The sequence below is a fragment of the Coffea arabica genome, chromosome 10e (genome assembly GCF_036785885.1).
Source record: "Coffea arabica cultivar ET-39 chromosome 10e, Coffea Arabica ET-39 HiFi, whole genome shotgun sequence".
NCBI lineage: Eukaryota > Viridiplantae > Streptophyta > Magnoliopsida > Gentianales > Rubiaceae > Coffea > Coffea arabica.
In genome coordinates, this window is record NC_092328.1 from 7160952 (window position 1) to 7221899 (window position 60948).

The window sequence follows — 60948 nt, forward strand, 5'->3', positions numbered from 1 at the left end:
ATGACTAATATTTACCAATAGAACCTTAATTTGCATATTTTTATTGTATTTTGACCGAAAATAGTTTTATTAGCCAACTTGACAATGAATGTAAGGTTATTTACTAGCTAATACCAGATGAAATCAAATGATCACGTATAATATATGGTATTCGTATTGTTAAGTGAAATCAAATAGACACATACATATATTTATGCTATTCGTATTATTAAGCAAAATCAAATAGACATATACATGTGTTTAAACAAAATGTATTCACACACATATTTTTTTAGGATTTCCCTCACATACATTATTAGTGAGGGATGGAAATATTCATTTTTTGAAATGTAAGGGATGGAGAAATTCATTTTGTGAAATGAGGGATGAAAAAATCATTTTATAAAATGTGAGGGACGAAAAAATTTATTTTATAAAATGTGGAGGACTATAGATCAGATTATGTAAAATATAATTTGATAAATTTACCCTTCAAAAATGATCACGTGCCTTGCACATGATGGATTTCGGCCAAAAAATGATCGGAAACCTAGTTAGGGACTAAATTTGTTCGAAGTGAATATGTAAGGGACATAAAATTACACTTTTAAAAATGAGGGACGAAAAAAGTCATTTTACAAAATATGAGGGACGTTTTGGACGATTTTCCCAAAAGTTCACTTAGTGCTTGAATTATTTATGGGTTTGTTTGGATTCATTGTTTTTGAGTCTGTTTTTGAAAAACTGTTTTTCACATTCCAAATGCTACAGTAATGTGTATTTCAAAAACAACTCCAAAAACACTATATCCAAACAATATATCAAAAACAACTCCAAATACATATTTAATATGTTTATTTCAATTTGTATATTTCAATTATGTATAGGATATATATATTATATTAATTTATATTTTATTTTATATAAAATATATTTTTATATTTCTATAATATATTTATACAAATATTATGTATTATATAAATTATATATAATATAAATATGTAATTATACAAATTTATGAATATTAAATATTAAAAATTATATATTTAATATATACATAATATATATGTTTATGTATATTTATAATATACATCTATATTATGTATTATATATAATATTATGCATTTATACATTTATATTAATATACATAATATTAATTATACATTTATACATGATATTAATACCTTTATACATTTATATTTATTATATTAATACACCTATACATAATATTAATATATATATTTATAATATATTAATTTATACATTTATAATTTATACACATTTATAATAACATACATTTATACATTTATAAATACATTTATATTATGTATTATATATAATATAAATGCATTTATAAATACATAAATGCATTTATTTATAAATATATATAAATGTATTATAAATACATAAATGTATATAAATATATAAATATAAAAATTATAATTTATAATTTATAATTTATACATTTAAATAATATTCACTTATAATTTATATATTTATAATAATATACATTTATATATTTATTTATAAATATATATAAATATTTATTTATAAATATATATAAATATTTATTTATAAATATATATAAATATTTATTTATAAATATATATAAATATTTATTTATAAATATATGTAAATATTTATTTATAAATATATGTAAATATTCATTTATAAATATATATAAATATTGATTTATAAATATATGTAAATATTTATTCATAAATATATGTAAATATTCATTTATAAATATATATAAATATTTATTCATAAATATATGTAAATATTCATTTATAAATATATATAAATATTGATTTATAAATATATGTAAATATTTATTTATACATATATGTAAATATTCATTTATAAATATATATAAATATTTATTTATAAATATATATAAATATTCATTTATAAATGTATATAAATATTTATTTATAAATATATATAAATATTCATTTATAAATATATATATAAATATTTATTTATAAATATATATAAATATTCATTTATAAATATTTATAAAGGTATTTACAAAAATATATAAATATATTTATAAATAAATATAAAATTTATAATTTATAATTTATTCATTTATATAATATTCATTTACACATTTATAAAAATATTTATATTATGTATAATATATAATATAATACATTTATAATACATTTACATATATTTATATAAATATATAAATATATTTATCTATAAATATTTATAAATGTATTATAAATGCATAAATGTATATAAATATAAAAATATATAAATTATAAATTATAATTTATACATTTATATGATATTCATTTATAATTTATATATTTATAAATGTATTTATATTATTTATTATATATAATATAATACATTTATATTTATTTATTTATAAATATTTATAAATGTATTATAAATGCATAAATGTATATAAATATAATAATATAAAAATTGGAAATTATAATTTATACATTTATACATTTATATGATATTCATTTATAATTTATACATTTATAATTTATATATTTTTATATAAATATATAAATATATTTATTTATAAATATTTATAAATGTATTATAAATGCATAAATATTTATTGTTATAAAAATATAAAAATTATAAATTATAAAAACACTTGAAAATATGTTTTAAAAATACATCTAAAAATAATCCATAAAATATCTACAGTAAAAGTTTTTCATATAATTTTTGAAAAACAATCCCAAAAATAACTAATCCAAACGGACTTGTATTTGAAAAACGAAATGCTACAGTGCTGTTTTTGAAAAACAACCCCAAAAACAGCTAATTCAAACGGACCCTATGTTTTATCTAAAATATCTTCCCATGTCAATACAGTTGTTTTAATTTGATTTTTTCATGTTTATCTAAACTTTCACTTTCAATTCAGTTGTTTTATTATTTTTCTTTTGCCTAAAATATGCACACACATTACACATTGTTGACCGTGCGTCAAGGAAATCAATTAAGTGAAAAAAAGAAAATGGGTAAGCAATTAAGTAGATATTCAAACTAGTAGTATCCAACATGCTGCATTAAAATTTCAATCTTCATACTTATCCCGTTATCCATACTTTTTTGAATAATTTTTTTAAAAAGTTTTTTTGTGAATAATTTATACATATCAGTACCTAATTTTATGTCTTAAGTATCTGTAATTATCCATTATCCACCTCAGACTTTGCATCTTCCATTCATCCTGAGCCTCTGATAACGTAAAATCAGGTTTACCTTCTTAGCCATTTCCTACTAAAACTGTCAAATATCGTCAAAATTTATTCCTGAACTTATTTTTACTTTCCTGCTCTGCTGTTTACCTTTGCTCATTCGGGCTCCAATGGCGGATTACTCTCTTCCTCAAGGTTCACTCTTCCTTGGCTTCGATAGCTCCACTCAGTGAGTGATAATTATTTCTCAATTTCAAACTTCAATGCTGATTAAGCAATCATTAGAACCCATATGTGCTAATGGATGATGTTCAATGCCTCCGTCTCACTCATGCAATTGAATTTTAGATGTTGAAAATTGGTCACTTTTTTAGTGTTAATTGTTCTGGGTTTTTGAATGTTTATTTATTTGTGATCATAGAGGGAATAAAGAAATTCCAAGACTGAACTTTTTCTCATTTGTTGTTTTGGGATTAATTCTGATATTTGTAATCATAAAGAAAGAATTGGCAAGATTGAACGCTGAAAATGACGAAATTTGTTATGCTGTAGGTCGTTAAAAGCAACCGTGTTAGATGGCAATTTCAACATTGTTGCCACAGAAATTGTGAATTATGATTCTGAATTGCCCCATTACAAAACCAAGGATGGTGTCCATAGAGACCCAACAGTCAATGGTAGGATTGTTTCTCCCACTTTAATGTGGGTGGAAGCATTGGACCTTGTGCTTCAGAGGTTGAAAAAATCAAATTTGGACTTTGGAAAGATTGCTGCTATTTCTGGTAGCGGACAGCAGCATGGTAGTGTGTTTTGGAAGAATGGAAGCGAGGCAATATTGTCAACATTGGACCCAAAAAAACCATTGTTGGATCAATTTGGTAATGCCTTTTCGATTAACGAATCACCTATATGGATGGATAGTAGCACCACTGAGCAGTGCAAGGACATTGAGAACGCTGTTGGAGGTCCAATGGAGCTGTCGAAATTGACTGGTTCCCGTGCCCATGAGAGATTTACAGGCCCTCAAATTCGAAGGATGTACCAGACAAAGCCTGAAGTTTATGATTCTACTGAAAGGATCTCACTTGTTAGCTCATTCATGGCTTCACTTCTCATTGGTAGCTATGCCTCTATTGATCATACTGATGGGGCTGGGATGAATCTCATGGATATTAAACAGAGAGCTTGGTCTAAGAAAGCCTTGGAGGTCTGTCATTTAAACTCTAAACTAGCAGTCTTTTAGATATTGGAAGAAAAAGTACCTGTATACTGCATCTAATCGCTTAATGCTGATAAGGGCTTGTACTTGGCTGACCTCGGAACTGCAATATTTACCTGGTTTATAGGCCACAGCACCGGGTTTGGAGGCAAAGCTTGGAACTTTAGCACCTGCACATTCCGTTGCAGGTCTTATTTCCCCTTACTTTGTGGAGAGGTTGGTGACTATTCTGTCTTTTATTTTCTGTTAATGTTCTGATAGATTAGTAAAGATAAGTCATAGTTTATCTTAAGAAAATCTGGATTCATCTCGCACTGCAGTCTTGAACATCAAATTAACCGACTATTGCAGCATGGTGTTTCTTTGGGACGTTTTTCCTAATTTTTGTCTTACATTGTCGAATGTTGGGTTGGTCATTATTTAGTGTAAAACAAGTAGTTGCTTCTTCTTCTCCTGTGTGTCTGTAGCAATTGTGTGCTGGCAAAATTATACATACAGATATATCAGCTAAAGGATGAATACTTTTTTAGACAATTAAGCACCAGACACTTGATGAGAATGATTTTCCCCACAAGTCTCAAGCAACTTTGGCTTATTCTTTCAGGAGGATCTCTATTGCAATATATCACTAAATTTTGCATAAACTGTTTCCAGGTACAAGTTTGACAAAGATTGCTTGATTGTTCATTGGTCTGGTGATAATCCTAACAGCCTAGCAGGTAATATTTATTTCATGTGAAAGCAGTTCTCGTATAGCTTCTGATATAGATTCTGCTAACAATAAACACTGAAAACCCATTGGTGTATTATGTTAGATAGCTCAGTTTGAGCTAAGTTGGTAATATACTTTTTTGAAATATTCTATTCTGTGGGGGGCATTAGCATTATAACTTTTTGACAATATTGATGCTTTCAATTTTCTTGATTAAGTTGCAGTCAGTGAAGCTATGAGCCTAAGCCTCTATGATTTCTTTCTCAGTTCCCTGGTGCTGAGCATTATAAATACTAAGCTGTTGCGACAGCCTTTGCACAATAATTCTAGTTAGTTATTTCACTTGGATAGGAAATTTAATGGCCATGTCTTCAGGGGAATCTAGTTGAGGCAATTCGTTGTTGGAGCCAAACAAAACCACTCAAGTTTGCATTTTTGTCTTTTCAAGTGTACCAATGGTCATGCCAGTAGCAATTTCAGCTTTTGTGCGCGATTGATTGATGGAAAAAGTACTTTTGGCTAATATCCAATATGTACTCTGTTCCATGCTTAAATTGCAACTTCATTCAAGTCCATTACATCTTCAGTATCATCAGTTAGAGCAGAGCTTTCTTCCCTTGCTGTTTCCAATTTAAAATTTTGCATCTATGGGTTACATTTTCCTGTAACTTTTCATAACTGTCTGTTTATGTATTTGAATTCTAGGATTGACCCTCAACACTCCGGGGGACCTTGCAATTAGTCTTGGCACCAGTGACACTGTATGTTATCTCCTACTTAATATGAGTATGAATGTGCCTCTAAGTTTGATGATATCCTGGCAATGATTGGTGTTTATGTGTTTTAGTTCATGTTTAAATATCTTGTACTGGACCTACTGAATGTGCTGATGTTGCTTGGACTTGTTTCTCTTTGTTAAGGCAGTCCAGGGAGTTGAATCACTTCATAGAATTTTTTTCTAAACCACAATTCTTGGTAGGGCCTTAAAATCAAAATTCCGCCTTCGTTACAGAATTAAGGGAGAAGATCTTGTTTGCATTAAGGACATCTTTTCAGATAGCCAAAGAGGCATAAAATATTGTGCACAGAAAAGAAAGAATGAAACAAAAACCAAAGCATAGCCTAATAAACAGTAGAGCGCCGAAATGTGAGTCAGGATTATTTCCTTTATGCACTTAGTTTCCTAATCTCTGGTATTCGATATAATTATGTCCCTTGGGTTTTTTTTTCATGTATATGTCGTTAGGTCTTTGGTATCACTGCTGAACATAATCCAAGCTTAGAAGGACACGTTTTTCCTAATCCAGTGGATACAAGTGGCTACATGGTGATGTTGTGCTATAAGAATGGGTCTTTGACACGTGAAGGTACTAAGATGATATTGAACTCAGTGGAGCACATTTCAGATATTTAATATCATGATGATAACTTTTGCAGATATTCGAAATCGTTGTGCTGAGAAATCTTGGGAAGTTTTCAATAAACTTCTGCAGCAAACACCACCTCTAAATGGTTACTGGAAATTTCTCTGAAACCCTTCTGTACTTGCTTCCCCGTTAAAGATAAGAACAAATTTTTTCCCCATGGTTTTTTCTCAATCTACTGCTTCTACAGGTGGAAAGCTCGGTTTTTATTACAAGGAGCACGAAATACTTCCTCCACTTCCTGGTTAGTTTACTGGCATCTATTTTGTAGTGTCTTCCTGTTCCTGGACATTTCTTTGTTTCTTTGGATTCTGGAATAATGTACTTAAGGGTAATCCAGAGATGTAGATGCTATTCAATTCCATCCGATGGTGTGATGAATCCCGCACTAAGATGTTATGAAGCTCAGTATTTATTATGACCATTCTCATGTAAGATTGTCCTATGACTTGACTGAATTATGTGCGTCTTCAGTTGGTTTCCACCGTTACGCCCTTGATGGTTTCAAGGGTGACTCTGTAGAAGGACTAAAAGAACGTGAAGTTTCAGAGTTTGATCCTCCATCTGAGGTGAGTAATCACAAAATTAATTGATTAGAATATTGCAGGTGGATTCTGCAAATACTGTTTGACATACCTGTTTCCAGGTGCGAGCATTAATTGAGGGACAGTTACTCTCCATGAGGGCTCATGCTGAGAGATTTGGAATGCCTTCTCCCCCAAAGCGGATTATTGCAACAGGTGGAGCATCTGCAAATACCACCATCCTGAGTTCGATAGCTTCCATTTTCGGGTCAAATGTTTATACAGTGCAAAGGCCTGGTGAGTACTGAGTGTACAGTTCTTTGCGCCATTCATGCATCAAAAGCTCAAGGAGTTGAGATTCTTTTGACAATAGTGTGTTTTGGTTCTAAAAATGGAGTTGATCATTTATATGTTTTTTTCTTTCTGTACAATCTCTAGCAAGTACTGATTCAACTTCCATTTTTATTGATTTACAACCTGTATTCTGCTTGGTAGACTCGGCTTCGCTGGGAGCTGCATTGAGGGCTGCTCATGGCTGGTTGTGCAACAGGAAGGGCAGTTTTCTACCCATCTGGTTCATGTACAGGGACAAATTGGAGAAGTCCTCCCTAAATTGCAAGCTTGCTGTGACTGCTGGAGACCAAGAACTTGTTGCAAAGTATGCTCTATTGATGAAGAAGAGAGTGGAGATTGAGAAGAGTCTTGTCCAGAAGCTGGGGCGTCTCTAAATTCGATATAGCCAGTCATTAGTTAATAGCACTTCAAGAAAAGAAAAGCACAAATTCTATCTTTTCATTGGGATGGTTGGCTAAATGCCTAGTCTCTCTCTTTTTATTAACTTCTCCAACACAGGCGATCTTCTTCTACATTTAGTCTGCTCGTCTGTAAATAATTATAAGATACTGACGAAGTGGTAATAAAATTTATCATCAATATTCCCGATGTAAGTTGACGTATGTAATTATGTTCTGTAGCAGTTTTCTTACTGTTGTTGATTTGGTGCACATGCTCTCTCTCTCTGGTTTAATTCATGCTGCTGGTATACTTAGAATTTTCATGATTGCAATGTGGTAGCAAATGCATGAGTTTTTACCTGTACAACTTGAGGATCACATCAAACTTTAAAATCAACTTTGCGCAGCTGTTGACAGAGATCTTGGTTATGCTCTCCAAATATCGTATATTATTCATTACATTTATATTCCAATTATCAAATTGGTTACATGCTTCGATGGTAACCAATATTTTGAGCCATCAAGGGTAGGCGGAATCACTGTTGCTTCTCTTTATTCAAAAAAAAAAAATTTTTTTGTTAAAGAGAAAAACTAGCATTCATCATCCAAATATAAACTAAAAATCCTTGTTCAAAAAAAAAAAAGAAGGTGCAAAAGCCAAGAAGTGAACATAATACCAGTGTGTCTGAAGTAGCCCCAGTTCAGGTCACTCGTCAGCTCTCAATCCTAAATGGCTTCGACTGATATCAATATGATAAGTTGGTGACCCACGAGCTTTTCTATATCAGCTGTGAAGTCAGAGTTTTCATTTTCTCATTCATTTCTCAGCTTGGCTGGCTTATTTTTCCATGGAGGATTGCTCCATTCCTCAAAACTCTTTATTTCTTGGATTTGACTGTTCTACTCAGTAAGTTCCTCCCTACTTCAAAGTTCAAACTTCAGTTCTTGAATTATACTAGTTCATTCATGCTTTTGGATAATCCTTTTTGAATATTCAGGAGCCACGAGATAGTATCAGAACTGAATCTCTAATAAGATTTTTGATTGCTCAGGTCATTGAAGGCAACTGTTTTGGATGCCAATCTGACTATCGTTGGTACAGAAATAGTTAATTTTGATTCTGATTTGCCCCACTACAAAACCAAGGATGGTGTCTACCGGGATCCCTTGATCAATGGGAGAATTGTGTCTCCAACTCTGATGTGGGTGGAAGCTCTGGACATCATACTTGAGAGATTTAAAAGGTTAAATTTTGATTTTGCAAAAGTTGCTGCTGTTTCTGGGAGTGCACAGCAGCATGGAAGTGTGTATTGGAAGAAAGGAAGTGCTAAAATGTTGTCATCATTGGACCACAAAAAGTCGTTGGTGGATCAACTTCACGATGCATTTTCAGTAAAGGAATCTCCAATTTGGATGGATTGTAGCTCAACACAACAGTGCAGAGCAATTGAGGAAGCTATCGGAGGTGCATTGGAGTTATCCAGACTTACTGGATCTGTTGCTCATGAGAGATATGCTGGACCACAAATTCGTAAGATATTCGAGATGCAGCCAGAAGTTTACCGTGATACAGAGAGAATTTCCTTAGTTAGCTCCTTCATGGCATCTCTCTGTATTGGGGGCTATGCCTGTACCGATCATACGGATGGAGCAGGGATGAACTTAATGGATATCCAAAGCAGAGATTGGTCTAAATTAGCTTTGGAGGTTCGTCTGTTGCACTTTTACATAAAATCCTGATTTTGTCGTAAATATCTTCAATGTCTAAAGCCATGCTGTATAATCTAGAGGAATCTGTTTCTTGTTTAAATTACCATGTCTCAGTTTACAGGCCACAGCACCAGGCTTAGAGGAAAAACTTGGCAAGTTAGCTCCTGCACATGCTGTTGCTGGTCCTCTTGCATCCTATTATGTGGATAGGTGGGTTACCTGACTTATGAACAGTTTTGTTAAAGCAGTATCCTTTCCTTCTTCCTCTTTTGGCTGCTATCAGGAGAGCCCATTTAAGTTCTTCTGAAACTGTCCTTCAATTCATCATCATTTCAGTGATTCTGAGACTCATTGCTGACGTTTATAAACCATTTTTTGAACATTCTGTAATGAACTGAAAAACATTAACTACTGCATTTCAAATTTATGGCAAGCATACCAAAGACTTCTACACTTTGGCATGAAATCCTGCCCCCAAGCTGATAAGCAGATTATGTAGTTGATTCTTACTTAAAGGAGTTACAGAACCGTTTACATGCCTATTAACTTTTGAAGTGGAACATTGTTAATTATTATTTCCTTAAAACAATCAAATAGTTAATCTCGTGCATAATCAACTGCAAAAGCTGCTTTAGATTAGAATATCAACTTTATACATGGCTATTTACTAGTGGAACATTGTTTAATCAGGTATAACTTCAGCAAGAAGTGTTTAGTAATTCAATGGTCCGGAGACAACCCTAACAGCTTAGCAGGTAAAGCTCTGTTATTAATTCGTACATTTTGACAATCTAGTGGGTTGCTTTGATCCTTTGTTGAAGTTCCTATTTACTGTATGTTTGATGCATGCTGAAGCATATACATATCAAGGTGGTAATTTTCCTTCTCAGCCGTAAATTGCATCTGTGGAATTCACTCCCTTTTCCAACAAGCAAGTTTGGGTTTCAGTTTTCAAGATAGTTTATTCTACAGCCCTGTTGAGTAGTGATTAAAAATGAAGTTTCATAATGTTGTACCTGTCTTTTAACCTCTTTTAACCTGACCTTGACAAATCTACATTAGCCAAGTCAACCCAGATCTCCTAATCCATTTTCAGTAGGAATGCCTCAACACATCATGCTGCACTTTGAGTTGCAGTGCTAACAATTGCTTTCTCTATCTGTCCCTTTGCATTTGAGACTAACCAAACTATTTGAACTTGTAGGTTTGACTCTAAATACTCCAGGGGATCTGGCAATTAGTCTTGGCACCAGTGACACTGTAAGTAACAAAACAGTCCAGATGGATGCAATGATTCTCTATATTTGTTAGTATCCTCTGAGTCTGGTCATGTCCTCATTTGGGGTCTAAGTTTTAGATTAACTACTCTACATGTGTGATTAACTTGTGCCTCTCGGGCCTTTGGGACATTTAAAATGGTGGTAGCCATTAGCTTGCCTCGTTTTGGTTAATACAAGGACCTGTTTTTGAACAGTTTACCGAGATTACACCTGTTGCAATTGGATTGAATGATGATTCTCTTGTTTATGTTCAGGTATTTGGTATTGCAAATTATCACAAACCAAGCCTAGAAGGACATGTTTTTCCTAATCCAGTGGATACAGAGACCTACATGGTAATGCTAGTCTACAAGAATGGGTCTTTAACTCGTGAAGGTATGATTCTGAGTTCAGTATAAAATGCTTTTTATCTTGGATATGATTTGTCAATTTTAGCAGTATATTCTAGGATCAGTATCTTAAGTTTGTTTGACAATGGGGCAACCATCTCTACTTTTAGATGTGCGCAATAGGTGCGCAAATGGATCCTGGGATGTTTTTAGTGATTATTTGCGGCAGACACCACCTCTCAATGGTTAGCATGCTTTTTGTGCATTCACAATTTAACTTGAATGCGGATTGCCTTTCCTCAATTCTAGCTTTTATTATGCTACAGGTGGTAAGATAGGCTTTTATTACAAAGAACATGAAATACTCCCTCCACTTCCTGGTAAGTGGAATTCAATGTTCGTCATTCTATTGCTGCAACTATCTTTATTCCGAAGAAACTCGAATGGCGGTCTTGAGTCAGTAATAATAAGGATTTGATCAATGTTTTCATCTTCATACTTATAACTTCTTGTGGGAGGAGGAAACAGCAGCAGGCAAGGACTGCTAAAGTAAGGTTTTTATCCAGATCTTCTGTATGATCCACTGTACTCATCATTCAGCTGCCGATGCTTTTCTAGCAATCACTGAGATAATGAATGACTGATTGATTGCAGGTTGATTGATCAAGCTTGATCTTTCCGCTTGAGGTTGGGCGGGATTGGTTGAAGGACGATATGTTCTAGTTTTTTAGCTGTACTTTCTGAATGATTAACAAATGCTAATGAGGTGTCTATTATGGTTCCAGTTGGTTTCCACCGCTATATTCTTGATAATTACTCTGACTCTCATGCGGGAGTAAATGAACACGAGGTAGCACAGTTCGATCCTCCTTCAGAGGTTAGCATTTCAGGAATGTCTGAATTGTAGACAAAAACATTCTTTCAAGTGTCTAGGATGTACTATCAAAAGAGAATGAAAGTAGGACAAAGTTTAGTGCAGGTAAGGGCGCTAATTGAGGGTCAGCTACTGTCTATGCGAGGACATGCTGAGAGATTGGGATTGCCTCCTCCAAAGCGGATAATAGCTACTGGTGGAGCATCTGCCAACATTTGTATCCTTAGTTCAATAGCTTCTATTTTTGGATGTGATGTTTATACAGTCCAAAGGCCAGGCAAGTACTCAGTGCTCATAATCTGCAATTGATATATCATCTGAGACCAGCTAATCATACTGTACATCTAAATTAAGGAATTTGCCACGTAGAAAGTCTCAAGGTGTGACAAATTAATCCTCTTTTTCCATACTTTATGTGAAAAGTTTCCGTGTTTGACAGACTCGGCTTCTTTGGGGGCTGCACTGAGGGCTGCTCATGGTTGGTTGTGCAATGAGAAGGGAAATTTTGTACCCATCCCATGGATGTACACTGACAAGTTAGAGAAAACATCTCTCAGCTGCAAGCTCGCAGAAACTGCGGGAGATGAAGAACTTCTCTCCCAGTATACCTTATTGATGAAGAAGAGACTTGAAATTGAGAACCGGCTTGTCCAGAAACTGGGGCGCCGCTGAAATTTATGAGGACGCATGGGTGTGAACAAGGTGCTAGGTTAGAAGGCATAAATTATCATCTTGAACCAGATGCATTTTGCTCTGTTCTCTGTTTCTTTATCTTTTTATTTTCCCCCATTTTCCCCTTGAAATGCAAACATACTAGTTTTAGCCTGTTTCCTTAATTAAATTGTTCCCATCTCAACTCACTTTATCGTTCAGAAGAGAGACATTCTGGCCGCCTGTACGACTATGAGCTAAGTCAAGCAAATAAAAGATGCGAGCAAATATCAAAGTCTGTGCATGTAGGCAAGTAGCACTTACCGAAGAATCTTTTATTCATCATTATATACTTCCAGAAAATTCAGTACTACGAAGCAACAACCACAGAGATATGGAGATATGTTTGATACATATGTAAGGACCAAGTAGAAGTGGTAGCACACAGAAATTGAAGGTTTAAAAGACCAAACAGTAGTAGTACACGCTCCAAGTGGGGGAGTAGAACTTAGAGCAACACTTTAATAGTCCCCTCCATCTCCTTCATCTCCCTCGGGAGACTCTGCACCAACCTCCTCATAATCCTTCTCCAAGGCTGCAAGATCCTCACGAGCTTCACTGAATTCACCTTCTTCCATGCCCTCACCGACAAACCAGTGCACAAATGCACGCTTAATATACATAAGATCAAACTTATGGTCAATCCTGCTGAACACTTCGGCAACGCTGGTTGAGTTAGAGATCATGCACACAGCCCTTTGCACCGGGGCAAGGTCACCACAAGGTACAACAGTTGGTGGCTGATAGTTGATACCACACTTGAATCCGGAGGGGCACCAGTCGACAAACTGGATGGTCCTCTTGGTCTTGATTGTTGCCACAGCAGCATTAACATCTTTTGGCACAACATCACCACGGAACATCAGGCAGCAAGCCATGTACTTCCCATGGCGGGGATCACACTTGGCCATCATGGAAGATGGCTCAAAAGCACTGTTGGTTATCTCCGCAACTGTAAGTTGCTCATGGTAGGCCTTCTCCGCTGAAATAACAGGAGCAAATGAGGAAAGCATAAAATGTATCCTCGGGTAGGGCACAAGGTTGGTCTGGAATTCAGTCACATCAACGTTCAAGGCTCCATCAAACCTCAAGGATGCAGTGAGTGAGGAGATAACCTGCCAAAAACACAGCAGTGGCATAACCATAATAATTGCTACAGAGCTTTTAGCAATCTTAGAACTCGTTAACAGATGGGTTCAGTTACCTGGGAAATTAGGCGGTTGAGATTGGTGTATTTCGGGCGTTCTATGTCAAGCGAGCGCCTGCAAATGTCATAGATGGCCTCATTGTCAAGAAGTACTGCAACATCAGTGTGCTCAAGAAGGGAATGGGTCGACAGCACACTGTTGTAGGGCTCTACAACAGAAGTTGAGACCTGGGGAGAAGGATAGATGGTGAAACCAAGCTTTGACTTCTTGCCATAGTCAACAGACAACCGCTCCAGCAGAAGTGATCCAAGACCAGAACCAGTGCCACCACCAACAGCATTGAAAAACAAAAACCCTTGAAGACCAGTGCAGTTGTCGGCCAGCTTCCTGATGCGATCCAAGCAAAGATCAACAATCTCTTTGCCAATGGTGTAGTGGCCACGGGCAAAGTTGTTGGCAGCATCTTCCTTGCCATTGATGAGTTGCTCAGGGTGGAAGAGCTGGCGATAAGTTCCAGTCCTGACTTCGTCAATAACAGTAGGCTCAAGATCTACGAAAACAGCACGAGGGACATGCTTCCCAGCTCCAGTTTCGCTGAAGAATGTGTTGAATGCATCATCAGCTGTTCCCACTGTTCTGTCACTTGGCATCTGGCCATCAGCCTAGACGAACAGCAAAATTAGCTCTCAAGCAAGACCATAAGCAAACTACCAATTTCCAACGAAAAAACATAGATATTCCAGATGCATATCATGGCAAGAATACGCATCAGATTCTTTTGTTTTGATAAACAAACAAGCTGTTGAAATTGGTTACAAGTTACAGCTTACTGAACAGACGTACATACAACTACTAGAATTTATGAGACCATATACTGTAATTCTTTCAAGTCAAAATTTACTCATCCTAATTAAGCTAACAAGCATAATATTGGTCCTTTTCTAAAAGCTCTAGCGCAAGTTTCCAACAATCCTTTTAGCTCGGGTAAACATTTATCTGAAACGGTATTACAACCAATATTTTTCACAAAAAAAAAAAAAAAAACTCTGCTGAAATAAAGCGCAAATTTCATCAGCATTGGATTAAAGAACAAAAAATTATCAAGTACAATGTCCGAAAGAGAAATTCGTCACAGGCTCTTAACCGATACCTGAATGCCGTGCTCGAGGCAATAAAGTTCCCAGCAAGCATTTCCGACCTGAATTCCGGCCTGACCAATGTGAACTGAAATGCACTCTCTCATTCTTCTTCTTTTTTCTTTGTCGCCTCAAATATTCTTAATTCAAGACAAAAGGGAAAAAACGTAGCAAATTGAATTGGAAAATGGGAAGAAAAATGAAGAAGACAGAGAGAAGAGAACGGCGTTTATCAAGACGCCTCTCCGGCGGGTTGGATTGATGAGAGATTTCTTACACCCCCCGGCCCTCTTCTCTCTGTTTATATACTGCTACAACGACTACTGCTGACTCAGAGGAGTGACTGGAATGAAAATATCTTATGCATGCCAGCTAAGATTTGATTGTGCCGGCAATAATTGGCGGGATTAATTAACTGTTGTTAATTACATGTTCTTGACAGCGGTTAAAAATTATGGCCCGCCCGAATGATATTAGAGGAAATTTAAGAGGAAATTGCAACACTACCTTGCGTCTAGCCTGGAAGTTTGGTTAGACTGGGCAAAAGAACAAAGTTGTTCTCTTGTTTTTGTTCTTGGTTTCACTTGATTTAAAGTTTTTTTTTTTGAAGTATTGTACACCAACCAAAAAATTTTATGATCGTCATGATTAATTACTTGATATACTTAATAGTTAATCTAAGATTAATAAGAGCATTCGATGTGAATATGCAAAAAATTCACTTATTTTTATTTGCATATCAAATGGACCCCAATTAGCCCCATAATCATTGAGATGATAATGTGAATTGGAATCAAGTAAGTCTTTACATATCTACATGTAATTACCAGACATGGCAAGGTAACGGTGCCATTGAGTTGAGTTGAACTCAAACTTGAAAGGTACGGGTATCATTCGAGCTCGAACTCGAATTCGAATGATTCAAAGAACTCAAACTCGAGTTTGACCGGAGAAAGTTGTACAGACACTTGAACTCGACTCAATAAAGTTTAAAAATAATATGAAACTTTATCGATCTTGAAAACTCAACTCGAACTCGAATACTAAATTCGACCTATGTTAGTCATTGCATGTGTGTGTATCAAATTAATTATTTATACACTGACAATATAGCGATTCTTTTACATTTATAACTTTGGATATACGTCACAAATGTATGATTTGAATTTCAAATTTAAATTCATATTATGTGATACGATCAAATTATTAGTATAATAAAAAAGTACACACTGACAGTATATAATTATTTTATGCAGTATTCGATAGAGTTAGTCCGGCTCTCGAACACCTGATTCTTAAATTCGAAATTAACTTGGTAGTATTTTCAAATAGAGCTCGAGATCGATCAAAGCAAGTTGAGCCATTGATTGAATAGCTCGCGAACTCGAATCCAACTATTCAATTCAGCATTACCCAGCCAAGGTATGCGTTTTCCTTGTGGTGGATAGTACGTAATAATCAAGGGGCTACGTAAATTGTCGGCTGATGGGTCGACTCACATGCACTGCAATCTTTTTTGGCGACCGGCGGATGACCCACAACATTTCTCCCATATGTTTTTGGATTGGATTGGCTTGGAACTGGTATGTATCCACTGCATCCATCTTGATCATACAGTTTGTCTTGGGTCACTGCCATTTTAGGCCTCAAAAGTAAATTAAAGTGTCAACTAAGGGCTTTCTTAAGAGTGAAAAGGTTTCCAATAAGTCCCTCGAATGAATAAGGAACGCTCCAATTGACTACTCTCGTTTAGTGCCACTGCCACTAGATTAGTGTTGCAAACGAGTTGAGTCGAGTTGAGTCGAGTCGAGTCGAGTTTTGGGTTAATTGAATCGAGCCGAGTCTCGACTAAATTTTACCAAACTCGAACTCGAGCTCGAGCTCGACGAGCCGGCAATTTAAAACTCGAGCTCGACTCGAATCAATTCGAGCCGAGCTCGAGTTCGAAAAAAATAAATTTTTTTTATTTTTTAAAAAATAAATAAAATAATATTTTTTTTCTTAATAAATAATAAAATATTAAGGATATATATGTAATTTTACTATTAAATAAGAAAATAAAAAATATATATATACTTAAAATAAAAAAATAAAAAATATTATATATATATATATACTCGAGCTTGCGATCCGACTCGCGAGTTAACGAGTTTGATATTTTGAGCTCGAGTTCGAGCTCGAACTTGACTCAAGCCGCTCGCGAGCGGCTCGATTCGTTTGCAACCCTACACTAGAATGATGTATGATGTAGTATTTTTCCTTTTGCAATCAAAGTCCACAAAAAATAATTAAAATCCATCTAAGCCACTCTTTGACTGATAGTTAGGATTAGGGTCTAGTACGGCTGCTAGGGATGGGCAAAAAAGTTCGTTGATCGAAAAATCTGTGGATTCGATCCGATTTGCTCAGAAAAATAGGGTACCTGCTTATATGAGAGGTTGGTTTGGATTAGAGACTAAAAATGCGTAGATACTCGACATTCCTCGCTTATATATTTTTAAGTTTTTATTTTATGTACATGTACAAAAATATTATTTTTAGAGCTAACAAAATAATTTTAGAATTAATTTTCTATGTACTGACAGTGTACACTTTTTCACCATTAGATGCATGATACATAATTTGAATTAGAATCTAAAACTCAAATTTTGCACGTGTCGTATATCCAACTGTGATAGTGTATACACCGTCAATGTATATAAGATTTAATCATAATTTTATTAAGCAAATTATACCCCAAATATGAGCACCTATAATTTGTTTACAAGATTCATTTGTAGAAATCGTGAACTTATTTTTTTTTTAGAAAAAGGTTTAATTGATGTAGAATAGTACATATAAAAAGATTTCATTACTTTTGGATTCTTTTTTCTTATTATTCTCTTTACATGTTTATTTCTCAACATGAAACTTTTTTTTGGATATTTATGTTGAACCTTAGGTAAATATGTAAAATATAAAAGTAAATTAGTATAAATTATTTTTAAAAAAATTAACTGATGAGAAAGGTGGAGCAATGCCCGATGATGAAATACCCATTAATATGCGGGGCGAATAAATTTCACACGATGACTGACCTGACCTGCAGACGCAGATCGGATCAGCCAAATGCCTCACAGCGCAGTTGCTCAACCCATGTCCACCCCTAGAGTGAGGTTGCACTTGCAATCGCACCATACGAGTGACTCTCCTCATCCAGAAAAAATCTAATGCAAATTTCAACTGGATAATCCAGATCAACTCGATCATTTATGACAAATCTGGGCCGCAACCACATACAACCCTGATGCGACTGCCAAAAATAAGATCTGAGCTGAGCTGCGACGGGCTGAGCGAGCTGGCGAGCTGGTCAGGTGAACGAGCCGACCTGCAAATGGACAGACGGTGGAGCTAACAGAGAGTGGCCGAGCTGATAGGCCGAATTGACGGGGAGAGAACAGACGACCTGTCCTGCAGAGAGGGAAATAAACGGAGGGACTAGAGTCCCCGGAATAACTCCGACGGCCAAGTCAGTAGAGCTCAAGAGTAGAGCAACAGTAGAGAGAACTGTGGATGGCATACCTTGTGTCGTCTTGTGGTGCTGTATATATAGGCTTAACGGGTGGTAGTTTCCATATAGGAGTCAAAGTCCCCTTAGGGTTCGGAGTCTTCTTAGGGTTTCGTGCGGCGGCTCCTACAAGTTCGGAGACGGCGGCCCATAGGCCCATCTCAAGGATCGATAAGTAAGGCCGAGCTGGCCTCCATATGCCGAGCTAGCGCCTGCGAGTTGCGAGGTCTCACAGCCGACCTGACGAGCAAGACCTGCCGAGCTGACACGTGGCACGCGCAGGTTCACCCCACTACACTAGCCCCCTTGAGTCTAGAGTCACTGATGAGCCATGTGGGTCTGGACCAAACTTCGAAGCGTCACGTCGGCTTCGTGCGGGACCCACAATCCCACGATCACGTATCTCCTCCGAAAAACTGCCACGTCCGCCGTCGTAACCGTCACTTCAAGGGTCACGTCCTTCATGATGGCGGTTTGTCAGCTCACGCGTCTTCCAAGGTAACTGCCCCCTAGCCATAAATTCGAACTTCTTCCTCGGGACTCTTCGGCTTCCCGCCCAGGGAGCCTATAAATAGGCCCCACCAAACGTCACTCTCAAGCCTTCCTTCTCATTTTCTCTTCTCCTCCAACCTTTTCCAGCTCGCTCCGCATTCAGTGAGGCCGTCCGAGAGTAGGATTACCCTCTAAGCACACCTCAGTTCTTCCCCCTCATTCATCAGTAAGTTCTCCTTTCCTTTTATGTCGTCTTCCTCCACACACTCAGACCTTACCAGCTCAGCACCTAGGCGTAGGATTACCCGACCTGTATTCATAGAAATACCCGACTCCAGTCCTTCTCCTTCCAGCTCGTCTGGGTCTGAATATCTTCCTCCCCCAATCCCAAGCCTTGCTATAGCCATGAACCGACCGGGTCCATCTGCTCAGCCCGAAGCTGGCGCTGCTGACCCAGAGATTCCTCTGGGGGTGGCTCCAGCTCGCGCCAGAGCAGGTCCCGTTAGGGGACCAGACATCGACTTTGGGGAAGTCGAGATTATCCCCCCCCTCCTCGACCAAGGGGATGTGGATGAACTGGTGGGGAGGTACGACATTCTCCCCCAGTTCGAGGCTCGGGCCGCCCAGCCAGGGGAGTACGCTTGCCGACCTCCCCCTGGGTTTGTGGCTATCTACAGAGATCAGCTCGTGGCTGGTCTTCGCCTCCCCATTCCCCAATTTCTTTACGACATCCTAACCTTCTGGGGCATTCGAATTACCCAGGTCGTTCCCAACGCCATTCGGTCCATCCTCGGCTTCTTTATTTTGTGCCGAGCTCTTGAAATCCCCTATTCTCTGGACCTATTCAGGTCTTTCTTTCAGATGAAGGTAAGTGGCCCAGTTCACGGTTGGTTCTACTTTGCTCGCAGGAGCGGAGGGGAACTTCCTACCCGCGAACTGTTCACTCATATGCCTTCTTCCATCAAGGGCTGGAAAGCCTACTTCTTTTTTGTGAAGAATACTGGGTTTCCTCCCCTAACCTGGAGAGAGGATACCCAAGTAACCGATCCAATCCCTTCTCCTCTGCCCGAGGCCGAGCTAGACCGGTTGGTCAGTTCGGAAGCTCAACTGAAGGTAAAGGAATTTAACAATGCCCAGCTCTGGTCGGCGGGGCTAATCCGAGCAGAGGTGAACGACCCTGCCCCCGATCTCCGACCTATCACCCCCGAGGAGCTAACAGCTCGTAATTTTCTCGACCTGCTCCTATCCATGAGTCCCCATCATCCTGACTGACCAAGTGTTTTTGTCTTGCAGTGAAGAGGTTTTCCCAGCTGCTGAACATCGGCGGAATTGGCAGTGCGAGCACGCCAACTCCTGCGCCTTCCACAGCGCCGAGCAGCACTGTGCCTTTACCTCCACCTGTGTCCACTCCCCAAATTGCCGCTCAGTCTTCACTGGGGGAGGGATCAAAGAAGAAAAGAAAGAAGTCCACGGCCAAAAAGGCCAGGACAGAGGCGGCTTCCCCCCAGTCCCAGGAGGAGCCCTCTACGGCTATCGCTTCTCATTATGGGGTGAGCTCCGCCGAGCAGCAGGCTTCGTCACAATCTCCCCCCGCTATGTGGCGCATGAGGAATGTGATTCCCCTGAAGCCCCCTACCGAGCTGGGCTCACACCCGCACCCCCACCATTTCTGCCCGAAGTGGGGGTTGTCGGTGAACGACCGAGCTCAATTCCCCGAAGTGGCGAAGGAGCTCGTCAAAGGCGCGGTACTCCCCCGCGATCACCACTTCATCCAACTTGCCTCCAACGCTGAGCTGTTAGAGCACTTTTACCTCAGCACCACCCAGGTAACTTCTTAACCAGCACTTTCCCTGACATCCTTTCGAGCTTTGCCGACTACTTATCCTGTACCTAATATGCAGCTCAACGTTGCGGGGGCCGAGCTGGCTCAGCGGTATGAGAACATGGGGGTCAACCTGTCCCAGGTTGATGCTGCCAAAGAGAAGTTATCGAGTCAGCTCGAAGCTGCAGAGTCCGAGCTGGAGACCCTGAAGAAGTAACTTGCAGATGCCAACTCCTCCTGCGAACTGGAAAAGAAGAGAACGGCCGAACTGGCTGCGACCCTGGAGGCAGAGCAGAAAAAATCTGCCGAACTGGTGGAGGCGGCAAGGGAAGAAGGGTGCCAGCTAGGCGTCAAAGAGTTCAAGAAGTCTGAAGTCTTTATGAACGACCTGGCCCTCCTCAACGGCCCTGTCCTGCAACTCGGCTACACGAAGGCCTTGATGGATATGGAGTCCCTGAAGTTGCCAGGCTTTGACCTGAGCAAATGGCCTGACTTCAACCCCCAATCTACCAACCAAATTGACAGGCTCGTCACAGGTTACTCCAATGGGCGCGACCTGGCTGCCCTGATTGCCGATCCTAATCTTCCTGCCCTCTCCCAGAGCCAGAGCAAGAGCAACAAGGGGAGAGCTAAGCTGATAGGACTTAGACTAGCCTTGTAGGATGTTAGGCTAGAGTAGGGTCCGAGCTGGCCAGCTCGGTTTTGTATGGCCCCCTACCTGCACATGCTTTTTGATTTTGAATATATGCGGCCTTTTCCTTTCCCAACACTTATAAAAATTTCTATTTCATTTCAAAGCTTTGAATACATTCATAATTCCCAATGCCGAACTACTAAAATAAAAGCAGACCTGTCCAGCCGACCATTTTCAGCTCGGGCAGGATTCTTAAAGAAAAAGCCTTAAATTCGAGTTGTGCCACGTGCGTGGTACTTCGCTTCCATCCAGACGAGCTAGTTTGCAATAGCCTGCTTGGCGAACTTCCTTTACTTCGTACGGGCCTTCCCAGTTCGGGTCTAACTTGCCTGTGCCTACAGCTCGGCTGACTGAATTTCTGCGTACTACCAGGTCCCCTGGTTTAAAAGAAAGATGCCTTACCCTGGCATTGTAGTAGCGTGCAACCTGGCCCTTATACTTTGCCATCCTTATAGCCGCTTCTTCTCTTCGATGCTCGAGCAAGTCTAGATCGAGTCGCATCTCTTCCTCATTGCTTTGGGCCACGAAGTGCTGCACCCTGGCCGAAGGCATCCCAATTTCCGCAGGGATTACTGCTTCCACCCCATATGTTAGGACAAACGGAGTTTCCTGTGTGGCCGTCCGAGGCGTAGTCCGGTAAGCCCATAGTATGGTGGGCAGCTCGTCCAGCCAACCCGTCCGGGTTGATTCGATCCTTGTCTTTAAGCCGTGCAGGATGGTCCGGTTCACATTCTCGACCTGCCCATTGGCCTGGGGGTGCCCTACTGAGGTGAAGTGATGCTGGATATCGAGCTCAGTGCACCACTCCTGAAGCGAATGATCTGCGAACTGCCGGCCATTATCCGAAACGAGAACCCTGGGAATGCCAAATCGGCAGACTACGTTCCTCCAGAGGAACTTATGTATCGACCTACAACTGATCGTGCTAAGTGGCTCAGCCTCTATCCACTTGGTGAAGTAATCAATCGCCACCACCAAGTACTCATGGCCACCGGGAGCTCGGGGAAAAGGTCCTAGCAAGTCGATTCCCCACTGGAAGAACGGCCACGGGCTATGAAGAGGGATCATTTCCCGAGTTGGGGCATGATGAACTGGAGCATGTAGCTGACAAGACTTAAATCGAGCTACCAGCTCGGTCGAGTCCCTGAAGATGGTGGGCCAATAGTACCCGGCCAGCATTCCCTTCTTGGCCAATACCCTGGAGCCAACGTGATTGCCACAGATGCCCTCATGCAACTCGCGCAAGACATAGCTCCCCTCCTCGGGTGTCATACACCTCAGCCAGGGCTGCAAGTAGGACTTCCTATACAGGACTCCCTGCACAAGCGTGTACCTCTGCGACTTAAGGAGGATTTTGCGGGCCTCTGTCCTGCTCGGGGGGAGTTCCCCCTGCGCCAAGTATCGAACAATGGGGTCCATCCAGGAGCTCACCACCTGGATGACCGCAGTACTGACCTGGTCATATGCCCGATTCCTGACGACCTCCACAACTATCTCCCGACCTAGGGTGCCAACCGAGGTGGAGGCCAGTTTGGACAGGGCATCAGCTCTCTTGTTCAGACTCCGCGGGATCTGCTCTAGCACAAACTGCTCAAACAGGCCCTTCAGCTCATGTGTCTTGGCCACGTATTTTCTCAGCGTCCCCTCTCTGACCTCGTAGCTTCCCCCTACCTGGTTAACTATCAGCTGCGAGTCGCTATAGACTTTCAACGAACTGGCCCCTAACTTCCGAGCCATCTCCATTCCTGCAATTAGAGCTTCGTACTCAGATTCATTATTAGATGCTCTGAAATCAAACCTTAACGCGTAAGGCAGCTCCTCTCCCGTAGGGCTGATTAGGAGAAGCCCTGCTCCGCATCCTTCTTTGCTGGACGCGCCATCCACATACAGCGTCCACGTGGGCTTTGTTTGCTCCGCTGTTTTCCTAGCCTCCCCGTCTTGGGCTGCTGTCCCGACCAGTTCGGCCTTGGCAGTTTCTTCGGGATATGCGACCTCAGCTGCGTCTCCGACCTGTTGGACCTCCGCTGCGTCTACGGCCTGCCTGGCCTCTGCAGCCTCTCGGGTCGGTCTGGTCTCCCCAGCTTCTCTGGCCGATCCGCCCTCTGCTACCTGACTGGCCTGTGCGACCTCAGCAGCGTCTCTGGTCCGTGGGACCTCGGCTGCCTCTCTGATCTGTACGGCCTTGGCAGTCTCCGGGGTCTGTATGGCTCCGGCGGCGCGCGCGTCCTCAACCTCCTTATTCGGTCTGGCCTGGTCTGTCTCCCCTCCAGTCGACCCAAAAGAGATGCCATCTGCTATGAAATCTGCTAGTGCTTGAGCTTTGATGGCCGTCCTGGGTTGATATCCCAGGTCATACTCAGACAATTCCACCGCCCATTTTACCATTCGACCTGAAGACTCTGGTTTGGACAAGATCTGCTTCAGGGGCTGGTCCGTTATGACTACCACGGGATGAGCTTGGAAATAAGTCCTCAGCTTCCGAACTGCGTGAACTAGCGCCAAGACATATCGCTCTATCGCCGAGTACCGGGATTCGGCCCCCTGCAGGGCGCGACTGACATAATACACTGGCTTCTGTAACTTGTCCTCCTCTCGCACCAGCACTGCGCTTACAGCCCCCTCTCCCGCAGCTAGGTAGATGAACAGGGTCTCCCCCACCTCAGGAGAGGTCAGAGCTGGCAACCTAATGAGATGTTCCTTAAGCTCGTCAAACGCCTTCTGGCACTCCGGGTTCCACTCGAACTGCCGACCTCCTTTCAGGGCCTTAAAGAAAGGTGACCCCCGAACTGCCGATTTGGACAAGAACCTGTTCAAGGCAGCCATCCTTCCTGTCAGACGCTGCACCTCTTTAATATTCCGGGGTGGGGCCATATCCATGATGGCCTTAACCTTGTCCGGGTTGGCTCTCACCTCCTCTTTGGAAATTATGTACCCCAGAAATTTTCCCGACCTGACCCCAAAAGTGCACTTCTTTGGGTTTAGTCGCATGCGTGAGTGTCGAAGGATCTCGAAAATCTCCCTCAGGTCGGAGACGAACTGCTCCTGGGTTCCGCTTTTCACCAGCATATCGTCCACATAAACCTCCAGGTTTCGACCGATCTGATTCCTGAACAACTTGTTTACCAGCCTTTGATAGGTTGCGCCTGCATTTTTTAAACCAAACGGCATGGTGACGTAACAATATGTGCCATCCTCCGTGATAAACGAAGTTTTCTCCTGGTCCTCCTCGTCCAAGGCTATCTGATGGTACCCTTTGAAAGCATCCAAGAAGCAGAAAATCTCATAACCTGCGGTTGAGTCCACGAGCTGGTCAATCCGGGGAAGTGGGTAACAATCTTTAGGGCAAGCCTTATTCAAATCTATGAAATCCACACACATCCTCCAGGCTTTCTCCTCCTTTTTGACCAGCACAGGATTAGTCAACCAGGTCGGGTAGTAGAGCTCCTTAACGATCCTGGCCTCCAGCAGCTTACCCACCTCGCTTTTGACGACCTCCTTTCGTTCAGGAGCAAAGTTCCTTTTTTTCTGTTTCACGGGTCGGACGCTGGGATCCACCTGTAGCCTATGAACCGCCAGCTCGGTGGGGATTCCTGGCATGTCATCAGCACTCCAAGCGAAGATCTCAGCATATTCCTCCAGGAGAGCTTCAAATGAGCTCTTGACCAGCTCGGCTAGGCCCGTGCCGACCTTCACGGTGTGCTCAGGTCGGCCCTTCTGGACGGGCAGATCGGCTAATCCCTCGTCAGTTTCCAATCTCTCTCCCTTCTCCATGGGCTCCCAGGGCTCCAAGCAAACTGTCTGGGCTACTAACTTCTCTTTACCCTTGAGGGTAGCAATGTAGCATGCCCTGGCCACTTCCGGATCTCCGAGCACCTCAGCCACCCTCTCGGGGGTGGGAAACTTCATTCTGAGGTGCAACGTAGAACAAACAGCTCGGAGGGCATTCAGTGTGGGCCGTCCCAAAATCATGTTGTATGACGACGGCTCCTTAACCACCGCGAAGTTTACCGGCACAGTTCGGCACTTCGGGGATACCCCGACCGTAACCATGAGGGTGATCATTCCTTCTGGCCTCACGGGAGGGCCTGCGAACCCGATCAATGGAGTCCGAACCGGTACCAGCTGCCTATCCTCCAGCTGCAGCTCTTTAAAAGTCTTGTAATACAGCACGTCTATTGCACTCCCATTGTCTATGTATACCTTCTTCACCTTGTAATTGCAGGTGATGACCTCAATTACAATAGCTTCGTGGTTGTTGGAGGCCAAAGGGACTGCGTCCTCTGGTCCGTAGATAATTTCCTCATACATCTTCAGACGCTTGGCCGAGCTCTCCCCCGCGGGGGGAGGCCGATTGTGCCGCCGAGCTGTATGACTATCCCCGCCAGCCGGTCCTCCTGCAATGGTATTAATCACCCCGGCCAGATTCTGCGTTTCCCGTTCAGGAGCTCGCCCATGAGGTCCCTGAGGCCGATCCCGGAGGTAACCGGGTCGTTCTGACCGGGACCTCCCTCGTTGCTAGTCAGCTCGGTCCTCTCGTATGAACTGCCCGAGGTGACCTCGTTTGATTAGTTTCTCAATGTCCTTCTTGAGATGACGGCAATCCTCCGTGTCATGCCCCACATCTCGGTGATAGGCGCAGAACAACCCTTGGTCCCGTCTGCTTTTGTCCCCTCCCAAAGGTCGAGGAGGTCGGGAGAGCCCCTCCTGTTCCATGACCGCCAGCACCCGAGCTCGAGGTGCAGTGAGATTAGTCCAGGGCTTATCTCCCCCACTTGGACGGCTCCTGGGGAGGCGATCGTAAGTGCTCTTTCTTCCCTGGTTGGAACGAGCCTCCACCTGGTCGACTCCTCTCCTACGTTTGTCATCCCTCAGCCTTTCTTGCGCGCTCTTAAGGCGATTAGCCTCCTCCGCATTGGCTTTCTCATGAGCTCGGTCCAGCATTTCCCGTACCGATTTGGGAGGTCTCTCCACGAGCTCAGTGTAGAGCTTCTGCTTGCGCAGCCCGTTAATGAAGGCTGCCATAACCACCTTGTCATCACGATCCCTGACCTGAAGGGACTCGTTATTGAAACGCACCATGTATTCGCGTAGGGATTCCTCAGGCCTTTGCTGAATGGTCATCAGGTGCGCCGTGCTCTTGGAGAAGGCTCGTGATGAGACAAACTGGGCCGCGAACAGCCGAGCAAGCTGAGCAAAGGACCTAATGGACCTGGGGGGGAGCCCCTGGAACCACTGACGTGCCTTCCCCTCCAGAAACATGGGAAAAGTCTTGCACCTGACTGCATCTGCGGCAGTTTGCAGACGCATTTGGGTCAGGAACGCAAACAAATGATCCTCCGGATCCGAGGTCGCATCGTAAGGCTTCATGTTGGGTATCTTGAACTTCGCGGGCAATGGATAGTTCTCTATATCAGGCACGAAAGGGGACGCGATGTACCTGTCCGCCTCGGCATCCAAGAGCAGGTCCAGCTCGTCTTGCACCTGGAGCTGCTCTTTCCGAGGTGAGGGTTCATCCCTAGAATACCTCCGGACAGGCTCCGGGTGCTCAGTTCGGGAGTGCTTGTGAGTGGGCTCCCCCATGTCGGTGTGCTCACTTGCGGGCTCCCGGTGCACGCGTTTGAGCTGGGGGTTGGGGCTCCCCGCCCTGGACTCGGTTGGGCCTTCCGAGTTCTCCGGCTCCTGGCCCAGGGGCCCTCCTGTCTGCCCCCTAAGATAATCCACAATGGCCTCGAAAGTGGGCAAGTTTCCTGCTACCGCCTGGACCAGTTGCTCCGGTGGAATCCGCGAGAGTCCCGTCCCCTCACCTCCAGGGGTCGGACTCCGGGCAGACTGTTGGGGGCCGCTTCCTCCGTTCCCCTTAGAGCCACCAGCATTCCTTTGAGACCTCGTTTTTGGCATGATTCGCAAGAGAAGAAGAACGTGTTCCCACAGACGGCGCCAATTGATGCGACTGCCAAAAATAAGATCTGAGCTGAGGTGCGACGGGCTGAGCGAGCTGGCGAGCTGGTCAGGTGAACGAGCCGACCTGCAAATGGACAGACGGTGGAGCTAACAGAGAGTGGCCGAGCTGATAGGCCGAATTGACGGGGAGAGAACAGACGACCTGTCCTGCAGAGAGGGAAATAAACGGAGGGACTAGAGTCCCCGGAATAACTCCGACGGCCAAGTCAGTAGAGCTCAAGAGTAGAGCAACAGTAGAGAGAACTGTGGATGGCATACCTTGTGTCGTCTTGTGGTGCTGTATATATAGGCTTAACGGGTGGTAGTTTCCATATAGGAGTCAAAGTCCCCTTAGGGTTCGGAGTCTTCTTAGGGTTTCGTGCGGCGGCTCCTACAAGTTCGGAGACGGCGGCCCATAGGCCCATCTCAAGGATCGATAAGTAAGGCCGAGCTGGCCTCCATATGCCGAGCTAGCGCCTGCGAGTTGCGAGGTCTCACAGCCGACCTGACGAGCAAGACCTGCCGAGCTGACACGTGGCACGCGCAGGTTCACCCCACTACAAACCCCATCTTGATAGTTACAAGGAAATCAGAAGAGAATATTCTGTTGGAGTAGGTTTCTTTTGAGCAGGAAAGATTATAAGAGTTTGGGCTATCGCACTCTAGCAGAACAAAACAAAAGTGATGCGGTAACCAAAGAAACTCCAGCAATAAGCCTAGCACTGATTTATGGCAAAAGAAATATAGTGATGAATGAATGGAATTATTTTGCCAAGCTAATGTCTCTATCAACTGACTTCGGTCTTGGAAGACATGATGGTGTTACACGTCTCATAGTCTGATGACTTTTTCAGAGACAATATAGGAGGACCAATAAACGCCGTCCTTATTGGGCTTCATGTGCCCCTGTCTTTTGGTTCATTTCTGGGATCCAATAATTGATTCTGGCATTCCATATACGAGACCATTAGGCTTATCTTATTGGGCGTTCTAAACTCAAATGTCATCCACAGGAGAGGTATATAACGGATTCAAGGTTCTGCTTGGCATATTGGTCCGGGAAAAAGAACGAGATACTTTTCCAGCTTGATTGAGCTTATCTCATCACAAGGTCCACAATAATGGAAAATCTTGAATCCAGAAACTTCTATTTATAATCTCTTCCATCTTATCGCCTAATTCAACCCTCTCTGCTCCTGCCAAGTTAGATGTGACAAATCAATTTCGTCTTAATTCAACTTCATAATAAATAAACAAGATCAAACACAAAAAATTATAGGATTGAGCTTTATTTTATTGCCAAAAATCCATTTTAAAAGATTAATATTTTTTTTTTATGAAATCTTTGAGTTTTCAACATTTGATGTCCTTTTTGTTAATTTTTTTTTAATGTAGTCAAACAACTTGTAGGCTGCCAAAGTTAATCATTTCAAAGCCTAGTTACCCAAAACTCGGATATTGTTTTTCAAAAAATATCTTCAACAATCTATTTTCATCCTCGCAATTGGTATGCATGTTTAGTTTATGAACATGAGAATTGAGGACTACCATTTTACAAAATTTTAAGGAACAGAACATTAAAATCATCGCCAAAATTTCTACATTATCTTAAGACAATTCATTAGCTTTGGCCCTAATATGTAAATGTACATTTGATTAATCCTGGACATATACCTTCATCCTTTAGAAAAACTTGCAGGGATTATTCTTGTGAGCAAATTTGTGGAACATAGTAAGAAGCCTGGTTTTGATTTTGAATATTTCAGAGAGTTTCAGAGTTCATGCGACCAGTTAAAGCAAGTTTTCGAGAGAGATTTTTAAGTTGTTCAGCTATATATTATGCTGCACAATTAAAGGGATACGTCAAGAAAAATCAAGGACTTGTATGAAGCTAAATGCTTTTAAAAGCTTTTAAAACTATTGTCTTGATTTTCTAGTGGAGACTTCAGTCAATCACTTTGGAATTTGGATAATTAATAGGGTCCAAATGACATGTTGAGTAGTTAGACAAAGAATCATCAAGTATTAATTACTTAACAAGATGGTCATTATTAGTGGAATCAGGACAAAATGTAATAAATGCATAATCAAAAGGATCATTTGTGAGATTATCAATTGTTTAGTACCCTATACCTATGGGACTGTCTGTCTGTGGTGCTCCATAATTATCACATTGTCACCTCAGAGTAATGGGGTCATTTTATTACATAGTCAATTCTTACTCACCAAACAAAAGTATCATGCATTAGTTTGCTCTGTATCATAAATTACTGCTAAGATCTTCATAAGTTCTCTGCAGTAGGATCCCATATCATTTATTACACTTACATTTCTTGGCAACCAAAAAAAATTCGGATCATTGATTATTCACGGTCATTTCCATTTTCTTGGAAAGCCAACTCAATTGAAGAGGTAAGAAATTGCCCCACTAGGCAAAAGGAAGACGAATTTGACTTGATGCATGCTGAGAATGATTTGTTCTCCAAACAGTCGTCCAATTGCTGGTTATTGTTTTGTACTCCTTTGTTAATAAAACTGGTCTCTTCTCTTTACCTTTCTCAAGGAATGAACATCAGATCAATTCAAAATCTACCTCATAAAATAAAGAATTAATCTTTTCTATTTTCTATCAACGTTTTGCATAGTTATCATTCATCCAATGCTTACAGTATGTATAAAATTTACTCTAAAATAAATGTTCTCAAATTGGTAGAAGTTGAGCTGCGATAAATATTGCTATACCCACAAAGGAAAAGAAAAAAAAAAAACTAATACAATAGATGTCTTTTTCTCTTTAGGAATAGCAAGATGAGGATTGCTTAATAACTGTGTCATCAGTCCAGGGCAGTGGCCCCATAATTAGGGTTCTGAAAATTCCGTAACAAGTTGACTAATTTTCACATGGTAAGTACCCAATTGAACAATTCTCTTTACCTTGCAATCCTTAAGGTGGGCAAACAATGAAATGAACCATATGAAAAGTTGTCATGGCCTAAAGAAAATAAACAAATGAATAAAGGAGGAAGAAGAAAGGTTCCACTCATGACTCAAACTGGTCATTGTTTCACAAAACCTGAATGATTACATCTGTTATTGTTGATGTGTTATCACACCAAACTCGTCTTTCTTCTCTTAGTCTGGTCAAATCTACCCAGGACAACCAAATTTATTTAGTCAAAAGTGTCAAAGATATCTTTTAAGAGTCCTGTCCTGTACTGCAGGGCAAAATATTCTGAAGAGTACTGAGCCCCTCACCAGGGACCACATTATGCTTTTCCAACATATACAGGCCATGTTAAGAACAGTCAAGAAACTGATCAAGTACCATTTGAGAACTTTCAGTGTGTGATTCAAACATGTCTGTGCTCAAAATGAACACCTGAAGAGTCAGAAAATGGATGATAGTACATCTGTTTTTAAACAACGCCTAGATCATCAGCATATATGAGAAGTTAGTTTTGCCACCATCACAAGAAATAAAGGTATGCTACGAGGTACAAAATTGGCACCACAGTCCCCACCACAGAAATGAGTAACATCTCCATCAGTTTAGCACTATTCTACCACAAAAGTGCGGCAGTAATTGCATACACAAGTAACAGACATGAGGAAACAAGAAGCAAGCTTTGCCTTTGAGTTACAATTGTGATGCAGCACCTCATTCAGAGTTACTGAGCTTCAGTTTAGTGTTGTTACAATTTAGTTGTCACACATTAAACAACATCGACAGTAATAAAGGATTAGGATTGAAAAAAAAAAGAGAGTAAGATCTGCATATGATGCTGAAAGCTCACAATTAATACATTTTAAATTGTCAGAACAAGTATACAAAAGCAAACTTCTAAAGTTCCTTAGAATGGAATTTTCCCTTATAATTGAACAGGATTCTGGAGCCGGAAACGCAAAGAGAGCTTTTCAAAATCAGGCTAGGTATTAAACTAAGCACCAAGCACAAACCAGTACACTTGTAGCAGCATAAAAGAAACTCACTTCATATCCAAGGACCTTGTTGATACATCATATGAAACCATGTTAAAATTCTGTTCTGATAATATGTGTTCCCATCACATCTATAAGCAGACAGCACTCTGGTGTTTGAGATACAAAAATTAATCCAGGACTGTGGACAAGAAAAGAAAATGCAAAAGATCAAGATTTACTATCATCCCAATTCAGCAAGTTTGACAATATGATTACCTGTTAACTATAAGAACAGTTTCTCTTTATTCATCTCTCACGCATAGGCCACTGCAAGTTTACTACATGCCCTCTTGATCGTTACGCTGGCCACATATCTAATCATAGAAGACCTAATCCAGAAATAGACAGCATTTGTTTCACAAAATACCATTGCATAAAAATATAAAACCAATTGGTCCATAACAAGCGGAAGTATCTTTTTGCATTGGTTTCAACTTATCTTTTTGCATTGCCTACAGATTTAGTTGGTTCATCCATCAAAAAACTGCTAATTAATAAGTGTTTCACGAAGTGTTTAACTGGATTAATCATTTTACTCATTCTACCCTAAGGAAAGGGTTCCACCCTTTTTGGACTGGTTGTTGGTGAGAAGGGTCTTAAACACAGACTATAGCTTGCAGCCATGTGTTCTGATCCTCCAGGCTACACGGCCTATCTCATCTCTATTGTATGTGTTCCCAGAAGTAGCCGCATAAAAAGGACAATAACTTTTACAATCCCAAGACTCGGTGCTAGAAAGTACACGTAGTTGATCTAGCTTCATAGTCTGATAATACTTCATTCATTTGAAACCTAATACAGCACAACTATGATTAATGCATAACCAAAAGGGAAGGAATACAAATAATGTGACACAAGAAATAGCAAGATTTGGCACTATCACTAGAATGGGGATATTTGCACTTCTTCTATCTTTTCAGCACATAGCATATTTCAACTTGTTTATCCTGCTCTAAATTGCTCACAACTCATCCTACTGCTATATCAATGTGTTAAGGGGAGGCATGATCCACGAATGAAAAAATTTTTGGACTCTGCTAATATGAAACTAGAACTGGAAACGAGGGACTATTTATAATCAATAAATTTATGTATGAGGAACCCATAATGGCTATTAAGAGTATGCCAGAAGGCTAGAATATAAAGTCTCTTAACAAGTATAAAACTATCAAGTTAAAAAGGTATCATCATTGGTCTTAGGAAGTGGAGGAATTTGAGCACCCCAGAATATTAAACCAAGAAAACTGAAAGGAGATGTGTAGCAATGATTTTGAGTAATCATGAAAAGCAAAGCTTTTAGCAGAGGCTTATAAAATTCTCGGCAAACATACAAAGGTTACTCAGACTGTACCTGAATGAAGACGTGATTGGACTATCAAAGATCTTCAAGACGCCCTATTTCATTTGCTAGTATGAAAATAATATCGGCCAAAATGGACAGTAACTCAACAACACAGTAATTCATTTTCAAGCAGGGAAGGATATCCTACTTCATTTACTGGTATTAAAACAATATTGTTGAAATCGGCAGTAACTGGATGCATGGCAAATTTCACACTTGAAAAATCCAGAGAACTCGCTCTTTGATCAAGCATAAAGTATGTTGCATTTTTGGGTTCAGAAGGTCTGGATAATTATTGCACCAATAAATTCTTACACATCTTTGATTTCTTGAGCTTGATGAATGAAAAAGAGATGAATGCCCTGCAAAGATAGATAATTAATCCTTGGAGCCACTTTTCTATCTTTATCCACATAAGAACACCAGAAAATGACTATTCAGTCATCTTTCCCTTCACAGTCAAAATCACTATGTATAGCAGAATTTTCCTTTCCAGCTTCATTATCAAAGCATGAATACCATATAAGAAGATGTCTAGTTTAAACTAGAACATGTATGAATCATCAACTATGAACTGCTAAGTTGCACAAAGTTCAGACGCTCACTTGCTAAGTAAGAAATACAAATCAATCTGTCGTCCTGCATATGTGTTTAGCCACCAAAAGAGGGAGCAAAAGAACAAAAAAGCCCATCTTGTCACTGTTTAAGACTTTTGATCCTCATTCTAAAACCACTTTGAGTCTCATCATCAACATCCCCCTCTCACCCATTTTCTTCTAAAACAAAATTAAAAACAAAACAAAAGATAAAGGAGAACAGAAATTAAAGGGGATGAAAAAAGAAAAGCTGCCCTCAATTCACAATAGACACAGGTATCACGTTAGTACAAAAAATCCCGTACAGCTTTGCAATTACAATAACCACTTAAAATATCCATCTCAAAAGCTGGAAGAGCGCAAAGCTTGATTCCCAATGCCAGTAAAAGTGAAAAGGTCAGGATTTAGTAGACTTCATATCACCACATGTTAAAAACCAAATAGTTCAGAAAAGAAAAAAGATGTCCCAAGACAAATAGGGAAAAAATCATAAAGAAAAAAAGAAAAGGAGGAAAAAGAAAAGACAGCGATATGATTAAAGCGATAATAAGGAGATCCCCAGAAAAGGACATTTACATGGTGCAATGAAATATAAGTACAAAATACAGCAATTCGCATATAACAAAAAAATTTGGGAAAAAGCACGATATATTATGATCATCATCAATACCAAAAATTGCTGGCCAAGTACAAATCCTTTCAACACAGATATATGTAAAATATATGTGCATGTTCAAGTATACCCCTTTTTCAGTTTTTCACAAAGACTCTGCACTCATTCTGCAATCTGCTTTACCATGATTGATGACAAATCATTGACTTTCTCACCTCTATTTAGAGCCAAAAAAAAAAAAAAAAAACTATGAAAGTTCTAACCGAAAGGATATAATTCAAAAAGAAAAAACTAAAACTTCTACCTTTTTTCTTGCTAGAGCTAAAAATATAAGAAAGGTAAAAGAGCAAACGAATATAAATAAAGGGTCTTTATATATCAAATAGAAAGTTCACTTTTTTTTTCTTATAATTTATATATGATTTGATGTAAATTATGCCTGGCTTCATCCTGTCTGCCATATAACAACAACCCAAAAGAGAAGAAGGGGAGGTCTGAGGAGAGTTGAAGAGACCTAGTAGTTCTACTACATTGTACTCCCTCCTCTGTCAAAGCCCAAAAACAACCTTGGATTTACAAAGTCTTGGTCAGATGATACCTCTCTCTTCACAAGGTCAGCCATGTCTTTCCACACCAACCAACTGCTCCTCCTCAACATCAGCCCTCTGGTGGCAATGCTAATGCCATTTCCAGTAACAACAACAACAGCAGCAGCAGAAGAAGAAGAAGAAAAAGCTGAAAGTGCAATCAACACAACGGCAATGTTCACCTCCCGAATTCCCATTTTCTTTTTTCCTTCACTGATTTTTTTTTCTTTTGGGTACTCTTTCTATTTATACTGGCAAAAGGGGAGCAAGCAAAATCCCAGTAGCCAACTTCAAGAAACTGAAACAGGTGTCAAAGGTCTCTACTTTGCCTGCAATGGTCTGTTGTTTGCTGATTGGGGAGTTTTAGGGAGGGAGAAAGAGTGGAATGGGGTTGTGGCAGGGGAAGGGGATGGAGTTATTGTTTTTGTTTTCGTGATTTTGGGCCTAAATTTTTCGGCCGGAGAAAAATCGGGTAGGCCGGTGAGAGGCCATTTTCAACTTTCATTTTTGTTCTGTTTCTTTGGCAAGAATTAAAGAGTCTTCGGCTTGTCTTTCCCCTGCAGCGTGTGGTATAGTAACATGTAGGTTGGCCTCTTTTTCTATTTTTTTTTTGATATATTGTAGAAATGACCCTTGAGATTTAGTTTATTGTAATTCGAGTAAACTAATTTCTGGGAAATTAACGTCAGATGGATAAATAAATGAATAAAATATGAAACGAGTTCTAGTGTGACAAGGAAACAGGCTAGGGAGGAAACGAGGACATTTCTGACTGTTTTGTTGATTTTAATCTAAATATTAACGTTAAAGTCAAAGAACATTAACCTAAGATGCAATCCAACTACAAATTGTTTGACTGCAGTGCACTTTGATGTGCAACTTAGCCGATTTATTGACTTAAATTTGCAGGATTGTTCATAACGAGGCCATTGTCATATAGCGTTAGGGTTTGGTTACGTTGATGTTGTTTCAGTGTTAATTTTTTTGTAAGAGTGAAAATAATTCAAAAAAAAATATCTAAATATAGAAAGGATAATAGATGTGAATGTGCGTATTCATATGATAAGTTAGATATAATTTAGGTATTTTAACAAATGCTTTCGGAACGCTCGTTTAAGGAATCCATAGTATTATCACCATCAAATGATAAGAGCATTATGAACTGAATTATTTAGTATGAAATGATAAGAGTATTATGAATTGAATTATTGTTGGTTATGGAAACAATAATGGACATTACTTTTTAAAGTGCAAAGTATTAAATAGTGGTATGTATTTTAGACATTAAGGATAACAATTATTTTGTGTATACCTGTTGATAAGTGGTTGGATTCAGGAAATCTTTAAAACAATAATATGAGTCTTGACTTCAATTATCGAAGAGTTGTTTTCGGTCAATAAAAGTTTGAGTGAGATGTTTACATAATTAATTAAAAGGAAATGAGCAAAAGAGTCTTAAGTCTGTTTGATATCTCAATTCAGTACTTAAATTTAATGAGTTCGGATGTTAATATGTTCAATTTATTTGATAACTAAAAATAGAACATTTGAATTAATTAAGTGGCACTAAATTCATTAGGCAAAACTTGATTCCAAAAACAAGTGATAACCTATTCACTTATCATTTTATGTGGTATACACTCAAATGTATCAAATTTAGTACTTAACTATTTAATAATTTAATGGATTTAAAATTCAAATTTCAGATTTCAAATTTCAAATTTTAGTTTTCGGATTTCAGTCTTATCAAATGCACCATAATCTCTATGGTTTGATTAACTTTCGATTTATCCAAATTATGCTTTTTAAATCTATTATACATACAAATTTCTGCTAGAGAAACATGGCAAAAGTCAAGCTAAAAAAAAATAAAAATCCCTTTATTTGAGTAAAATAAAATCTTATGCTATTATAATACACGGCATAAAAAGAATCTTACCGCTATGCCTTTACGCCGTTGGATAAAAGAAAGAGGTGGTCAATGTGATTAAAAAAATCAGAAAGTCAAAGCCTGAAACATGGTGAATTAAAATTTGTCGTCATCTGCTTTAAATGCCGTGTTCACCTCAACTATTGTTCTAACAGCATCCATAGCACAGGTAAATTATTTTTTACCTGTCTTTGTATTACAATACAATTTTATTTTAAAAGAACAAAGAAAAATGAAATAGTATAGCATAATAAAACTAAAGCCTCTAAGAGAACTTGTCCCAGTTCCTTTTTGCCCATGATAACTTTATTTTTGTAGGTTCACCCCTCTACCTTTGTCTTGAGAGGGAATTCCATAGGGCTTTCTAAATTCTCATATTGGTACTGACTTTTTATTAGAATTTTCAGCAACTACTTGGGTCCATTTGGATAGGGGATTATTTGAAAAAAAAAATCTGAAATAATACTGTAGTACCTTTTATGATATGATATATATAAAATAAAAAGTGATTGAAAATTGTGTCTATAATGCAAGTAGAACAAAACTTAGATTTTTTTTTTTTTTTGCCAATCTTGATAATCAAACAGACCCGTTGTGGGGGGAGGGATGAGTTGGGTGGTACGGGGGAAGGGAGTGTAAGCGAGAGGTCTCGGGTTCGAATCCTCCAACTTACACACAAAAAAAAAAAAAAACAGACCCATAGTGTTTTTCTCTTATTTGTCAGTAGCGAATAAATATTTAGTTCCCAATATAATCTTGAAACTTGTGGACAGAAGTACACCGATATGTAATTTTGAAAGTTAAATAGTCTAATCTTAAACTAAGAGATTTCTCGTAAGTGTGAATTTTTTTCGTCTTTTTTTTCTTTTGGCTCTCCAAGCACTTCGTTTTACCATCTTCACAATTCATTCAAGATCTTGTGGGAGAACTTCGTGAACTTCAACATTACAAGGTTTGAGTGAATAAAAATATGGAACTAGTAATGACTTCAAGAGTATGGGCACTAGTAAGTGTCCCAAGACAAGACGGGGGAAAAAGAAAGAGAAGAAATTGGTACATAGTATATTGTGGCCTTGTCCAAGGGTCCGTCGAGTAACAACTGGATGAAAATCAGATGTACTTTACGTAATTAATTGCAAAGGTTGGTCCGTCATAGAATTGATCTTCTGCAATTGTGCAGCAGAGAAATATCAGTGCCTTTATTACTCAAATACTGACCCAATGGTAGCGAAGATGTAAAGAAAGAAAGCTGTAACGTTATCCACTCAACTCAGCAGGGATTGGAAATTGGAAAGTGAAATACTCCGTCACAAGCCCCCCATACGCTAACAAGTTTACAACTGATCTCTTCTCAAGTCGTTTTCTAGAGAATGATGGAAACAGCACATCAAATGTTGATTGTAGACTTTGTTGTTGAAGTATAATAACGTGATGATTTTGATTGGTCACCAAACGCCCAAGTGAGTTGAAGTCTCTTATTGCTCAATCAGGACGAAGCTGATCTTCAATGATAGTTTTTCAAATCCCATTATATTCCTAATCTGCCCAAATTATATACAAGTGGTCAAGCAAATCCAACCTTGAAAGCTCCAAAAATCTTCTCATATAGTATTATTTCTGTCTATTTTGGCCAGAGCTTTTAATGAAATGAGTTATTCGTGAACATGTTCGCATTCGATTTATTCAAATTTGAAAAAAACTCGATCGTTTAATAAATAAAACAAGTTTAGATACAATATAAGACTCGTTTAATAATCGAGTCGAGCTCTAACTTGTTCGTAAATAAGTCGGTTCATTAAAAACTCTAACCAAAATAAACAGAAATAATACCAGGAGAAGATTTTTGGAGCTTCCAAGATTGAAATTGCTTAACAAGTTGTTCTTAAGCAATTCCAATCTTCACCTAGTACTCCCTCCGTCCCACTTTGATAGTCCTGTTTTCCTTTTTCGTCTGTCCCGAATTGTAGTCCACTTTCCAATTGAAGAATGTAGTTGTATTTTAATTTTTCTAAAATACCCTTATTCAATGTAAGTTGTTGTTACTATAAACTTACCCCATTTAATGAGAGTTGATTCTTTTTTTACCATCAATTCAAGTTCCCATATAGTTGTACTCTAATTAATGTGAGGGTATTTTAGGAAAATAGCTACCTAAATTGATTGTTCCAACAAAATTAACTACTTTTTCTTAAACTGTGTGAAAAAAAATCAGGACTATCAAAGTGGGACGGAGGGAGTATTATTTCTGTCTATTTTGGTGGTGATACCAGCATGTAGAATGAAAAGGTTAAAAATTTAATTGTGCATGTCCTTACTTGAGAGTTTCAGCTTTAAAATGTTTAGGATTGATAAACAATATCCTTTCAAGAAACAATTTTCTTGAAAAAGGTCAAACTTTTTCCTTTTAATATCTTTGCTTAACAACCTTTTGCTTTCAAGTTTGAACTTCTGTTCAAGAGTTAGATAGATGTATATGCATCATTGCAATCCCAATATAGGTTCAATCATGTAGCCAGCATACTGTTTTATCTTCGACTATAGTTCTGATGTAAATTAGGTCAAAGACCAGACTTTAATAGCTCAAGAAACGATTTCTAGGTATATATATCACCAAAAAAAAAAAAAATTTTTTGTATACTTATTCTCATCTCACAAAGTATTAATTTTTTAATAAAAATAAAATTAATTTAAAAAACTGTCTAGAAATACAATAAATATGAATGTGTGTATTCACCTAATAAATTAAGTGCACTGACAAGTAACCACGTTGAAAAATCCCTCAAATTTGGAAGACTTTTGTTGGTGTTTGACACATCATGTTCAATTCATTTTCCGTACACTTGGAGGAGTTGGAATTTAGCAGTAGTTTTAGTTTTGAAGCATTGGGATAGACATTACAACCCTGGGGCCTCTTGAAAGAAGGAAAGAAAGAAGCCTAGATTGTTTATTCGAGACGACTGAGTTGCCTGAAATTATGTAACTCGATTTCATGTCTTTATATGTAACAACTTCAAGTGCCATAATTATGCTCATCAATTATATTGTATGTATATACAGCTAACTCCGATCAAGACGTGGAAATCTGTACCGTGTTTGCACTCTCTTATCATATTCTTTGGTTAATAGGAAATTTAATTTCCTGCAGCCATCACAATTGAACAGAGAATCTTCAACCCAACCGATCATTAGTGTTGGGTTTGGCCAATCAGTACCCACTAATCACTTGTTAATTTTTAACAAGAGCGAAGTTAATTGGTGAAGGTGTCCAAGTAAAATAATTGCGAATGTAAATGTGTACGTTAACACGATAGATTAAGGTTTGGAATCTTCTGTTACACATCTATATCTATATGTATTGCAGAAGAGGTTTTTAGCAGAAACCCTCTCAATGACTTCTAAACTTCTGTTACACTAATTTCGAATTCCGCATGCTCTTAATTCTCAAGAAAGTAGAGGTAGGTAGTTTCTGAATGATATACATATTTTATTATACTTTGAATTATTGCTAGACAAGTCTTACATTTTAATTATATTGGTACGATTTTTTAATTAATTTTTTTATTCACCACCTCTTTTAATTTTTTTTTAATAATATCAGCACTATGCATAGCACGGGTATTCATACTAGTTTTCATAGTATTATATTATGTTATATAACTTCTTAAAATGATAAGTGTCCAACGTTAATTATCTGCCTGTATCTAAAAATCTTTTCAAATTAACTTCGCTTTTGTACAAAATTAGATTCCTCCTCTTCTTGGGTGCGAGCTTGAGGAAATCTTTCTCTGCATGCCTCCAAGCAAACCAAACAAGCATCGACGGTAACACTTAAGAAGAGGTGAAAGGTAGATAGTAGATGATGGTAATGTGAAGACATAGTAAGAGATAGCCAACCAGCCAGCCAGCCAGCCGCCATGAGTTACGGACAGGTGAAAGCTGCTTGTTTTCAGACTTACGGCATCGCAAGCTGCCGCTGCATATTTTAAAGAAAACTCTATTGAAACGACGCTTTCGAGAAAGTCAGTTTCGATTCTAGAACCCCAAACGGCTGAATTACGGCTTTGGAATGCAGATATGAAATGGACAAGCATTGAGTCTATCCACATTTTTGGTCGATCTTTTTGGCTAGTAATAATGCCAAAGCTCAAAAGTTTAACGTAAGGAGGCAGATTTCTTATGGGGATAATAATTTCAGAAGCCTACCTTAATGTCTCAAACAGTGTCACTATCTTCCCTTAGGGTTTTGGAAAATTTTACTTATTGCCTCTGTCAGTAATAATGAAAAAATGGTTTCTACTGCCCTTGTAATTTAAGATATGTCACGTAAATATGTATAGTGAAACGGTTAAATGTTTGCTAACTACATTAACCATAATTTGGATGGTAAAATGTTTAATTAATTTGGCATCTAAAAAGGGAGCTAATAATAGGTGTACCTTTCCTAAATATATACTTGACAAATACAAGGAATCAGATGTAATTTATTTGATAAATAAAAAGGGTTCAAACATGAGAAACAATTAAGCCATTTACAAACTAAATTTGAAATATAAAAAAAAATGTAATTTGGCACCTAAAAAGGGCTCCAATAATAGTCACCCTTTTTCGAATTTATGTACTTGACAAATGTTTAAAAGGAGTCGGATGTGAGGATATTTTGGTTGAGCTAATTCTCTCACAACTCTGGTGATAACAAGAATCTTAAAATATGAAGAAAATTTAGGTCAAATTTTTTTTTTTTTTTTGTTGATCATGTGTAATAATGGCCCATAAGTGAATTAAGTTAGGTCAAATAATTAATCTAATTGGTACAATATCTGAGGGGCACGTTTGGAATAGACAAATCTTCTCGCACCTAAAATTAACTTTTGTTGAATTGGGCTGAATTATTACGAGAACATTAATGGTTTCAAAGGAGGTCAGTGAAAGGGAACACAAAGAAATTGCCAAAAACTTCAAAGGAGGTTTCTAAAATTATCCCTTTCTTATAATGTTTTGTTTTAATCCATTTTAAGCCAAATTAAATATAATTACAATTTTAATTTGGAGTGCAAATAAAACCTTGTCATTTTTTGCAAAAAACCCCGAGCAATAAAAGCAAGATACGGTTCAATTTTTTTTTTTTTTAAATTGTAATATCAAAATATGTATCGTGTCAATTTCATTGCTAATTTCGGGCACCAATAGCTAGAGTTGGATAAAACCAAATGATTACCAAAGTTTGAACACTTCCGTGAAAATTTAAAAACTTTGGTTTAATTATCTTACCACGTACAACTTGAAGTGTAACTTTTTTTTTTTTTTTTTGTAACCTACTCTATCCTAATCTAGGGAAGAGAGAGAGTCTAAAGAGGCTATTGTAGGGGCTAGTAGGTATACAGATATGACACAACCCTTAGATTTTTTTCGCTGTTGGTGAGGTTTGAACCCTCACCAACAGCTCAAACTTGCTCCCTCGCTGCTGGTGGCCACTGAGCTATTGGCCCAGTGGTTCAAACTTGATGTGTAACAACTACGATAATTTAATGGTAGAAGGAGATGCTGTGTCTAGCAAGCAATTACAACCATTAATGTTCTGACAAAAAAATCTTTCGACAAAATTGGATTGATTTAACATTGTAAAGAGTGTCAATTCTTCTTCTTCATTTTTTATGTTTTTTTGGGTTGTTTTTCGGGGGGGGGGGGGGGGGGGGGGTGGAGTGTCAATTCTATCTGTTTAAAGCATACGTTTGGATGATGCAAGAATGCCATCTTTTCAAGAGATTCAAGAGGGCCGAATTGAGTTCTGGGTTCTGACGAAAGACAATCACCTGCAACAACTTGGAACTTACGAAAATGGCCGGTTCTGATAGTCTAATAAAGATAGCTTGCTGGAATTCTGGGACAACTATTTTGTGTGTGCATATTTTAATCGAAGATGGTATTTACGTCTGTTGTGCTGTCTCCTGTTCTCTTCGTTTATAGTAGTAGTTAAATTTGCCAGCGGCTAATACTTGTGCCATTGCCCATCAGCCTATATCATGCGGTCTTCTCTATTTTCTTTTATTTTTTCTTCAATTAATTAATTGTTGAAGGTAAAATCCAAGTTGCCGGATTTTTTTTTTGTTTAACCATATGAAGAAAATGATATGAGGTGTGTTTGGATAGTAGATTATTTGTTTGAACAAAACTACCATAGCGTTTTTTTTATATTATATACATGAGATAAAAAAATAGTTACAAAATGTGTTTATAATATAAAACAAATAAATTTGTACGAATAATTCAATATCCAAACAAAATAATAGTTTGCTAGAATACTGCACCACCTCAAAAGGAATGAGAGTCCCCATAATTTGGCTTAATCAACCAGGCGAGTACAAATGCATCCGTTTGATAGAAAGTACCCGAATTTCCAGAACTCAGAAATGCAAGTAAGAAATTTCGAACCCTCTTCACCTACACCAAGGAGGGACTTGACCGTAGTCCAATGGTTCAATATCATGGTTACTAGACCAGGCTTGAATGTGGTGGCACTTACCCACAACCAAAAAAAAAAAAAAAGGGTTCAAGTATTGCGGAGTTACGTTTGCCGGGTGGAAATTGGTTAAAAATAGTCTACAGAGTTTCCAATACATTTCCGTTTTATGTTTGGGCAAAACGGGAGAAAAAACAGGATTGTCGTCGTGTTTGTGATTAGCCCAAGTGATTAGTTTGCATTTACAAACGACAAATGGTCATTCTTTTCCTTCTGTTTTTTGGTGCAAGACAAATGATACATTTCGCTATACACGGCAATATGATCAAAAAGGAAGAAGAATTTTGTGCAGTCCAAAACTGCACCCAAAATTGTCTAAATGCATGTGTAAAGTGTAAACACAGCACAGCAACCTGCCTGCTGTCTGCCCAAAGTAAACAAAAGTAAATGAGCAAAACCCATGAATCCATACATCCACACGTGTATGCATTCATTTATATTACACTGAGAAGAAAAACAAGGAATTGAATCCCAATGTCGTCAACTAAATGACAGTGCAAATCCCCAAGTGAATTTAAGTGAGGCTGTCGACTTTTACACATTAACATAATTTCCTACGTAAATCTCAAGGCAGTTTGCATACTTTGATCTTTTCAATTTATTGCTAAAACTCAGGCATCCTTGCCTAACTTTTTCCCTCTTGTTTTTTTTTTTCTTAAAAATATTTTTTTTTTCGAACGAGATGAATATTGGCAGCTCTACCTTGTTGACGCTTGAGAGACTGATGATCACAAAATAATTGTCCACATTCTGGGCCTTTTTTTAGGCTTTTATTCAATCATTGGACCATCATTCTGGATAAACTTAGCAGCTCAGCCCAATATTCTTTTCCTCAAGAATATTTTTTTTTTGTCAGCAACGATGTATTTGTATAATCTACTCTATTTTAATCTAGGGGGGAGGGGGAGCCTATACAGATCCAACTAGTCCAAGGAAGTGTTTTGATACAACTCTTAGATTTTTTTCGCTGCAGGTGAGGTTTGAACCCTCACTTACAGCTCAAAGAGGGGTGGCCACTGAGTCATTGGCCTAGTGGTTTCCCTCAAGAATATTTGCTCTTTAGTACTTCAATTCTACCAATTTCTGTTAACCAACTATGGAAGCTAGAAAAAATTAGGGTGGATTTGATCAAAAGCAGCATGTTGTACCTTTACTAGTACCATAACAGGATCTAGGTAGCAATATCACTGTGTTCAATATCCATTTACAGGGTAGAATCTTTCGGGTACAAGCCTACCAGGTGTTAGATTTGTTAAAGATATAAGTGTGCAAAATCAAGATTACAACAATACTAATTGATAGTTATGTTTTCATTTTCTTTATTTATTTAGTCCAAAGGGAGACTCAAGTCATATAAGGGGAAAGGGTAAGGTTTGAGAGTCAAATATGAATTTCAGAATCAAAGTCTGACCAACTAAATTGTGTTTTGTAGACAACAATAATTGATAGTATTAAGGCTTAACCAGTGTTTTGAAAATCGGACCGGACCGGCCGGTTCGACCGGTTGAACCGCGAACCGGCCATGGCTTCGGTCCGGTTCACTGCCAGGTTTGACTTTGTCAAGAAACCGGTCAAAAATCGGTCGGACCGCGAAACCGCTGAACCGGATTTGAACTGGTTATTTCCGGTTTTTGAGTTTTCCTTTTTTTTTTTTTTTTTTTTTTTTGCAAAATGTAGTTATCAAGATTCGAATTCAAGACCTTTGTAATAGAAGACCAATGTAGTAACCGTTGCACTATCACATCTTATTAGTTTTTTTTGATAACTTATTTATATAAAACAAACACTCATATTTCTTTTATTCCATTTTTTTTACAAAATATTATCCTTTCATGACTCTTTCTTTTTAATCTTCAACACACACACACACACACACACTCTCTCTCTTTCTCTCTCTCTCTCTCTCTATCATCTTTTCTTTTGCCACTCATTTTTTAATCAAATCTCTTTATTTTTAATTTATTGATGTTTCCTTCCATATTTTAATTTTGTTTTTGTCCATTAAATTTAAAAAAGTTAAAAAAGAATTATTTTTCTTTAATCCAATTTATTTAATACCACAACCACTCACTTTTATCTCATTTTTTGTTTCTTATCAAATTTGCATTTCTATTTTCAATTCTCTTGATTTTCTTCGAACTCCAAACTTCCTTTTTTAAATTATAAATTTAAATTCCAAAATGTAAATTAAAATTTAAATTCACAATGTCTAAATTCTCATAGACGTGAATTTTGTATAATTTCAAATATTGTGATATTTTTGGATTATATTTAAGATTTTTTTGGTAGATATAATTGAAATTGAGATGAAATTTATTTGTTTTAACTTATAATTTAAAAAATTTATTTTTAAAAATCCAAGTTATTCAAAAATAGTAAACTTTTCATCATATAAAGTATTAAATTATCCATTACATGTCTTATTTTGTGCACATATATATTTATATAAATTATTTTTAAAAAAATTCATTGAACCGAGGTTGAACCGGTCCGACCGGTTGAACCTCGACCCTTTCACTTCACCGGTTCGATTAACGGTCCGGTTTTTAAAACATTGGGCTTAACGAAGCATTCTACCCATATTCAACTTTTCTTGGGCCAGTCATATGACATTACCATTATATCTCACCTAACAAACTCACAATTTGATGAAAAAAAAAAATAGTGGCTGTTGGACTTTTAAATTCTTCCTTTAATTGGAACATTAACAACTCAAATCGTTGGAGGTTTAGTTGTGTAATTGCAAAATTCATAATTGGACTTTTAAACTTCTCTTATAGTTGAAATATTAGTCCGTCGTCAAGTGTCTAATTCGATCCTTTCCCTTGCCCTTTCCCTTAGAGATGGTTCATCAGATGCCAGTCCATGGTTCGCCAAATCGGCCGAGTCCGAGTTGACTCGGCCGAGTCATAACCGGAACTGGAGTCACCGGTACGATACCGACACTTGCATTGCCGTTTCACCGGAATCCGAGTTGACTCGGATTAACTCGGTCGAGTCTGGGAGGGAATTTGGATGGGTTTATAAGTCTCCTGAGAAACCTCAAGAGTTGCCGACTTTTGAGGTTTATTCGAGATTTAGGTTTGTAAAATCACAAAAGTTTTACGAAAGGTTTTGACAAAAAAGACAATCGCCTGAACCAGAGTTAGTGGGGTCTCTTTAGGTCTTAGTAGCAGCTGCCTCCTTAGGTGGTTATCCCACATCGGATCACAAAAGTCTTACGAAAGGCTTTGACAAAAAAAAATAAGGCCCCATGCATCTCAGTCTTATACTATAAAAACTCATTTGATTGCTCACCACCAGCTTGTGGGATTGTCTTAATACTATAAAAACTCATTTGATTGCTCACCACCAGCTTGTGGGATTGTCTTAATGCGCTTGAACTGGGACATGTATCCACCAAGCTACACAAACTCGCACCCCATTCTCAATTATTCCTGATTTATTTATTTATTTAGTTGTGAGAGTGTAATTATTGTGCTTCATTTTCTCTTAATCCAATTCGATCGCATTTTTCAACGGTAAGCACATTCAGCTTGTTTAGTTTAATTGTCTAATCAAGCTGTGACAAATGGTATCTGTACCGGTAGCAACCAGCCCTTTTTATTCATTCAGGGAAAGAAAAGAAAGCAATGATGCTTAGCATGTATTCAATTGTGGAGTCCTTGTTGCTCTTATTTTAAGTTGATGGAAAGCAAGCAATAACGGGATGTAATGTAACCCTTTATTTTTTTTTTATTTCTTTTTTTGGAATTTGGAGGATCATTATGTCTTGAAGAATTGCAAAATCATGTATTAATAGTCTCTGATTTATAATGCTGCAAGAACTATTCTGTCTACGAGTGGCTATTACCTTTTGTTTATGGACTCTCCACCATGCCCAAAAGAGGTTTCTGTCTTCTTGAATCTAATTCTTTTTCAAGGACCCCGCCTGCCACTTGACAAAGCTGAATTCAAGGCACACGTGTTTTGTCGATGCACATATTTGGCATACACGTGCACTTGTTGATTTGTCTCGAATGATTGGTTCATGATATGCTCAGAATTCTTTTGCAGGTATGAACAAATTGCTCTATTGCATCTTACAATTCCACTGTTGTCTTTGTCTATGGATATATTGTGGTAATCATCTTAGCCATTTATTCCCAAGGGGTACTGCAAGAATTAGCAATCCTTGTTTAGAAGGTGTGGTGTATTTTCTAATGGTGCATGATCATGATCTGTGGTGGAACATAATTCACAGCTCAGTCTTACCTAATTATGTTTTGAGTGTTTTGTTCTTATGTAGTCAAAGGAAGGGCTGAAGGATAGTATGTCAATCTCAGAATACTTTTGGATAGAAAAAGAAGAAGTGGAGGTTCAAAACACACCATGTACGGTAAAACAAGCTTGATTCTTCATCATGCTGGTTAAGCAGTACTGATTCCATTTCTTTCCTACAAAGTAATCAAACTCTACAAGAAAGAGGAAACACTTGGAACTTAAAAGGGAGTCTAAAGCTTAATCTCAGTGTCCCTAGCTGAAAAGGAGACGAAGTTGAGCATAACATAAATGAGTCGAAGAGGACCCTCCAGAACAAATCATTCTGAATAATTAAATTCAGAATCAGGAACCCACTTTCATGCAAAAAAAAAAAAAAGATGTCCTTTCGAATCAGGATCTTCCAGCATCAGCCTTGCTTTTTTCTTGAAACACCCTTTTAATTGGATAACTCTTGTGATATAAAGATGTAAAAAACAAACTTCTCAAAAGCTAGAGAATTATTTCCTCCTGTGGGTCAATTGAAAATTGCAGATTCTCTGCGTAGGCATAAAGCATTTCATCATATACATAGATATTTAGATGATAAATCTTCATATAGTTACAACAGGCCAAAAAAGAAAAAGACATAAAAAAAGGATAAAATGTGGGACAGATACTCTATACCTTTACTAGCTTCTACTTTTATGGAAAATAACTAAGATAGTAATATGTTGTTCTCGATCAACAGTTTCTACAAACTTTAAGAGAGCTAGCCTTGTTAGATTCTATATTCTACTTCCACCTTGCACCCCACCATTGTCCTTTGATCACAAGTCAGAGATGTTCTTTGGCTTGGTGATGTTGAAGGTCTCCTTGGTCTTGTTGAGGGACTTGCATGAACCGAATTTGCAGGGGTCAGCTTCAATCAGCAGTTGAACAACTTCGCTCATTGTTGGGCGAAGAGCTGGATTCCTACATGTGCAACGGATGGCAACTCGCAGCATCTTAATCATTTCATCCTTGAAAGAACCTGAAATTTTCTTGTCTAAAACTTCCAGGGGTCCTTCTTTAGTCTCCACCTTGGTTGAAACCCAATAGATGATATCCTTGTTCTCTCCATAGTCTGCCTCCACTGGCTTCTTCCCGGTTATTAGTTCCATCAGTACAACCCCAAAGCTGTAGACATCACACTTGGTGGTTGCCTTGGAAGAATATGCATATTCTGTCACAACACGCAAGTACCATAAGAACTTAAGCATTAGGCTGATGGGCACTCTCTCAGTAATATAACTATACATGCCAACTTTTAGGAAACCCTTGGAAGCAAATCATAGTAGTAACTGTAATTTCAGATGACTAGGATAGTGTTTTTGGATTTCTTTTCATGGTGGCCCGAGAGTATAATTTCCTACTCGACGGTGGACACAGTTGCAGGCTTGCAGCTGTTGTGACAAATTTTTAGTAGACTAAATAATTGCCAATATAATGATTTTAACTAGTTTCTTTTTTAACTACCATTGCACGAGTTTGAAGACTCTCTGATCAGGATGTACCAATTTGAAAGGCAAAAAGATTATTTTCAGTATAGAATTACCAAAAGTTGATGTTTGGTTTGTGTGGTTCAAGGATCAAATACCTGGGGCCAAGTAACCATAAGTCCCTGCAATAACTGTGGTTGTGGAGTCTTTCCCTCCTCTTGCCTGCAAAACCTTTGCTATCCCAAAGTCTGCAACTTTTGGTTGGTAATTGATATCCAGTAAGATATTGGTAGACTTGATGTCTCTGTGAATTATGGGGGGCAAAAGATCATGGTGTAAGTAGGCCAAACCCTGTGCAACTCCCAGTGCAATCTGATAACGAGCAGGCCAATTCAGAATGATCTTTTCTCCATGAAGTGCATCCCAAAGGTTACCATTTGGCATGTATTCATAGACCAACAAGCTACAATCCAAACTGGAGAAGTAGCTGTACAACTTGACAATATTCTTGTGCCTTATGCTTCCTAGAGTCTCCACCTCAGTTTTCAGCTCCTTGTCTAGAACCAGTTGATCATCTGAAACATAATCTTTAGCTTTTCTGCTCCAGAGCTTCTTTACCGCGACAACTTCTCCATTGCTTAACTCAATTTTATACACTGTGCCAGAGCCTCCATAACCAACTATATTCTTATCAATCATGGATTCAATGATCTCACGTTGATCAAAACTTACACGATGGAAACTTTTCACATCAAATGAAAAAAAAGAGGAGGTCAAGGTGTCCTCATGCTCCATCATCGCCCTATCGTTGTGAAACCATCGCTTTAGAAACAGGACAATTCCAACTATGACAATTCCTACAGATATCCCAATCACCCAAATGTGCTTTACCTTTCTTCTGTTGTAAGCTGGTGAACAAAGGGGAAAACCTCTACGGGATGCATTTAGATGGTTGGGCACACAAAGGCCTGGATTTTGCGAGAAACTTTCCAGCAGACCTGATCCCTCTACAAAGGGGGGAGGTATGGGACCAGAGAGCATATTATTTGAGAAATTCATGGAATTTGGCAAGAGTTGAGACAGACTTTGTGGGATATTCCCTGTAAACAGATTGCTAGATAAATCGAGAACATTAAGTGACTTTAGTAAAGATAGTGACTCAGGGATGGAAGAATTAAACTTGTTCCCTTGAAGGAGCAACAAATTGAGCTGTTTAAGGTTGCCAATTTCAGGAGGCAATGAACCAGACAGGAGATTGTCGCTGAGATCAATCTTTACAAGATTGATAACTCGAGAGATCTCAACAGGCAGAATGCCTGAAAGTCTGTTGTTCTGCATGAAGAGTTCTGACAAATTTTTTGCACCTTCAATTGTTTTGGAAATTGAGCCATTCAAGTGGTTATTGCTAACATCAATGATTGACACATGTGGAAGGCCTAGAAGCCCTTCAGGAATTCTGCCTTCCAATTGGTTGTGATTAACTCGAAAGCGCAGAAGAAAGTTACACTTTGCATAACTTTCCGGGATTTCTCCAGAAAACTTATTGTCAAGAAAAAGAAAGTACAACAGTTTACCTCCATCGCATACATACGCTGGCAGTTCTCCAGACAGCTGATTTTCTGACAGGTCCACCCCTACCAGAGGAGAAAATCTTCCCAGATTTTCTGGAACTTTCTCTGTCAAATAATTCTCATAAAGGGACAACAAAGTCAAAGTGGTTGAATTTCCGAGGAATGCAGGAATCTCTCCAGTTAAACTGTTGTTGTAAAGCTGCAGGGATGCGAGGTTGGGAAGGCGCCATAGAGCTTCTGGAACCTTGGTGAATTTGTTGACAGACATGTCTATATCAACAAGTGCAGTCAAATTACCAAACTCCTGAGGTATTTCACCCTCAAGTTCATTGTAGTATAGCTCAAGCTGTTTCAAATTCTTCAGCTGCCCCAGCTCCGACGGGAGCTTGCCAACCAAGTAATTTCCACTCAGCTCAAGATCAGTGAGGGATGTCATGCTGCCTATTGATGCTGGGATTCTGCCATGTAATTTACATGTGGTCAAGATCACTGTCTGGAGCTTTGTCAGCCTGGAGATGTTCTCGGGCAATTGCCAGAAGTTGAAGCCTTCATTCTCATTGAAGTTCAGCATCTCGAGGTTGGTGAGATTTGTAAATGACACAGGAAAGTTGCCCTGGAAGTAATTGTAGGACAAGTCCAGTGACCTCATAGAATTCAAAGGTGACAAGTCTGGCAACGACCCAGTGAGATAGGCAGAGCTCATTTCCAGCTCTTCTAAGAGAGAGCAGTTGGTGATACTGCTAGGAAAGCTACCATGGAGATTGTTGTGGCCAAGACGAAGAATCCTTAACTCAGGCAGATAAGAGCACACATCTTCAGGGAACTGGCCAGAGAGTGACCATCCAGAGATATCAATCTTCTCAACATACCCTTGGTTATTGCAACCAACACCTTGGTAGTTACAAAAATTTTGGTCTTTACTGACATCCCAATTAGACAAAAGGTTCCCCGAGAGAGACGTCCTCATCAGAGTAAAGAACTGAGACTGGTTAGCAGCTGTGGTTCCTTGACAGCAGCAGAACATGTGAAGTATCAATAGAAGAGGGCAAAGGATGTAGTGATGATCCATGACAGTTTATATATTTAAACTGATAGCTGTATTTTGGAAATGGAAGAGATTGAAGGTAGTTAGATTGGTTGTTGCGGAGGAGGGGAAGAGGAAGAGAAGAGGTATATAAATGGCTTGATTGATGGGATTTTTGGGTGCAGTAGTAACTAGTAACAAGCCATGATGATGATGAAAAAGGAGGTTCGTGCAGTAGTGTACTGGCACTGCTGAATGAGATGGGGAGTGCATATCTTTGCTAAAGAAGCTTTATGTTTATACCCTCCCACTAGCACTTGTAGAGAATAACATCAGTGTGCACTCCTTTGTACAGATGAGATGTTTGAATAAACTGCATCTGATCCTTGCTTCTGCATGATAGATATCAATAATCTGCACCTTTTCTTGTGATAAAAACGTTGGAACTTTGGATGAAGCTCAAGCACCATACAGGTACATCGATACTAAGAAGTTACTTAAAAAGTTTGAAATTGAAAGCTCAATTTGTTATGCCATGTACAGTGTCTAAGCTTTATCTTCTTGTTAAGCAAATTTTTTATCACAACATACAATTATTCTTATCAGCATATGTAGCTTGCGTCCATATTTGCAATATATATAGCCTTGGGGCCCCATGTTCCATTCCTAATGTTTGGTGTTTTTGCTGTTATTTGTCTCGAGCTGTCGATTACTTAAATAGGTTCTTGCTCTAGTTTGTGCTTTTGCTCCCCTTCCGTTCGGACTCCAAACCCCATAAATTTTTTTTAGGTACGGATTAAGAAATAATTCCGTTATCCGAATTCATTTATTCTCACAAAAAAGCGGGTCGGACACAGAATATAGATTCTGACCCGTATTCTACCAAGATCCGAAAAATACATTAATAATTATAAAATATAAATATTTCTAGATACAATAATAATTCTTTTACCAAAATTAACAAATCCTAATCTTGTTGGGGCCTTATTTCTAAATACAATAATATCTCTAAATACATTTATTTCTAAATACAATAATATAATCTTGTATAATATTTCTAAATATATTATTTTTGTTGGGTTTTATTTTTTTTCGGATGGACCTGGACCCGTCGGACCCGACTCCGGGACCCTAAGCACAAGACTCGTCAGGTATATAGGTCGGGTTAGGAATTGGTATATTATAACAGTCTGGTCCAAAATTTTCAATTCCGACCTGTTGACAGCAATACCTTCTATCTTTTGATTCTCTCATAATGCTTCTTCAAAGGGTCAAAAACCTGAAGGGTTCCTAAATTATTGCCGTTATCTATTTTTGACCCATCATCTAAATTTTATTTCTGATTGGCCCTTGAATAATTAAAACTGCATACTTTAAGGATTTCTGGTGACTTTAGACTTAAATCTGGCCAGATTTAAAGGGCATTTTTGTCCATTCATAACTAAAACATCGAGACCAGTATTAGAAATGCTAAAAAGAGGTAATCCTTAAAAAATTGAAGGATTACCTCTTTTTAGGGTTTTTTATGCTAATCCAAATACTTCAACTAATGGACAAAAATGCCCTTTATATCCGACCAAATTTATGTCTAAAGTCACTAGAGTCCTTAAATGTGGATTTTTAATTGTTCAAGGGTCAATCGAAAACAAATTTTAAAAGAGAGGCCAAAGGGAGACAACAACAATAGTTTAAGGCCTCCCTAGATTTTTTATTCTACTCCAAATAATCATCTTTCTTTTTGTAACCTGAGTTCACCCTTTGAAAACCCAAGTTTTCTAATTGATACATTTTTGTCAGAAAAAAATGCATCATGCATCTATCTTAGTCAATTATATTTCCCTTCCTAACATATATTGCAAGCATGGGGCTTGTTTGCATTTGCTCTAAGCAATCTAATCACAGTTATGAGATAAAACTTGTTTAAAGTGCTCTCATTCACTTCTAACCTTTGCTTTTGTGCTCAAAAACACTAGGTGACGTTTGGTAAAAAGGTTTCGGAATAGGGAATTGGAATAAACCCTATGATTCATGTTTGGTTCACTACTATCGGAATTGAAATTTTGGAATGATGCCTAAAAATTTAGCATTCCACCATTCCTTACTAAGTTGGTGGGTTTTGTCCAAAACCCAAGTGTGATTCCCAAATCTTATAATTACATAATATTTAGTATAATTAATATTTATATATATTATATATATTTATACATTTATATTTATATTTATATTATAATATATACATATATAATATATTATAATTATATATTTTATTATAATATTAGTATATTATATAAATATATATTATAATTATTTAGTTAAACATAATTATATTTATATAATATATATTACAAATTTATTAATATTATATAATAATATATTTATAATATATATTTATATTTATAAATGTATATTCTATGTGCATATAATTATAATATATACATGTATATAATATTAATAAATTATATTTATATTTATTATTTTAAATATAATAATAACTATATTTAATATGTAATATACATTATATTTATATAAAATATTAGTATAATTAACATTTATATATTATATAATTATAATTATATATTTATATTTATATTATAACATTTGTATAATTATAATTAATTATATATTTAATATTTAATTTAATTAGTTACAAACTTATAATAATGATATTATTATATTATAATTATATATTATAATTATTTAGTTAAATATAATTATATTTATATAATACATATTATAAATTTATTAATATTATATAATAATATATTTATAATATATATGTATATTTATAAGTGTATATTATATGTGCATATAATTATAATATATACATGTATATAATATTAATAAATTATATAATTGTAATTATAATTATTATTTTAAATATAATAATATATAATAATGATTATATTTAATATGTAATATATATTATATTTATATAAAATATTAGTATAATTAATATTTGTATATGTTATATATTATATAATTATAATTATATATTTATATTATAACATTTGCATATTTATATTTAATTATATATATAATATTTAATTTAATTAGTTACAAACTTACAATAATAATATTATTAGTTATATGTATTATATAATATATATTAATCTATGTAATATAATTGATATTATTAATTATACTAATAATTAGACATGTTTACTAATAGAGATTATTAATTAGTTATACTAAATTTACTAATACATTTATACTAATATATTTAATTAGTGAAAATTTCTTATATCCCATTTACAAAGAACCAACGAACCAAACATCAACTATAATAATGATATACATTCCTAGCACTGAACCAAACAAATATATTGTAATGATTGATTCCATTCCAAATCCAGAATGAATGATTCCGAATCCGAATTCGATTCCAACATGCGAACCAAACGCCACCTAATTGTGAACTTAATCTGCTCTTCTATAGCTGTTTTTATTTCTAAAAAGTTTTTGAACAAAAGTACCGGATCAAATTTTTGAGAGCTGAATAAAGCAAGAGCTTGTATTCTAACGCTTAAGGACCAGTAGAGAGTCGAGTGTGAGTGTTTAACATCCATTGAGTGAGCTTCTAGTCAACAATTGCCCGGAGGTTTGATTATAGTGGGTCCCCTTAGACTGCTTGTGTTCTAACGCTTTGTTGGAAAGAATAAAGCAAGAGCATGCCTAATTAGAAGAACATGTAATTAGCCCAAGGGCGATAAGAAAGTACAAAGTAGCTTTATTTTAATTGCCACTATTCTAGGTTGACCCTAGTTGGGACCTAGATTTATTAGTGCCCCCATCTGTGTAGACTTTACATGTAGGTGATTTGCGCAGAACTGTTTCTGTCTATTGGAATAGGACCGGAGGTTATGTTGAAATCCCTGCTGACTGATGGGTGAAGATAAGCTCAAGTAGAGAATATATGAGCGTCACATCAACTTTGGTTCTCTTAAAGTTTTTAAATTTCTTTGTTTTTTTTTTCTTTTCTTAAACTATATGCCTTTCCCTAATTTGGCAAGAATTATGTTAAGAACATCTTCTTCGTTCTTACGCTCTCTATAGTACAAAAATTGAGAAGATAACTTGGTTATGTTTATCGTTTATATTTTGGGGAAGATAATTGTAACAATAACGTATCAATAAGTCTTCAATGTTCCTAGTCTCTTTGTCGATAGTACTGTATCTTTGCAGTGTGCATGAAATTTTCCATGCAGGAACTAGCCTTTAGGCTGTAAATTTGTTACGCACCAAATCAAGTTCTCCAAACATGATGATCATTTTTAGATGTAGTATTTTCACAAATTTAATGCATTATACAAAATTGTATTTGAACCCAAAAAAAAAAAATCCCAAAAGAGGGACTGCTATAAAAGTTTTAGCCATGGCAAAACAATAGTAAGGGATTGCATGCAAAGGAGGAAGGTAATACAATAGTAGTTTCTTTTTCTCTTAACCTCCTGAATTGGACTAATACGTAAGAGGACTTTTACATGGTGATGACTTTTGAGACTTGAGAGCATATAGAAATGGGGTCCTCGCTCATGGAGGTGCAAAGAAAAGATGCCCACTCTCCCTAAAGGTAGAATATTTGATCGTGTCGATCTAAGCACAGGGGAAGGGCCAAAAATCAGTGTTATATTATTGGCAATTTCTCTTGATGATGGTTTTTTTTTTTTTATCACATATTGTCCTGTCATTTTCATCGAAATCTAAATATCATGACATTTTCTAGATCATGATTGGCTACCATTCATATCTCTTCAATTCAACTCTGTTTATTAATTCACACTCTTAAGATATGTTGCATTTCCTTCTCCAGTCCCTGCTAACGAACTCAAATGACAAATACTTCACTACCTGAACTAGAGAATAATAGAATATGCTAATACTAGATTAAAAATTTTGGTTCATTTTTCTCTTGGAAAATAGAACTAATGAAACGAATATTCTTTGAAATTAAGAAGCAAAAGTTAGCCACGACATTGATCAAATTTAATTGCAGCTGCGTTAGGCCGCATCCCATATGGAATGATGGATTTAGAAGATTAAGTCGGTAACGCCACTGTGCTTTTAGCTAGTCAAGACGTAGATAAAATTTTTCACTGGAATATTACTTGTGATTTTAAAGTATGTGGCACCCCATATTGGAGCAAGCACTCTTTATACTAGTTGACTACTTTGATTTTTCCAGTATATTAATAATAATAAAATTCGTTTTTCTACGTGAGAATGATGATTTCCATCTTGAAGGGGGTCTTCTTTGCGCTTTCCAAGGGTCATGTTGATTTTAAAAAGGGAAGAAAAAGGTTGCAGAAACAATTTGAAGGGGCATTTGCCAGTCCGAACATTTTTAATTTTTTTTTATTTCCGTCAGTGAAGAGGAATATATGTCTTCAGATGTGTTTTTTTACCTTTTAATTATCCATTCTTTTTTTTTCCCTGGTATATTCGTATAGAAATTCTTACTTAAAATTCTATTTTGAAATTAAACACATGTTTAAAATATCTATATTCTATCTATCCATACTATGCATAAAGGGAGAGGAAAGGGTTGGGGTAAACGTCTTTTATCACTATTTAAACTTCCATTTTGTCCTCACAAAAACTAATTTTATTCTAACTATTCAATTACATGTATCTAACATAATTTTTATTGTAACTACCAATAGGTTTAAATATCCACATTTTTTATTATAGAAAAAGGTTTAACAACAAGACAACTATCAATTCATTAAAGAAAATTTTATAAACATTAATTTATTTTTAAATTGCACACTTATGGGTATGCCCTTAGCACTAGTATTATAAAAGGAGAGAAAGGAGTTTGGGATAAACATTTACTGTCATTTTATAAACTTCCATTTTTACCCTTACGAAAACTACTCTTACGTTAGTTACCTACACACATGTTATCAAGTAACTATCCATGAACATTTTTAAATTTTAACTATTTAACCATATGTTTTCAACATAACTATCTCTAAGCATTATAATTACTAATATAGAATTATTTTATGAAAAAAATTTAAAAGATCAAAGTTTACTTTAGCAATGAAAATGCTATATAGAATATATGACCATAAATATTATATATTTCTTTATTGCATACACATCGAGCGTGCATTTAGCACTAGTTGTAATTATTGGCCTGAGCTCCGGTTATAGTGTTAACCCATAGCAGTCATTTTGTTGCACTTTCTTTTATACATTTATTGAAAAAAGTAAAATGTTCCCAACTTATTAAAACTAAAAACAAATCCTAGCAATTGAAGTAAGAGTAAGTTTTTTATACACTATCAGTGTATAATTTTTTTATATTAACAGATTTAGATCACACCATATAATATGAATTTAAATTTAAATCATGCATATGTAACATACATTCATAAGTATTAATGTTAACAAATTACAACACTATCGGTGTATAAAAATTGTACACTGACATTGAATAAAAAACTGAAGTCTTATTTTTATTAGTTACACACCGATCCAATGTGCCTTGATCTCTAATCATAATTTATCATTAGGGTAGTGATGTATATCAAATCGTGCTAGATGATTTTTAGCAAATTGTTATGAAATTTGCCTTTTTTCGTTTGAAAAAAAAAACACCGAAACTTGTATATGTCACATTGGTTCAACCAAGTCTAAGAGCCCATAAATAACCGGTGGATCCTCATCTACGTGGACGTGGTTCAAACTTATAGTTGGGTCAGGTCCTCACTCCTTTTTTTGTGGCAAGAATATGCTAATCTTTAAGTATGCCATGTTCTAAATTTGAAAAGTTTCAGCACTAGCTGTCATGCTGTTAATGCCAAAGGTTTCAGCACACTCTTTTAAGCCCTTTAAAAAAAAAAAAAAAAAAAAAAGTGGCTAAAACTGCTGAGGGGGATTGGTCAACGTATTATTGGATTAACAATTCTTTTCTTTGTTTCTATCCGTTGATTAATCTCTTTATATATATATATATATATATATATATATATATATATATATATATATATATATATATGCAAGTACTAAATCCAATTAGTAATTTTTATATTTATAGGTGGCAGGTCTAATAAAAAAGAATTAATGGATAATTTGGATATTTGGGGTTTAATCCATTGAAATAATTCTACAATGGGGTTTTGTGAGACTCTGATGGCTGAATTTGCAAAGCAAGAATTTTTTTTTAATTTCAAACCCTTTACTTATTAGCTAATTATTGGTGCCAAATTTGTGTATCTATTATATGGATAAAAAAGGGTGTTTTTAGAACAAAGATGATACTGGTCCTTTTAATTGCCAAAGTTTAGTGGATTGCCAAAAATCAGAAGTTGAAAGTCGTTGATTGCTATGCGGGATCCTAACCCGTAAGAAATTTGGATTTAGTTAGTCTATCAAGTTCCCATATATCTAGAACTTGTCCGGATTTTGTTTAGGTAATAATCCTGCCCTTTTTGGGTTTTGGCACTAAAGTCGCTAGGGAACTGCGTCCTATATATTAGCATGATCTCCCACCTCTCCGCCGCACTGTCGTCTTTGTTTCTTATAAGTAAAGTCAGTTTGATTTACGATAATTTCAGCTCCAGGCTGAGGCTTTACCGATTAGAAGTTTTGGTTCGCCGGGTTGCTTCCGTGGTAGGTTTTTCTATCAAAGCAACGCGGTATACATATTAATTTTCGTTTTCTGAGACTAATAATAATCATCATGAGCAAGCAGGCTGATCATGACTTGTCATCGTTTCCGTTTGATGGGCTAGGTATATCAGGGTCGTTGAATTCTTCTGGACACCCTGTTGACGACGATCGGGCAGTTGAAGGAGTGATCATGACGAAAAAGAAGCATCTGTTTGTGTACCTCATGCCATATGCTTCTGCCGACCGATGTATGCGGTATTCTATCCAGTCCGTCCCACTTGAGAGTCTGATCGTGGATGCAGAAGATGAAGAAACATCATCTGATCAGCATTGCAGGGAAGATCATGCAGATTCTGAACTTGAAGAAGTGCTCACCGTGACCGACAGGGATGAAGATGGTGTGGGCTGCGTTAACATAGGAACTAGAGTGTTCTTAGTCGGCGGCCTAGAGCATGATGATGACGAATATCCGGCATACATCTACACTCCCCGGTCTCTAAGCTGTGACTTGCACTGCTATGATCTCACCCCTTACAAACAATTGGTACACCTTCGGACTTCTTCATCTGTGGCCGGCAATGGTGATCACGGTGGTGGTATCCCTATCCCTCTTCCAGAATTCCATTTAAAGAAGGAGAAGCTAGGAGGAATGCATGCAGGCATGTCTACTCCCATTCTAGAGGAAATTGATGGTCTTTTGTACGTGGTTTGTGGGCCTTGCATGCTCACTGGAAATTACACCCCTGATCCTAGCTTTGAGGTGTACGATCCTCGCACCAATGAGTGGTCTCCCCTAGAAAACCCTCCTTTCTATGAGTATTGTAGCAAGTACTATTTTAACCGGGTGTGCCGTCCATTCTCCCACGTAGTTATTGATAAAAAGCTGTGCGTTTCAACTCAATATGCCTCCTTTGCTTACGACACCAGGAGTGGCAAATGGGAGACTTGTGAATTGTTTGTTGGTTTCAATCCTTGGGAAGAAAATGAATTTTGCAGGCGCCTTGAATCAGATAGGCCTTATGCCATGGACGATATCAAGTGTGGTCCTCCATTTGCATTCCATCAAAAGGCCGTTGGGGGCCTGACGATATCCTGATCTGCAATCTACCTGAAGAAACCGCTCATCCATTGGTTTCCTACCAGTTGGGGGCCAATGGGAAAGTTGTAAGAATGCAGACCTTAATAGCTGTGGAATGGTGTATGTGTGATTATTTAGTTGATTTAGGAGAGGAGATTTCTTTTGTTACACGTACCACACTGCAATGTGGAGGGAGGACAAGTCGGACCTGACCCTTGTGACATTCAAGGTTTCAAGAATAGCAGGTGGAGTTGTCGGGGCCGATGGTCACCGTGATGCCGAGTTCTTGACATGTAAAGCGATCAGCAAATTTACTAAGAAGATTAAATCGCTAGGGACTTGCTATCCTACCTATTCCTTCGTACTTTAATTTTAAGTCATGAGTAATGATTCGGTAGGTGCCGTGATTAACAACGATGATATATATATATACACAATTTGTAGTACCGTTTAAATGGCTGTAAGCCATTTTTAAGATCCTTAATTATCTGGTCTGATAATTGGTGATTTTTGTTGAGTTTCTCTTTTTGCTCTTGTTGCTTGGATTTTTTATTTTTTTTTTCAATGTGTTGTATGTCAGATTAGAGATGAATTTCGTCGCAAGGTGAGTTCTGCCAGCTATTTATTCTGCTTTAGTAGCAGTTGCGGAACCATGTTGGTTGAGTTCTTTATTTATCTTCAGCAAACTGTTAACGGACGCGTTCTTCTTGTGGGAATCAGCGGCTTATTCTGAGAGCCGAAGAAGTTTTTGTTGGGAATGTTTTTTGGTCTTTAAAATTTTTAATTATTCTTTTTTTTTTAATTTCTTTGAAGGTCCTCCTTCAAAGTTTAAAGGGGCATTATTGTTGGATTTAATCCTTTGGTGTTGAGGTTCTACTATATTCCTCTTTCTTGAGTGGGAGGGAAGCGGTGGCTGGTGGC

General features: G+C 37.8%; 4 protein-coding genes across 8 annotated transcripts; 2 read left to right on the forward strand and 2 right to left on the reverse strand.

The window, feature by feature from the left end:
• The first annotated feature begins 3073 nt into the window (after window positions 1-3073).
• Window positions 3074-7981, forward strand: LOC113713026 (xylulose kinase 2-like). 2 transcript variants are annotated; one of them, XM_072067662.1, is made up of 12 exons: window positions 3082-3213; window positions 3351-3384; window positions 3708-4362; window positions 4502-4590; window positions 5029-5093; window positions 5792-5847; window positions 6333-6453; window positions 6524-6598; window positions 6701-6754; window positions 6985-7079; window positions 7157-7331; window positions 7530-7981. In XM_072067662.1, exons 3-12 carry the CDS (start codon window positions 3856-3858, stop codon window positions 7760-7762), a joined length of 1470 nt encoding a protein of 489 aa, XP_071923763.1. In that variant the 5' UTR covers window positions 3082-3213; window positions 3351-3384; window positions 3708-3855; the 3' UTR covers window positions 7763-7981. The 2 variants fall into 2 exon arrangements, with proteins under 2 accessions (XP_027092523.1, XP_071923763.1); XM_027236722.2 differs by having other exon boundaries at window positions 3074-3384.
• Window positions 7982-8398: 417 nt separating this feature from the next.
• On the forward strand, window positions 8399-12910 carry LOC113712179 (xylulose kinase 2-like). Of its 3 annotated transcripts, XM_027235474.2 has the most exons (11): window positions 8404-8675; window positions 8821-9475; window positions 9600-9688; window positions 10169-10233; window positions 10683-10738; window positions 11013-11133; window positions 11258-11332; window positions 11414-11467; window positions 11873-11964; window positions 12067-12238; window positions 12401-12910. In XM_027235474.2, the coding sequence occupies exons 1-11, from the start codon at window positions 8617-8619 to the stop codon at window positions 12631-12633; spliced, it is 1671 nt and encodes a 556-aa protein (XP_027091275.1). In that variant the 5' UTR covers window positions 8404-8616; the 3' UTR covers window positions 12634-12910. The 3 variants fall into 3 exon arrangements, with proteins under 3 accessions (XP_027091277.1, XP_027091276.1, XP_027091275.1); XM_027235476.2 differs by lacking the exon at window positions 12401-12910 and having other exon boundaries at window positions 8399-8675; window positions 12062-12202; XM_027235475.2 differs by lacking the exon at window positions 12401-12910 and having other exon boundaries at window positions 8399-8675; window positions 12050-12197.
• Window positions 12911-12932: 22 nt separating this feature from the next.
• On the reverse strand, window positions 12933-15259 carry LOC113712181 (tubulin alpha-4 chain-like). Of its 2 annotated transcripts, XM_072066899.1 has the most exons (4): window positions 14971-15259; window positions 13877-14482; window positions 13329-13787; window positions 12933-13243 (listed from the first exon to the last, which is right to left on the reverse strand). In XM_072066899.1, the coding sequence occupies exons 1-4, from the start codon at window positions 15061-15063 to the stop codon at window positions 13121-13123; spliced, it is 1281 nt and encodes a 426-aa protein (XP_071923000.1). In that variant the 5' UTR covers window positions 15064-15259; the 3' UTR covers window positions 12933-13120. The 2 variants fall into 2 exon arrangements, with proteins under 2 accessions (XP_071923000.1, XP_027091278.1); XM_027235477.2 differs by having other exon boundaries at window positions 12933-13787; window positions 14971-15253.
• A 32535-nt stretch (window positions 15260-47794) lies between these two features.
• LOC113712840 (receptor protein-tyrosine kinase CEPR1) lies at window positions 47795-51753 on the reverse strand. Its single transcript, XM_027236439.2, has 2 exons — window positions 48896-51753; window positions 47795-48481 (listed from the first exon to the last, which is right to left on the reverse strand). Exons 1-2 carry the CDS (start codon window positions 51375-51377, stop codon window positions 48087-48089), a joined length of 2877 nt encoding a protein of 958 aa, XP_027092240.1. The 5' UTR covers window positions 51378-51753; the 3' UTR covers window positions 47795-48086.
• Between the last annotated feature and the right edge of the window lie 9195 nt (window positions 51754-60948).

Bases quoted from the DNA above. Each gene is read 5' to 3' on its own strand.
- LOC113712840 (XM_027236439.2), bottom strand. From the start codon at position 51,377: ATGGATCATCACTACATCCTTTGCCCTCTTCTATTGATACTTCACATG. The intron at 48,482-48,895 runs GTATTTGATCCT...GTGTTGTGACAG, and splicing joins TTATGGTTACTTGGCCCCAG to AATATGCATATTCTTCCAAG.
- LOC113712181 (XM_027235477.2), bottom strand. From the start codon at position 15,063: ATGAGAGAGTGCATTTCAGTTCACATTGGTCAGGCCGGAATTCAGGTC. The intron at 14,483-14,970 runs GTATCGGTTAAG...CTGTTCGTCTAG, and splicing joins GCCTCGAGCACGGCATTCAG to GCTGATGGCCAGATGCCAAG. The intron at 13,788-13,876 runs GTAACTGAACCC...TGTTTTTGGCAG, and splicing joins TCAACCGCCTAATTTCCCAG to GTTATCTCCTCACTCACTGC.
- LOC113712179 (XM_027235474.2), top strand. From the start codon at position 8,617: ATGGAGGATTGCTCCATTCCTCAAAACTCTTTATTTCTTGGATTTGAC. The intron at 10,739-11,012 runs GTAAGTAACAAA...GTTTATGTTCAG, and splicing joins GTCTTGGCACCAGTGACACT to GTATTTGGTATTGCAAATTA. The intron at 11,333-11,413 runs GTTAGCATGCTT...ATTATGCTACAG, and splicing joins GCAGACACCACCTCTCAATG to GTGGTAAGATAGGCTTTTAT.
- LOC113713026 (XM_027236722.2), top strand. From the start codon at position 3,326: ATGGCGGATTACTCTCTTCCTCAAGGTTCACTCTTCCTTGGCTTCGAT. The intron at 4,591-5,028 runs GTTGGTGACTAT...AACTGTTTCCAG, and splicing joins TCCCCTTACTTTGTGGAGAG to GTACAAGTTTGACAAAGATT. The intron at 6,454-6,523 runs GTACTAAGATGA...TAACTTTTGCAG, and splicing joins TGGGTCTTTGACACGTGAAG to ATATTCGAAATCGTTGTGCT.